Here is a 60948-nt window from a genome sequence, read left to right as displayed (position 1 = left end):
ACTTTGATTGTTTGTTTATTTTGTGAGTAGGAGATAAGAGCATGACTAACTTAAAGATTAAATTTCAATATCAAGCCCAGTCAAGTTTAGTTTAGTTCAGTTTGCATGCCAGGGATGTCATGTCAAAGGCACTTTTGTCATTTATTTTCTTACTTTTATCTTTTTTTTAAAGAATACCCCCCCCCCCCCCAACCCTTAAACCGAATCTAAGATTTTTTTCCTTTCGTTTTGCTCTCCAGCAAGATAAATAAAACTAAAAGCTTCAATTAGCCCTTAAAAGGCCTATGAGCAAGCACAAAGTATACCGTGCAAAGGAAATGATTCATAACGGCCTGCATTAACTTTGTCAGTTATAATCCATCACAAGGTAATAGGCTTAAATAAATCTCTTAGTAATTGAGATGAATCCCTCATTTCAACGACAAGTCCGGTTTTTAAGACCCAATTACCACTTTGAGTTCTCTTGGCCCGCTGGACGCGACGGGCTGGAGCTCGAAAACGAGAGAGGGGGCACTGGCTGGCCATTTGAGAGGGGAGGAATGGATGGAGGGATGGAACCGGTCCAACGACGGATGAATATCTCCAGCGCCAGTACTGCATCAGAGGGCAGGCAGATTTATGACAAACGCACACAATCTTAATTTGCGCCCGGCTCGATAATGCATCTCAAGGCCAGAATAGTTCTGCTCAGTGTTTCATAACTGGATGTTTCTTTAATTATATGTCAGAGGCCATAAAACTCAGGAGGAGATTTTCCCACAAAGCACTGTTTTATGTCTAGGTCATTATTGTAAATTACAAGCAACCCAAAAAAAAAAAAAAAAACTTCAAGAGGGGAAAATGCAAAAGAAAGGGAGTTTATTCATATCCATACAGTCTTTTCACCCCGTTGGTAGATGTTTCAACAAGCTTCACGCTGTTCTTGCTCATTAGAGCAAACTGCAGAGAACTGTCTAGAGGGATAGATTGTTCACTTTAGCGAGCATGTGTGAAAAATATGAGGCCTTCATCACACAAAGGATAGAAGTACAAATATTGAATAAATGAATCATACAAGGGTACCTGTAAACATATACATATTCACAAACTGAATTATTATCATAATAGTCAACAGCACCTTCCCGCTCTAGTCCAACAATAATTGCCGTTTGCCTTTTGAGTATTCACGCACGTAGCCACCCACTATAATTTACACACTTACGGTATGTGATGTCAGACGCAACGATTTATTACTGGTAATAATACTTTGAGAAATCACAAAAACCCATGAGTTTTGATGACCTCTACCTGAAAGTACATGTTGGCTTATCTACAGTACATAAAAGCATCTCTGCCTCCGCAGCCCCCGAAGAACCACGAGGTGGCTTTAGAGTCTTGCAGTCTCAGCTTACATTTCTGTTCATAATATATTTAAATATTGCCCGTTTCTTATACGACACCCTTCACTCTTTGGTGAGAAGACTGTTGTGGCTATGATTATTGGATGACACACAAGGGAGTGACTTGGTGTACATTTGTGTTGATTATTTATTTACTTGCTCAGCCTTTAAAACAGTAACAAATCTCAGTTTGTCGTGGGGTTTTGTCAGTGGAAATACACAATTCAATTCTTTAAGAGTCATAACAATTAAAAAAAAAAAAAAAAAGTATTTTTATACTTCTGGCGGGTTCTTCAGTCGGTGGGGTGATTCCCTTCATCACCGCTCGTTTTCGCACGTGCGCACACAGTGAAATCAGGCCAGGTCAGTGCATCGTTCCTTTCCTTGCCTCTCTTACTCCTTCAACTCTCAAGTCTCAACTCCGAGCCACTCTGTGGCATTGAGTCCACGGATGCGGAGGCAGAGAGCCCTCCCTGTCCTACTCAGCTGAGCTCAAAGCCGGCGGAGGACTCGATGGCATAGAGCAGCTTGTTCCTCATCAGGTGCTGGTCACAGAACTCGGGGAGCTTGAGCAGGTTCATGCAGGTGCTGGCGGTGGGCAATCGCTCCAGGTCGCTCCCGCCGTTGTGGATGCAGAAGGCGGGGTACAGCTCCTGCGTGCGTACACACACCACACCACACCACACCACACCACACACACACACACACACACACACACACACACACACACACACACACACACACACACACACACACACACACACACACACACACACACACACACACACACACACACACACACACACACACACACACACACACACACACACACACACACACACACACACACACACACACACACACACACACACACACACACACACGCGTACGTTAAAGACAGGCACTCCACAAGGCTTCAAACACACAGCTAGAGAAAGAGACTTAACATAATTATGGAGTCAAATTACTCGGGGCCGACTGCGGGCAAAAAAAAGAAAAGAAAAAAAGAAAAGACAATTCCGATTAAGCAATAAATGTTGAATTGCATAAGAGGGATAAATGTAAAAAGAGAGACATTAAGTGTTGCACTAATACGGTGTGAAGTATACATTTAGGAAATCAGTTCACCACTTTGAAAGGCACAGAGGGGGGGTGGCACCCCACAGTTTGACCTCTGGATGAGATACTGACGGAATGGTCATTTTATGTTGTCCATATGGCATTTTATTCCTAAATGGAGCCTCTCTATGACAAGACCTCATGTGTCCAATGCGACACGGACCGTTTCCATCACAACCAGGCCAAATAATCTACCCCTCTACCCTGATTTCATCCTATTTAAGTTTGCGTGCATGACTGCATGTGTATGTACAGTACGTACGTGCGTGCATGCTTTCATTGGTGAGTGAGAGCATGGGGGGGTCAGCAGGCATGCCAGCCCGATTAAATGGCTCTTGTGATGCTTTGATATAATGACCCAATTTTTTTTGACAATTACCGTATTAACCCATTTCGACCTGAGATCAGATTCTAAAAATGTCTTCTACATCCTGACAGTTTTCTGAAAAAGCTATGTTTTCTGTCAGTCGTTCTTCGATTTATTTTTCTCATAGCTCATGAAAAATAGCAGATCTACAAGCTCATAGCGCGCCACCGAGTGGCGCGCTACGAGCTTGTATGTCTGCTATTTTTCAATAGCTAAAGCATAACATAATGCTAACACCAAAAGGGGTACCCGCCCAAAATGGGTTAAACTATCATTGCTTATTGAGAAAGTGTCATTACCAGAGCGATCATTCTGGGGGGAAAAAAATAAGGTTTCCATCATCTTTTTTAAATGGCTTCGTCTGACAGAACTATTTCTGCTCTAATGAATCCTGGGCCGTTTTCACGACAGCTAATTAAGGCTTTGCTGGCGCAAGCGGATGGCCAGGTCAGGGGGGCGCTCCCGACACAAATTACTGCCCTCTCCCTCTCAGGGAGGAGGCAGCGAGTGTGTGCTTCTGGGGGTGGGGGGGGGGGGGAAGACAGCACCCACACCACCTCCCAAAGTCAAATTCATTAACTCAACCCCCACCAGCCGCAAGGGGCGATAGTTCAGCGACCACCACCGTTCACCACCATTCTATTTGGTTGTAGAAGAAGAGCGCCTCCTCGTCTCCCCCAAAACAGCAATGGCGAAGGTGGTCGCGCTGTTCAGACAAATCACTGGCTGGGGGTCTTTAGAAGCATTCATTCTACTATAAATGCGCCACATCTCTGTGTGTCTGCGTGCGTGCGTGTGTGTGTACGGTTGTAATGCACGTAACTCGAGAACCGTTTGCCCCACCGACTTCAGACACACGCGTTCCACACCCCGGAGTGCAGTGTCCGGTATCGAGTCGGTCGGACCCACGGTTCTGCAGAACAACCACAAAAGGCTCTGGTCAGGCTCTTCGACGAGTGCTTTGATATGCGGAAAGCCAACTTTATAGGTTTATCATTAAATAAAGCGCTAAATACGCTTTAATGGCGTCGTTGGCGGTGCAGGATTTCATTAATTAACAAGGCTTTAAAGAAGTCGTTAGCCTGGAATGAGTTAAATGGAGGGGAGAGGCAACTCTCAAACCTCCAGAGTAGCCACTATGGAGGATTTTAAGGTGAGTTTTGGCCCTTTCCTCAATTGCAGATCAGCAATTAGGTTTTCTTAACTAATGACAGCAATAAAGAGCAGTAATACCAATCATATGACAATTACAGCTTCTGGTTATACTAAGTAAGGCACATAAAACCCCTAATGGTCCTCGGCAACACTTTCTCCCTTTTTCCTCCAACCTCCAAATTACTTAAGTGTCCCACAAATCAAGTCAGTGAAATTGCTTCCTATTAGGATTCTAATTTTCAGAAATAACAGCCGAGTAATGATGATGATGAGTCGTCGCTGCTGATGAAGTGATGTTATGAATACTTTCCTTCTGTACGAACAAATCCAATAGCAAAAAAATGACTCCTACCTTCCGCTATGTCAAACAGGAGGCAAAAGTTCAAGAGTTCAACAAGCGTCTGAGTTCTGAAACGGCAATATTTGTCCAGCCGGGGATTAGGACCAAGCCCACACATACTGTACATACATAGCTACAGAATGCACTTTCTTCCCCAGGAGAAGGTTATGAACTACACAACATCAAGGGGGAGGAGGAGGCGGCGATAAGGGTTTCGCCCCGGCCAGACTCATGCCTCGTGTCTTATCAGCAGCTAATTTGAAAATGATCATTTGACGGCTGCTATCAGAGCCAGGCATTTTCATTACATGCCCATTAAGGGAGAACACGCCCCTCTCCAGCTTTGTCTAGTTGCCTCGGTAAACTCACCGATAAGTGTTGGCTAGCGCTAATATGGAGTCTGCAAAAAGTAGACGGAGGGGAGTGGGGAGGGGTGGGGACGCTTTGTGGACCTGAACTTCTGCTCAACCCTCACCTTGAAGCCTAGCAGCGGAGGTCTGGAGCAGCTGGTGACAAACTTGAGCAGCTTGCGCTTCTCGTCGTCCGTGAAGGAATCCACCACCTCCCAGAAGATCTGGATGACGGGGTGAGTGGCCGAGTAGCCCCCTGGAATGACATAGGAATGGTTCAGGCTTGAATGACTGCAAAGATTGTGTCAATCTATGCTCACACAAAAGCCACTGCTGAATTATTAAAGTGGCCAGGCCGGAAGGGACTTTGGTCCCTTATTGTATTTGTCTGTTTTTTTCTTCTTCTCCTTCCGCCAAAAATAGCAGTTCTGGCTCAACCATGCAGTCGGTTTCCACGAAACTTGGCAATATGGTAGAGGGCTATGCTAAACAGTGAGGACGCGAAGCCCACGACCATTGTCCAAAGGGTGGCGCTATAGCACTCAATTGAAAATGCAAACTTTGAACAGGCATACTGTAGCTCATGAACCGTTTGACCGTCAGCAATAAAACTTCAATACACATATGCGTCTCCTCATGCTGAACAACTTTCGTGACTTTTGACCTCTGACCTTTTGATCACCCACCACCCACGACATTTTCTACACGTGAACTTTGTACCGATAGACAAAAAATCGGGAGTACATTTAAAAAAAATGATATCTGTATCGGAAATGATAACATGATAAAAACACAAAATAATAATACATGAATGAAAATCGTGTCTCTGTGGAGTCAACTTCACAGAAAAAAATCTACCAACAATGAAGATTTAGACAATATCACAACAGCTGCTGCAACAACACCAACGTTCTCAATATCGACCCCTACCTGAGTAGTTTGTGAATTTCTTCAGGTCCTCGAGGGAAATAGGCACGAGAGCTCCAGATATTAGCACCTGTGATGAATGAGTGCACAGCAAAAATCATCATTTGTGACTCTGGCAGTGTACACTCTCTCCGAGTTAAATACACTCTGCTTTTAGCTTTCATACTGTATGTTAGGGATATAGTCCACATTGACACACAATTGTGTGTACAGACACAATAGTGGAGGCACTGACAATATAATTACCTGTATCTCCTGCTGGTCAAACATGCGTAGCCACTCCAGGTTGACCACGTTAGCCAGACCCTGTCTGAAGGCTAGACAATGAGGCCTGATCTGCTTGTTCAGCCTGTAGTCGGCCACCAGATGGATATAGGCTATGCGGTTAGCTGTGGACACCGGAATGTCTTTCCCTCCTGGTTTTAACTCAACCACCTGGTGAAAAACAGTTCATGTATTACTATCATGGTGCCACTAGTAGTCACGTAGCCAGACAACTATTCCGAAATCCCCGAACACTATAGTCTAAAACATACAATACAAAACATAATATATACTAGTAATATGTAACATGATCAATAAATCAGCTCCAGACTGTATGATGGAAGCATTTGAAAATTGTGGGAGGCAACAGTCTGGCTTGCGAGACTATGGTGTCACAAACTTTGGAGAGGAAAATGCTAACAGAAATATTGGGACAGGCGGAAAAAAAAGAAGATCCTGCACAGTGCACACTGTCTTCACTTAGGCCCCATTTACACTGGCAGCCAAATCCAGCCTGAATCAGATCTGAGCCACATCCAGATTGGAATCTGATTTGTCTAAATGAGTCATGTGACCATTTAAACCAATCGGATTTCAATCTTGATGTGGCACAGATCTGATTCAGGCTAGATTTGTCTGCCAGTGTAAATCAGGCCTTAGAGCAAACTCACTTGTGAGTATCACTTGAGACGTTTGGGTCCAACGATCTTCAGGTATCTCTTAAATACTTTTTTGTGAAGAAAGTGTGCGGGATCTCCCGTTTTTCCTGTCTCAGGCATTGGCTGCCTGCTCTTATGCACCTGTCCCAGACCAGTAGGTGTGCAAAAATACCTTTTTTCCCCACAAACAGAAATATTGCAAAATACAGTGTAAACCACAGTGTAGATCACAATTACAGTATACTGTATCAATAACTTCAAGTATCAACAACTGAGAGCCATATCTCTAAATTGAGAATGGTGGCCTATAGAGAATTGTCCAATGATATTTCAAAAACGCAGCCCACCTTCATTGTCGGACTGAGTACATTTGTGATTAATATACTTTGTTATGTTTGCTTAGGTCTGCCCGGAATACCAGAGGGCCAAGACAAAAGATCAAGTATTTAAAATATGCTCAAACAGTACACTGTTTGAGTGGCAGGCAACCGCCTGGGTCTGAATACAACACAGACTATGAACATCTGGTCCATTTTCATTTGGCCCGGGACAACAAAGTCCACTGACCAGCATATTTCATCAACCTTAAGAGCGTTTTAGCACTAATGGTCAAATGTGCCAAAAGGCCAAATACTTTTTTATCTATTGACTGAACTGAACTCCATAAAGCATGAACCGTACTACCTACCAATAACAATAAAACAAGCAGTCAAAAGATTTAACTTCATGAGAGATTACAAGGATTGAATTATTTTCACTGCATAATAATAATACCACTTGCTGTTTGGAGCTCGACTGACATGCAATCATTTGCCATTATTTTTCACCTGAATTTTGATTATTATGTGCTAATGTAAGAGAATTACTCTTGTTATCTTGCTTGCTTTGGCTATCTCCTGAGGGCAAATGCAGGGCAGACTGCTCCCGGGTGTGTGCCTAATCTTTCACAAATTGTTTTCCCTATCGTGTTTGCGATGCCCTATTGGCAACCAGAGGGGCCCACATTGTGACCGAGCCATTCCAGGCCTTGTTTGAAGAAGAGCTAATAAGAGGAGCAAGGCCCTGAGCAAACAGGGGCTGCGGGTAGAGTGCTGGTCCAGGCCCCCAGTGACTCAGTGTGGGGGTGGCATCCTGTCTATGCAGCCTTGAGCTTTGGCGCAGACGTGCTTAAGAGCAGCTAGCCGCGGCTTTCAGGCGTGTTTTCCGAGATCACTGCCGCAAGGCCGGGCAGATGGAATGGTCAACAGTGTGTTTCTTGCAGCGCGGCAGACCCGAGGGCAGCAGCCGCAACGTGCTTTATCTCTCTCTCAGTGCTGAGAAACTGGTACATCGCAAAGGAAATGAATTATTAACGGCAAACACATAAGAACCAAAGAGGGGGACTGGCTGAATCAGAAGACTGGCCAGGATATAAACTCAGCCAGAGATGGAAGAGGGCAGGCAGCACAGCACACGGGTGAATGATTGAACCGGCTCCCTGCTACCGTTCACCCCCGCCCACCACCCCCCCTCCCAGGTACCTTGGCCTAGGGAGGTTATGTCACGATTATGACATTTTAAGTGACGAGTAATTGTCACACAAATAATTGCACGATTGAATTGTGTTTTTGACGTTGAACACTGGAACATAATGAATAAAAATCACATTTCCTATTAGCTTTTAAGCCTCGAAGTTGCACAGGGCAGATACAGTATGACAAATAATCTAATTATTCAAAGAAATCACTGACAGATGTAATAACTTTATACTTTATGAAAACATGATTATCTTGTAGATCTTTGTTGAACGCTTTTCAACAATTATGCAAAAAATAACTGATTATCTCAAAATAATGGCGATTAGCCATTCTTTTTGAGACAGACAGGCCTACCTGGGCCTCTCCCAGCTCGTTGTTGACCACGGTGAAGTTAAGGCCCAGCTCCTCCACGTCGTCCTCGTAGCTCTTGAGGAAGAGCAGGTTGCGGTACATCTCGGGGTCCAGCGAGGCCAGGTGGTGGATGTCCACGTCGGCGCTGGTGCCCAGCAGCTTGGACAGGAAGAAACTGGCGAACGGCAGCTCCACCAGCATGTTCTCATACAGCGCCTGCACAGCACGGGGACACATGGGGACGGTTGTACGATGATGCTTACGGTTAGAAGAAGGTACTAAAGCTGTCGATCTCCTCACTGAAGTCTATCGAAGTCTATCCTGAAGCTGTCTTTCTCTTTATTCTTAATCTCCTTTGGCTGGTGTGTATATTTATATATGTACTCGTTATTTTTTGTTGTTGCAGTAATTATTGTTGCTATTATCCAATACCTTTCATGTGAGGAAACAGTATGAAGTGTACAGAGACGTGACAGAGAAAGAGGACAATGATGTATTTGTATTTATGCTGGGGGGGGAAGGTGTGGGGAAATTAAATGTTTTGTTCTTTAAAATGTTAAAAACCAAATAAAAATATATATTAAAAAAAAATCAGGTACTAAAGCTCATGGCGCGGCATGAAGTGACGCTATGAGCAAGTAGATCTGCTTTTTTTTTAAAGATTAAAAAGATCATTTTTTAACTCAAATCATTTTGAACTCAAATCTTTGCTTCTGGGGGTCCTGGAAGAACATATTTTGAGATGGGGCGGTTAAATGCATATGATTTTTTGTCCTCACCTCAACTAGTGAGGACCTAGTCACAGAATATTTATGGCCACTACGATCGATCCCCCGATCGTTGATCATTATAGTGCCGTTCACTGGGCATTGGGCGTGTCAAACCGCAGTGCCGTTCATTTGCTATAATCCACTGAAAATCCCATGACGGCGGACCAAGAAGAGGAACGATACAGAGCGGAGATAAACCAACACCCCAGTAAGGCTATCCAACGTTGAAGCTGCCACTGCCTACTGGCGAAAAGTGGAATTGCAGCACATTCATGGAGGTGGACGGACGTTCAGTGACGTCATACAGTGCGTAACGTGCGTCATCCCGGACCTCAAATTTGAGGTCCGGGCTGCTCTTCCGCTCGCTCGAGCCATTGAGTTATAATGGTACTTCCGGCAGTCTTCCGGGTGCTTCAAAACACCACTGAGCAACTTCTATTGAAACGAATAGCAGCCGTCCCCCCGGTCCTCCCTCTATCCTTCATAAGTCTATGAGGTAAAGTTATGTGAAAGAAATGCTCTAACATGGGAGTGGATGGGAGCTGTATTTTAGCGATCACGTGATTTCCTGGTTACAAGCAAGGACTGTTTAAAGAGGACGGGAAGTGAAGACCGTATGGTGGACTCCATGTTGCTCCCTGGAAGGAAAGAAACATGCGCAGTTGAGACCAGGAAGTTGTACATAACAAATCATAGATATGGCACAAATATCTATGATCGCTTCCCGTCCTCTTTAAATAGTCCTTGGTTACAAGGACAGTCAAACGTGACTCACATGTTGCACAAGCGCGCCATCTATCGTATAGCACAAAATATCGTCTCTCGTATTTGGCACTCTGAGCCTTGGATGAAAAAGACAGAAAATCTAGTGCTTGGCAGTTGGCACCCAAATACTAAAGTAGCTATAAGTAATAATATATAAACAATCTAATGTCATTTTATTTTTTTTTGTATTCAGACAGCCAGCAATGGGTTAAATGCTCCCCAAAAAAATGTAGTCTCTGTGACAGCTCTAGGGGCCGCAGTCTGCCTCCAAAAGAAGCTTTGTCATTGGAGGTGTCACAGAGACTAAATTATTTTTGGGAGTGTTTAACCCATTGCTGGCATTAAAATTTGGATATAATATTACTTATAAACCAATTATTTGTTTACAAACATTGGGACTGGGCGCACGGGTGACTGTTTCATGTAATCAATTCCCAACAGATCTCCAAACCTGTTGTTTTGGAGAGCACTGGTTTCAGTCCATTCAACCTCTTCTTGTGTGTTGGCTAGTGAGATGCACCCTAGGAGACATTTATACTTCAAAGCGCAACAGTATTGCGCACAGAGAACAGCTGATATACAAACTCACATCGCATCGCAAATGCGACTGTTGTGAGCTTAGAGGTCTGCGTACGTGACACCATCGCGGGACGAATCATACATTATACTTGATGGGTTGCAGGTGCGCGTGCAGCCATGGACAAACAGGCTCTAGTGCCGTGATCATGAGCGCACCTCGTTCTTATGACAGTGACTGGAGGTGTGGTTTTGAGGACAACTGTTTTGAATTGCTATTATTGTTCAAACACAACAGAAACCAAGGATTATATATTTCAAGGGCGAGAGATCACAATAAAAATCCTAATCATTCTTCCTCCACACTGGGAGAAAAACAGCATCTGAAAGTTTGATGGGGCATTTTTTACACGTGAGTGCAGTATAGAACTTTTCCATTGCATTTTATGAGAGGCTGCCGGTATGCACGCGCATGCTGTTGCTTATCAGTGTGATGTCGTCTGTTAAGGCGTCTATAGCTACTTTAATGGGTTAAATCAGACTAAAAATATATATTGATGATTTCCTCAAATTTGAAGTCGAACTGAAAAGAATACTGTGCGCACGGATTTGTTTATTCCAAGGCTCCAGCAGCGTAAAATGAAATGCAGTCATTATGATTAGATTACGTAGATTACTAAATGCTGCTTTATAATATTGCCGAGCACATGTTCAAAGTCTTGATTACAACATGCATTACACCAGATTAAAGATAGCGCTAATCTTATGTCAAAGAATCAAAGTGATAAGACAGTAAATCTGGTCACATCAACATAAGTAAGAGGAAAACACAGGGGCCAATCTATCTAAAACACACAGGCCTCAAATTCACCCGCCTCTAAACTTTATAAATGCCAATTCTCACCTTGACCTTAAATGCCATTAAGAACCATAGCCGGCAGGTGACTCATAAAACCTAAAGCTAATGTACTGGAATAGACCGAAAAGGAGCCTGTAGAAGGCATTAAAATATACAGGTCCTTATAAATGATAGCGCTAAAAACCCTGACCGCATCAGCTAAATGGATTATAAATCTAGTGGATTTCCATAATGCATGCATCTTAAACACACACAAAGGCGTAAATCACGGCTATTTTCTAAACACAGGTTAACCCATTTTGAGCGGGAACCCCTTTTGGTGGTTACATACATTATGTTATAATTTAGCTATTGAAAAATAGCAGATCTACAAGCTCATAGCACGCCACTCGGTGGCGCGCTATGAGCTTGTAGGTCTGCTATTAGGTCTGCTATTTTTGAAAAATCGTTAAAATGTGCCTCAAATCTTTCAGAATATTTCGACGTCAGGCCTGAATGGGTTAATTGCGGCAACGTCAAACACTGTCTGTTTTTTATGCAAAATAATCCACTTAGCATTTCTCCCGTGGCCAGTCCTTCTCCAGGACCATATGTTGCAGCATGGCCCCCTTGAAACCTATCAATAACACCAGTGCCGGGAAGAGGCAGCAATAAGTATATGGAAAAAAACCTGTAGCCTTATTCTTTTTATTTTTTCAATGCCACTAACTTTATTTATGAGTGTTTACTGCCAGAAATTGTGCCAAAATGACTCGGGCTGGAAATAATTAATTATCGTGGCCCAGGCCCTTTTTAACCCATTTTGGGCGGGAACCCCTTTTTGGTGTTTGAAGCATTCTGTTCTACTTTAGCTATTGAAAAATAGCAGATCTACAAGCTCATAGCGTGCCACCGAGTGGCGCGCTATGAACTTGTAGGTCTGCTATTTTTGAAAAGTCATGAAAATGTGGCGCAAATCTTTGAATATATATTTCAGAGCAAACATTTTTAACTAAAATATTGGCTTCTGGGGGGTCCCTGGAACTACATATTTTGAGATGGGGGTCCGTGGCCCAATAGAGATAATTCTGGGGATCCTTGATATGAAAAAGGTTGAGCACCACTGACATAGAAACATGGGTTTTTCAGAAAAATGTCAGGATTTAGAAGCCTTTTTTTAAATCGACCTCAGTCGAAGGAACCCCTTTTGGTGTTAGCATTATGTTATGCTTATGTTATGCTTTAGCTATTGAAAAATAGCAGATCTACAAGCTCATAGCGCGCCACCGAGTGGCGCGCTACGAGCTTGTAGGTCTGATATTTTTGAAAAATCAAAGAACGATTCAAAGACATTTTTAGAATCTGATCTCAGGTCAAAATGGGTTAATATAAGTGAGTGCAGTGGCAACGCAATTAAAGCAGATCGCGACGCCATCAGGTGGAATCAACGCCAGCAACATTGCAGGTGCATTCTGTTAGCTGCCAAATAAATTCCTTAATTTACAACATTAAGAATCAATAAAATTATAATGAATTTCAAACGCATCACTATCAATCAAGGGGCTCTAACCCCAAACATGTCTGAAGGGAACTCTCGGTCACGCAAGATCAACGAGTAACAGAGACACAATGGTTAGGAGGGGAGGGGACCCTAAACTGTGTTCACCTGGATGGAAAGGTTGAGGCTGATGGGGTTGGAGGCTTTGTACAAATGGCACAGGCACGAGGCATAAACAGAACGAAACTGTCCGCTAAATGTCATATATATTACATGAAGGGTTGAGGGGACATTCTGGAGCTGTTGGTTAACCCATTTTGACCTGAGATCAGATTCTAAAAATGAGAAAATGAGATTTTCTAAAAAAATCTTCTACATCCTGACAGTTTTCTGAAAAAGCTATGTTTCTATGTCAGTCGATTTTTCAAAAATAGCAGATCTACAAGCTCGTAGCGCGCCACCGAGTGGCGCGCTATGAGCTTGTAGATCTGCCATTTTTCAATAGCTAAAGCATAGCATAATGCTAACACCAAAAGGGGTTCCCGCCCAGAATGGGTTAAAATATGTTAAGAAAATGTCCACACATAACTCACGAGCAAGTGCATCACAAACAGAAGACGTTATGTTTTCACGTGGGATGGTCCCACTGTTTTGTGGACTAAATCTAGCTGTATGTCAGCTGGGCGGACAAGCGGGGAAGAGGGATGATGTCCAGCCTCTATTCTGATTTCAATCCCATTTCAGTGAGTACCCCTCAGACAAGCCACTCCCTGCCTGTAATACATCACCCCCGTAACAATGGCACGCCTCGGACATTAATTAACGATATTAATCTCCCCCCGGCGTCCCCCGAGTCGCCAAGCGCTCGCCGCGCACGCCGCTTCGCCTGGTGATGCAATCCCAATCTATATAAACGGTTGCCTTTTATCCAGGCCATAACGGCACTAAACAAATATCAATACACCTCTCAAATGGCCACTCAAACGGCCATATTTATGGAGAAAAGGGAACTTAACCCATTCTGGGCGGGAACCCTTTTTGTGTTTTAACTAAGCATTATGTTATACTTTAGCTATTGAAAAATAGCAGATCTACAAGCTCACCGAGTGGCGCGCTACGAGCTTGTAGGTCTGCTATTTTTTTTAAATCGTAAAAATGCGGCACAAATCTTTGAATATATATTCTTTCAGAGCGAACGTTTTTTTTATTTCGACGTCAGGCCTAAATGGGTTAAGGTAGGGTTAATTGAAAGTCAAATTCAAATTAATTTCCCCCCCTAATTGCCTGAACCATTAGCCGCAGAGAGCATAGTTGAGGCAGTGGGAGGGTGGGGTGGGCTCTTGTTGGCCACTGACTGGTCATTTCTCACCGTTGGTGGAACATACAGAAAGAGGGAGGAGTTATGGCGCTCTGATAAGTAGACCCTGACCATCTCAGGGCCGAGTGAGAGACTTAGATGCACCGGACTGTAAAACAGATCAAAACGCTATTACCACATGCTTTGACCGCTTATTTATCGTCCTGTCTGCACGGCCTAGCTGATTTAATGCCGGCCAAATGCAATCACTACACAAACAAGAGGCAAGAATCATCGGCTAATGGAAGGCCTAATTGAGAGGCGACCACTTGTCATGAGGTAATTCTTCCTCTGGCTGAGATGACCCCCCCCCCCCCCCGCTGGGGAAAGGCATCCCGATAAACAATCACCAGCACATGCATTAAGGAAGATTTAAAAACATTAGGCTCTAATAAATAGTGCCATCAAGGGAAGGGAGGTGACAGAAAAACAATGCCATCAACAGATTACGCAATGGGCTAATTAACAAGTGCTGGTCCTTGTACGAGGCACAGGTTCAAGCTTGTTTGCCTTTGCACTGCAGTACTTACCTGTTTGGGGAAACCACAAAAGGGCTGCAATCTTCATAAACATTGTCAGTTTCTTGAACAATCACCAAAGGCTTCTTGCTATTTCTAAAGGACAGCCAACTGCTCAATTTCCATGGACACTGCCAGAGGGCAGCCTCAACATTGACTGTAATGCACAGTGTAGCCATGCATATTCACTGCAGCGACAGACTGATCCAAATTCATCTATTGACCAATAAATCAATGCAGCCTCTGGCCAAGCCTATCGTTTTTTTTATACACTCTCTTTGCTACCCCGTGAGTCGTGACACACAGAAAGCCTGAGTTGGATGGCCACAGTGACTTGCTTAACCACTTAAGACCCAATATACTTCATTGACTGAGGACCCCAGGGGTCTGTTTGTCCCCTCCTTCATTCCCTCTACACCAGGGGTAGGCAACCGAAGGCGCAGGGGCCGACAATGGCACAGGGGAGGAGGGTAAGCGCTGTCCGGCACTGTGGCGTGGTTTGAGAGAGAGGAGTTTTGGTTTAAATTTTTGGGTTTTTTTTATGTAGTCAATTAAATTATTAATCTGTCTGCAAATTACATCCTGCACATAATTCTACATTCAATTATCATTCCGAGTCTGGGAGATTGGGTGGGTTATTGCTCTAATGTCTAATGATCATTACAATGTCCTGATGTGAAAGACAATATATCAAAAGGGGGGAAAAGGTTATATTTATGGACAATCAAAATCTGATGATGTGGAGTCATAATTCAACTTAATGTTGAGTCGATATGGTACAGTTGACTATAAAATAAAAACAACAAAAAGTTTGCAGACCCCTGCTCTACACCAAATCTCTTTATATAACCAGCCTATGCTTTGTGAGCTTCTAAATGTGCTATTTATTGCTGAATGCTCAACTATTTTCACAAAATGTTTGCCTATTATGCATACCCAGCATAGGGAACGTTAGGGTCCAAATGGTAAATATAATCAAATTTCAGCCCCAAAAATTGTGAAAGTATCTGGTAGACATACAGTATATATGTATTATTACTAGTGATGCACCGAATATTCGGCCGCAGAAAATATTCGGCAGAAAATGGCTAAAAATGCATTTTCGGCCTATTCGGTTTCGGCCCGAATAGGCAGAAAATATATCACCGAATAGTGTATGCAATTAATGCATTCAAAAGAGCTGAATAAATGTTTTATGGACCCATAATAGTGATTATTATTTAAGTTAAGTTTTGCCATAACCATTTCTTTTGCCATAAATCAGGTAGCTTTAAGGTACGGCCATGACAGCAATGGTAGGAAACAAGATATATAATATTAATCATATTCAGATATTCGGTATTCGGCCAACTGTTTCCTATATTCGGTTTCGGCCAAGAATTTCCCTCTCGGTGCATCCCTAATTATTACAGCTGGTGGACCAAAAAGAAAGACCTGTAGGTCTTACCTTTCCTAGGATCCTGCCCAGGAAGTAGTAGTGCCGTGTATAGGAGTCGCCAATCAAGGTCTCTGCGGCGGGGTTGGGGTAGAGCAGGCTGTCGTTGGTGGTCTTGAAGAAGCCCTGGTTGGGGTTGAAGCCCGACTTGAGCAGCTCATTGAGGAACTCCCGGAAGATTCCACCGCCGTCTATCCCCGCCTCGTCCAGACCGTGAGCGTTCAGCAGGTGCACTCGAATCCTCTTCTTCAGGTCTGTCTCTGGAGTCGAGGATGTAAAAGCACAGTGAATACATGTCAAATATTGGTCCCTGTTCACACGTATTTGGATCTCAGGATCCACATGAGAATGGTTTGGCTCCAACTGTGACATCAGTCATCTAAGACATAGCTGTGATCTGTGGGGCGAGGTTTCAGTCCGACCAGAGCCCAATTGACCATTATCTATCTGTATTACATTTTACGGAATCTGTGTGTGTCTGTATGTCCGGGCATGAGTCAGGGGTGGCATCTCACTAATTGACCTCAAATACATGGCTCAAGGTAGGCCTAGAAAAGTCAGGTCGGGCTACCTACCGAGGGGCCGGCATAGGCCTCTGGGTAGGGCAGACCTTTGAAGTCAGTCATAACCGGGGAACAAATCTGACTCATGCAGGGCCTGGGCCATGGCTCAGTGGTCCAGGCATCTTGGCTGGTAATCCAGTCTGGCAGTGTGCCGCGGGTTCGACTCCCGATCCCGACGGCCTTTACTGCATGTCTTACCCCCATCTCTCTCCCCGCCTACTGTCTGCCCCTCCATAAAATATATAAAATAAAGGCGAAAGCCACAAAAAAATAACATTAAAAAAGAAAAGAAAATCTGACTCATGCATGACTCCAGAGATGGTGTGTACAGATTTGTGCTCTGTGTATCATCCTCAAATGTCCCACTCAGTGCCGCGCAGCCACGCCCTCGTCTCTGGTCCCACTTGTTAAGCCCTAATTGCTCCCGATGAGCAGGTGGGTGCCTTGGGATGCACAATCATTTTAAAGTTCCTTGGATAAAGGCACCATGTATTTACCATTAACAGAGTCTGACTGGTTTATTGTTCTGATTATGTTGTCTGATTCATGCATTTTAATCCCTGTATTTGTTTTTAGAGCTAGAACATTTAAGCAATGCATCTGGTCTGTCCAATGTGATTGTTATGTCCATGTCAAATAAATACACATAATAATGTCCCCTTATCATTCACTAAACTCACCCCACACAGCTACTCCTGTTGTCCTGCAACGTCCCCTTATCATTCACTAAACTCACCCCACACAGCTACTGCTGTTGTCCTGCAACGTCCCCTTATCATTCACTAAACTCACCCCACACAGGCACACAGCTACTGCTGTTGTCCTGCAACGTCCCCTTATCATTCACTAAACTCACCCCACACAGCAACTGCTGTTGTCCTGCAACGTCCCCTTATCATTCACTAAACTCACCCCACACAGCTACTGCTGTTGTCCTGCAACGTCCCCTTATCATTCACTAAACTCACCCCACACAGCAACTGCTGTTGTCCTGCAACGTCCCCTTATCATTCACTAAACTCACCCCACACAGCTACTGCTGTTGTCCTGCAACGTCCCCTTATCATTCACTAAACTCACCCCACACAGCAACTGCTGTTGTCCTGCAACGTCCCCTTATCATTCACTAAACTCACCCCACACAGCTACTGCTGTTGTCCTGCAACGTCCCCTTATCATTCACTAAACTCACCCCACACAGGCACACAGCTACTGCTGTTGTCCTGCAACGTCCCCTTATCATTCACTAACCCCACACAGCCGTACTACTGAATCTGACGGTGTACTATTTATGAATCGTTTACTTTTTATTGTAGGTTTTTACTCTCAAGTCTCGAACAGCGCTATTTTTTTTAAAATGTTAGGAAAGGAACAAGTGGACAAGAGATCCAGTATAAGTCATTTTACACTTGGTTGCATGCTGAAAATAGCAGATCTACAAGCTCGCAGCGCAACGCGTTGTGAGCTTGTAGATCGGCTATTTTCAGCAAATGTAAAAACAGCCATTACGATGGCATCAAGGCCCAACAAAATACATTTTAGTCGACTAAATAACCTGTAGATTTAGTCGACTAAAATCTTATGACATTTAGTCAATTAAAACTAGACTAACACTAAGACATTCCAGGTGACTAAAACGTGACTGAAACTAAATGAAAACTATTCAAGAGACTACGACTAAAACTAAAATCAAAATTTGCCGACAAAAACAACACTGGCTGGCTGATGACGTATCAGCAACAACGTGGCTACGTAGCAGTTGACGTTATGAAATGCAAGTCAAGCAGCCTCTGTCCAGACAGTGACATTTTCAGATCCGTGGAACGCTAGCGAATCAGGCTGGAACCCAGGCTAGCAGAATGTCCTACACATGGGCAAAAAGTAGGACATTTTTCACTGATAGTGTAGCTTTGTGTGAACAAGACAGGTCTTACGGTCATCCTCCATTCTGTCAAAGAAATACTGTTAAAATTATAAAGTTGAGTCTGACTGCCTGAGAATCACTGTGCCAATCCTGAGCAGCGTGATCTCAGGTTCTAAAAACACGCCGCCGGATTCTCCACTGCAATTTACAGTATTTTTTGATGAGCTGACAAAACATCCTGGCAAAGTTTGTGCTGAGGAGAAATTATGCCCGGCATTAACCTTCTTAATTCCGTAGTTTTCCATCGAGTCCTCAATCATTTAAATGTGTCTAGTTCCTGGCTATTACCGAGGACCTCCTGAATAACAGCTATACACAGAGCCCAATGATGGTGTAGTATCGGTAATTATCAGCTCCACCAGGCCAGAAGGCCTGTGAAGTGACAATGTTAAGACTTGTAAGACCTTTTTAATACCTCGAAAAAAAGACCATTACTGCATCAAAAGTAATCAACAAATCAAACTAAACATTGGCCTAATTGTCAAATAACATAAGAAAAGAGGCAAACATTCTGAAAATAGCAGATCTACAAGCTCACAATGCGAGGTGTTGTGATCTTATAGATCGGCTAATTTCACAATATTTATATACGGAACAGAGTCATACAAAATTGAATGCCTCAACTACTACATTCCAAGTGCTTGCCAGGGTGGGGGGTCCCCAATCCGAGTCCAAATATGATTATTTTGGGGGGATCGCGGCCTGAAAAGTGCGTGTTTGTGGGTGAGTCTGAAGCTAATCAAAACAAATTTAAAACCACTGGACCAATCAGTGTCAAACATTTAGTGCACTACCAATAGGCCACCAAAAACACCCTGGCGCTATAGAGGGTATGCGCGTGACATCATCATCATACCCGGAAGTTATGCGGGAATGCCTACAGAGTGCCAAAAAAACACCTTTCTGGCCTTGACAGCCCATACATCCAAACGGAAAGGTCCTATCTGATTGCATTAAACAACGTTAAACGACATTAAACTCACTTTGCCACTCGATTTGACACTCGATTTCCCATTGACTTTATGCATGCGCATACCCTCTATACAAGGTTGCGTTACGTTTTGGCCTATGCCTCTTGACCCATAGGTTGTACAATCAAAGCGTTCTTTCCTTTGATTCCGTGGATCATGATGCAACTCCCCACAACCTACGCAGCCCTCCCTGGCTTGGCAACCCTGCCTGCCTGGCTTGGCAACCCTGCCTGGCGGAGATATATGGCATACGCCCCTTTCTATTTATGTGTATTCTCCTATCTGGCCATCAACTATACGACAATGTTTTCATAGGTTGTAAGCCATTTTAACACCATTTTATACCTGTTGTTACTAGAATTCTGCCTCAATGCTTTACCTACACAGGTACTTACCTATACAGAAACAGATACATACATCATACTTCCTCAGGAGTGTCTTCCGTGTGAGATTCAATGTAGCAAATCGTTTAAGATGATTTTGCTTACAGAAAGTGAAAGATCTTAAGATAAATAAAAAGGACAGCGACCTGTCATTTCCATTTTGAGCAGATACATCTTGTAAGAAAGCATTCCCCTCAATCCACAGAATATTCAAATCAAACCATATAAAAAGGTCACGTTTCAGCGTAATTAATGTGTGGCGGTAAATCACGGCAGCTATAACTTATAGACACATAAATGATATAGATCACGTCTTCAAGCCCTCTTGCTACTCTTTTTAATCATGCTGCCCCCACAAAAGTGCCCTTTCAAATTCAAACACAAAAAGAGGTGACTTAAAATAATTGATTCCCTGCTTTTATGTGATCCATTAGAATAATCAGAATCACAATTATGCTTTACCGAAATTCAATAGTCTGAATGACGAGTGCGCTCACCTTCAACTTTAATGTTATCCGGAGCCTTGAACCCCGGCATTGTGATTTTATAGGACGCAAAGAGACTTTCAACAGCTGTGTTAAAATACACTGTGGCGACGCTTACTCTGCTCTCGGAGGATATAACCATGGCTCCCATGGCTTCCATGGTAAAACAACAACAACAATTCTAGCTCACGTCCATATTGAAAAATGATTGAGAAGCGAGCACAGAAATTAAATGACAGTACTAAAGCTTTATGTTTTACATCTACAGTAAGAGGTGCTGGTCAGTGGTTACTTCGATTCGATAGGTAGTCGTTCTTCGATTTCTTCGATTTAAAAAAAATAGCAGACCTACAAGCTTGTAGCGCGCCACTCGGTGGCATGCTATGAGCTTGTAGATCTGCTATTTTTCAATAGCTAAAGCATAACATAATGCTAACACCAAAAGGGGTTCCCGCCCAAAATGGGTTAAGTAAAAGCATTAATACCACAATGTAGAAATACTCCTAAAAGAAAAGGTCCTCTATGCAAAATTTACTTGAGTAAAAGTATTGGCATAAAACTGTACTTAAAGTACCAAAAGCAAAAATACTCATCTATGCATACAAATGAGAAGAGCATAGTTTGTGCGAGCACAGCTTTGTCCGCGGTTCGGTTGGCCAAGTCATAGACCGTTACGTATGCGGAAGCACTGTATGCCTGTGCTTTGTGGCTGTGATGCGTCACTGATTTACTTCTGCGTTTAAAACCCAGCTTTTGCAGTTTCCCTTTCCGTGATGCCATGGAGCGATTGAGATGAGCACGGATCTCGGAAGTGTGGTGCCACAGGTTCAAATGTATAAAAATCTTTTGAAAATTGCCAGAGTATATAGGGATGGATTGGCATGTACAAAGTAACTAAAGTTTTTAAATAATTGTAAAAAGTTAAAAGTATAATATTTGCCAAATGTAGAGGAAAAAGTACTGACATTTTAAATTACTCCAGTAGAGTAAAAATCCCTCAAATTTGTACTTGAGTAGTACAGTACTTGAGTAAATGTACTTAATTACTTTCCACCACTGGTGCTGGTACCGTTTTCTGGAGAGAGCTTGTCATAGGCGTCTTCATAGATGTAGTTCCGTCGGATGGTCACGTTGATGCAGTCTAGGAACGGGCCGTCGCCCTGCACGTCCTGTTTGTCTGCGTAGATCAATCTCTGGAAGATCTACGGGAGAAGTGTGAAGCCCCGAGGCTGGGTCAATAGTAAAACTACCACGGAAAATTATTCAAATCAAATCAAATTTGAGCTAAAACAAACAGACCAATAAGGAAAAAAAAAAAAACATCATGAATTAGTTTGAAGTACCTGGGCAGATCTTCTGATACAAATTGTCTAAATTAATTCAATATTTAAGAGGAGGCTCGGCATAGGATATTTTTCTGATGGAATTGTGTATTCAATGTTATCACACATTCAGTCTTTACTTGCCCTGGGTGAGGGGACTGATAAAAGGACTGACAGGGTGATACACCATTATCAGCCCTAGCAATGAGCACAAGCTGATGTGCCACATGTTGAACTGTCACCATGACAGACAGACCTGTCATTAAAGAAATTCAATTGTGTCTTAGTGAGCTAGCTTGGACATCTGGTATTTTCACATTTTGTGCACAACGCTGCTCTGCTGCGCAGCATAAGATGATCGATTGATTATAATTCTATTCATTGAGAAAGTATTTGACAGAATGATTGGTAAGAAAATAATGGATAGTTTCAGCAGCTCTATTGTTGTTTATCCCATTTTGGGCGGGAATGCTTTAGCTATTGAAAAATAGCAGATCTACAAGCTCATAGCGCGCCACCGAGTGGCGCGCTATGAGCTTGTAAGTCTGCTATTTTTGAAAAATCGAAGAACGACTGACATAGAAACATAGCTTTTTCAGAAAACTGTCAGGATGTAGAAGACAATCTGATCTCAGGTCAGAATGGGTTAAGTGAGCATGGGTGTGGTACCTTGACTCGCTCCTCGAATGGAACCACGAAGGGGAGCTCTGTCAGGATGGCCAGGTGTCTCTCCTCAGACACAGAGAGCTGCGGGGGCTCCATCCCAACTACAAAACAAACAAAACACAACATATTTTAGATGCTTTTGAACATGTAATTTCTCTCCAGTCATAATTGTTAGGCAGGACACTTCTTGTGTGTCATTGTAGAATGAAGTCTTTGATCAAACTGTTCTCTGTCTTGAAGACAAAAAGTGGTCTAGAAAAGCTATCCAATGTTTTTCGCAGCTGATCCAACAGCCATGTTTAAAGTTCAACCAGGCTAAAGCCCTGTGCTCATATCGGTCTCCGTGACAAAACACAACACGGCAAATTCATATTGATCATGACACTTTGCTCCAGGCCCAGCATTTCACACTTGAACTGTGAATGTAATATTCTACACAGAACCGGTCTTACAATTTAAATTTGATACAAAGGTTTGCAACTCTGTGCTTCAAAAAACTGTTTCTTAACACTTTGATTGCTGGAAGATCTCAACAGGCCTATTTGGATGTTGCTGCCATTTAACATTGCACAAAGGCCTTGTTCGGGGGCCCACAGTAAAATGTTCTCTTATAGCGAGAATCACACGCCTACATCAAAAGAAAGCTGAACTTGTCCACTTCAATTAAAAAAATACATTTTGATTTTACCATGTTCCATTCTGGAGATATTGACCTTTTTGCAACACCTGCATTTGCCTGGAAGTGGTTATCTTGAACAGCGAGCAGAGTTATGGATGGTTTAAAGTCAGAGACATTGACAGGCAGATATAAAATTGAACCCAATAAATATCCTATACATCCTATACACCGAATGAAAGCCCTGAATGTGTACTTTTACGAGGAAAAGAGTAAACATTGATCCCATGTACAGTTAGACAGTAATTGGTTATTGAATGCAGCTTGTGCCCACCAGATAACTTCAGAGAAGACATGGACGTGAACTCCTCAATATTCACAAAATAAGGCCTATAGCGACATATAAATACTATATACCGTATGAAACAGAAGACTCTCTGCTTTCATAAGAAAAAAACTTCTACTGTAGTAATAATAAAAATCACACCCATGTGAAGTGAGTGGTGCAACTCTGTCAGAGTTGCACCACTCACTTCACATGGGTGTGATTTTTATTATTACTACAGTAGAAGTTTTTTTCTTATGAAAGCAGAGAGTCTTCTGTTTCATACGGTATATAGTATTTATATGTCGCTATAGGCCTTATTTTGTGAATATTGAGTTCGGGTCCATGTCTTCTCTGCAGTTATATCTGGTGGGCGCAATGTGCATCCACCCAGTATCCAATTTATGACAAACTGTACATGGGATCAATGTTTACTCTTTTCCTCGTAAAAGTACACATTCAGGGCTTTCATTCGATGTATAGGATGTATAGCATATTTATTGTGTTTATTGTTATATCTGCCTGTCAATGTCTGACTATAAACCTTCATAACTATGCTTTCTTTTTGATGATGATTGCCGCCTCGCCTAATCTATCTCACTGCTTTCATTGTTTTGATCGCAGTAACATTGGGGGGGGGGGGTCATGGGCACATTGGGCAGCAAAAGTCTTGATCCGTACGGCTATAAAAAGTCCCATTCCACCGTTCGGTTCAGAACTATAGTATAACGGCGAGACGCGTTGTCATCAGCTGATTTTGTTTTTCAAGCTAGTGTAGGGGAACATGCCTGGGCATGCTAGCCTGGCACGGCCAGACTCATAGCGAGGGTTCACTGATGTTTCCTCCGGGGAAGAATCTTCAGTGAATCCCCGCTATGAGGCTGGCCAAGCCAGGCTATGGGCATGCAGCTTGGGGGCGATGGAGGGGGAAAAAAGCGTCACCCGGCTGTGATGTCGACGAGAAGGAAAAAATGACTTCCACAGATGACAACACCACGGTTTAGGTCGCGGAAAAGTTCGTTATACATTACACCCGGGTCGATTACGTCCCCGACGCGTTCATTGCGGTCTTATCACTACAATTATAATGAATAAAAAAGCGTTACAATCACACGTCTGAGCGATCTCCGATTATGACGGCTCTGCATGGCGATACGTGATCCACCAACGGAACACTGTCTTGTCGTAGCGGGCCCCTCGATACTGTGGTTAGTTCGTAGTATTGTAGGCTCGGGGATCGTTTGGTCGCTACAGTATGAAGAAGGAAACATGCATCTGTCCATGTGTGTTGCAAATGTCCGAGCCGAGGTGGAAAGCCTGGTGAGGCGAGGTTTTCACACATCGGCATGGGCGCTTACACTGGCTTCTACACGTAAAGCGGCCCGCCCTCCTGTTTTCAGGAGGGGAGGGGAGGGGGGGGGGGGTTTTTTGTTTTTTTTTCTGATCACGTGAGCGGGAATAAGCAGCAATGATAGGGCGATGGTTCTTCATTGTCCGGGTGGGTAAAAAGATGAATGAAAGTATGCTATAAAAAAGTGATTGAAACGTATTGATACGTGATCCGCACCCGACGTTTGATTAATTGATAACGTATTGATACGCGATCCGCGTTGGGAGTGTTAACCACTTCAACGACACCAGCATCTCTATTCTGAGGACAATGCGTCGCAACGTGTTGTGAACTTGTAGATCTGTTATTTTTGTCAAAGAGATTTGGTGTGAATCAAAAACAAGAACGCACCAAGTACAGACAATGCAACGCAGGTTTGTTTTACTCCTTTTTGCTATAGCGTTAAACACAAAATAAAATGTCTTCACTGATGCCTAAAGGATGCAAAATCTTGCTCATCCGTCATTACAGAATTGTTACCCACTCTTCTTGACCACGATTGTATAGGCCACGCACAGGACTACTTAGTCAAGACCCTGTTCACCTTTCTGCCGCCCGCTTACAGGCAGGCCATTAAAGAAGGCTCAATCCTCCCTTCACCATCCTACACTAATACACACTTTTAATTAACTCAACTGTGAGCTGCCCGTCCACCTGCCTGGCTGGATCCATTAAGCAGACGTTTGTTTTGCATTAAACTTGGGGTTTGGACCGTTTAGCCTATGGAAAACTGCCACGGCAGCTAAAAGAGCCATTCACCAGCTCACTTTCCTTTCACCGCGGCTCAATTATTCTGCTCAATTAGTCAACCTGATCTGCATTTCCCCATCAGGTTTCCATCTTTGGAGGAGAAATATGGGCCCACGGAGTGGTCAATACGTTGCTCATTCATCAGCCACGGGGCCTGTCCATTTAAGGAAATGAGAAAAGGCCAGACAAACACAAGGACCAGATGTGGCTGAGTTCATCAGGTACTTTCACACTAATTGAATTTATCCCATAGAGCCTGTGAGTGGCATTAGACAGATCATACACACATTGTTATCTGCTTGTTTTCACACCGCACTTCACAGCAGCCCCGCAAGCTCACAGTGTGAGCCAGGAAAACGGCTGCCTGCTGCAATGTGTCTGTGTCCTCCTGACACAAACCGCCTCTAACTGGCCAAGCGGAAGAATGGCGTGGCACTGGTTTTTGTAACAAAAATGTATACATTTCAATGCATTTAACCCATTTAGGCCTGACGTCGAAATTAAAAAAAATGTTCGCTCTGAAAGAATATATACCTATTCAAAGATTTGTGCCGCATTTTTACGATTTTTCAAAAATAGCAGACCTACAGGTTCATAGCGCGCCACTCGGTGGCGCGCTATGAGCTTGTAGATCTGCTATTTTTCAATAGCTAAATTATAACATAATGTTTAAAACACCAAAAGGGGTTCCCGCCCAGAATGGGAATGAGACATGATGAGTATTCAATGCCCATTAATCGTCTTTTATTACGGCTTTGATGAAGGGTGAATGAATGCTACTCGGTTTCCACCCCAAAATATTGCAGTCCCCACTTCAACAAGGTCATTTCAGTTGGTGTTACCTAACATTTATAACTCTCAGAGTTAGTCATAAGAGAGGAATGTTTTGCCCGTCTCCTAATCTGTAATGTTTATTAACGCTTGACTCAACGATTGACTCAACATTGAACAATATATGAGTTTTTAAATTGAGTGAAGTATGAAGAACAGCTGAAACTACTATTTACTGGACCAGGTTTGTATAGTTTCTGCATCAAGTTCAACTAATATCATAAACCAGTGCACAGCACTGCCTTTAAGTTGTAGTAATAAATGAAAAATCACGCCCCCCCTCATGCATTACAATATCCTTCTAAAGGCCTCCAGTTTTAGGTAACATGGTCGCGGTGAAAAGCGACTCATCGCTCACCCGAACACACTGTTTTTACTAAGCACAGTTTCTGTGGTCACCTTATCATCTAAAACTGGAGTATGAATAGGCCGGGAGAATTTTTCTATTACTTTTTCATTTAATTTTTATAAAAAATAATATGTATATTATATTTGAAAGTGAAATATCGGTTTACTTAAAATGTTATGGTTATGAAGTAACAACGAAATAATGGTTCTACAAGTAGACCTTCAATTTCAGCAATTAGTCAAGATAAAAAAATAAATGGCGAAACTACTTTAATTCCAATCTTGTTATACCTTTACAGATAAAACACTATGGTTGATGGTTATGGTAAAAAATCACACCTGTGTGAACTGAGTGGTGTAAGGTTTTATATAGCATGATCAGCTGTGGTCTGACGTAATGTCTGACGTAATGAAATCACACCCGGGTGAACTGAGTGACCACTTTCCTAGATCTAGGCTATTGAGTTTTTGTCCGATGTGAGGTATTATATAAGGTAAGGTATTATATAGCCTGATCAGCTCTGATCTGACGTAATGAAATCACACCCGGATGTGATTTCACAACTGGCTTTTTTTGTGCAGAAAAAATGAGCATGGTTGCTACGGTCATCCAGTTCACCCGGGTGTGATTTCATTACGTCAGAAATTATTTTGAACATAGCAACCATGCTCATTTTTTCTGCACACAAAAGCCAGTTGTAGGAGTGGTTTACACCACTCAAAAAACGGAGTTTCTATCACGTTATCAGTTTCATAATTCATATGAAAAATCAACAAGCCTAGTAAAGTAATGCAATCATGTCATCAGATTGCCAAGTACTAACATTTCAATGTACACATTTTGTATGATTTATAACACAAGTGGCTACTGTATATGCATTTGTCTTTACAGCATTTTCTTAATATACGGATTATTTAGACTCTACCGTCGAGTGTAGACTGAAGTGGCCCGATGCGACCCATCCTCCTTGTCCTCCACACATGTCTAGCAGAGGGGACATACAGCTGGGTGACCTGGAGAGACAAGAGACCTTCAGCCAAATTCTACACACTAGTGAATGGAGCGTGCGTGCGTGCGTGTGTGGGGTAGGGCATTAAGCAACTAGTCGACTAGTTTACTAGTCGACTAGTAAATCCACTAGTCGACCTTGTTGGTACTAGTTGACTAGTTGTTAAAAAATAAAAATAAAAAAAGTTTATTTTTTTTATTTATTCTTTTTCCCCGATTTTGTAGGCCTCAAGATCAGGTAGATTATAGTTATAGTCACCATGTACACAGTTTTTCAATGTACAAATATTTATTTCCAAAAAAGAAAAAGTTTATTTTTTTAATTTATTTTATTTTTTACATAATAGGTAGTTAAACAACTAGTCGACTAGGCAACTAGTCAACTAGTAAAAATTACTAGAAGTGAATGCCCTAGTGTGGGGGGTTGTCTATTTTCACAAGATGATACCTTATCTGCACGGATGTTGACTTCAGCAGAGAGCCAGTGACCTCTAGGACAGAAGGGCCGTCTTATGTCACGGCCCTTTACCATCTTCACCAGGTTGGTGATAACCTGAGGAGTAGATCATAGATTCATAGATAATTGTTATACAACACTACTCTTATTAGGAGCAACACATGCAGAAGTACAATACAACATGGCCGGCCAGACAGACAGCACCCTGGCATGCCCATCATCAGAATGGAGAATAGGAACTACACAGCTAAACGGAGGCTTTTCATGTGTAAATCGTTCAACGACTATGTGCTTTCTCTTAAAAAAAAAGAAAGAGAAACAAGGGGGGAAAAAAAGCAATTTGAGAGTTCAGCCATTAGTGCGCCATTTATGGGCAGTATAAAAGAAAAACGACCTGCGCCGTCCCTCAACGTCTACGCCTGTTAATTACTGGTCGAGCTCTGCTGACATCAGCCCTGAGACACAGAGGCAAGGATTCAGCAGCACCATCGCTTCCCCTTCACAGCACCACAGGGACCGCCGTGGCTCTGTTGGCGAGTGGCGCGAGCATTTCATTTTGATACATTTTAGGCATTTAGCAGACGCTCGTAATCCAGAGCGATTTACAGTAAGCAAGAACAAAAAAACATGGTAATACATCATATACATACATAGAAATAGTCATCATGAATCATACATAAGCTAATCTGAGCGGCTGGAGGGTTTGTAGGGTCAGACTTGAAAGATGTGGAGGTGCCATACCTTTGGTTGCTTTGAATGCCAGCATCAGAGTTTTGTACTCTGTGCAGGCAGGGAGGATACACGTGAGAATTTTGGCTGGTTGAAGACCAAGCGAGCTGCGACATTTTGGATTAATTGGAGATAGAACCTTGATAGAACCTTTTCACTTTTGTTTTTTTGGCCTGCGTACATTTTGTTGCCTAATGTAAATCACTCTGGATTAAGAGCGTCTGCTAAATGCCTAAATTGTAAATTGTACAGCGAATCAACTCTCAACCTTGTTTCACTTGTATATCATTTGAAAGCCTAGCCAAAAATGTAAAAAGATGAATAATATGAAATTGTGTTCCACATACTTCCTAGACAACATCATCCAGCCTGTGCTGTGTGTATTCTTTTTTTTCTTTCTTTTTTAAGAATGGAATTTCAGAGGCCTGACCACTTTGTAGACTACAAATCTCTAGGCCAGTTAGGAAGTCAAACACTCCACTGACGTGAATGTTGTAAAGAAAAAAATCATTAGTGGGTCTGCTTCTGCCATCTGAAACAGAGCAGTTTTGATGATTCAGAGTAATAAAATGTGCTGTTGTGGCTCTGACGAGTTGCTCCCAGTCAGCCAGCCGCGCGTCATTCAATAAGGAGGAGCCATTTTCCCTACAATAACAGTTACTGCGATTCCATTTCCATATAATAACCAAGCAAGATTGTTTCAAATCGAAACGTTCCTTCTCTAAAGCGCGTCATTTTCATAAGATGACAATCAATCTCGGGAAAGCGTGGGGAGTCGACTGGAGTCGGCAATAATGGCGAGTGCAAAATGCTGTAAAAGACGCATGGCGATGGGTTTGGAGCGAGCCTACCCCCTGACTCGGGGAATGAATAAGCATTCCTTAATTAGCCCATCGGGTTAAGTGCAAGCCTTAATGGGTATTTCCCAAACTCCTGTGTGACATCGCTCTCCAAACATGGCCAAGAAGAAAGTTCCATTAGCAATATTAATACAAGCTTAGTTGATCATTTTCATTCAATTAACTTCTTTCAATTAAATAGATAGCTCGACAATGGAGGTGATAAAAGATGGGGAGGGACGCCTGATGACACGAACCAAACATTAGCGTGTTAGGGGTCAGTGGCGTTAGACCGACTGTAAATCCCACCGTTCAATTTGGAAAATGCATTTCTCCTGCTCCCCACTTCTTTAATGGGTCGTTTTAGCTGACAAGAGGCCTCTGAACGGATCTTTTATGAAAATTCCTGACGTGCTCTGCACGAGATTCGCCACCTTTCCTGCCAGCTGCTCCCGGTGAGCTTTCAAATCCACGGCCGAAGAGCAAGGAACAAAGTTGCGTAATTGCCGCTTCCGTGGAGGACGGAGGGGGAAGGCGGCGAGAGGATAAAAAAAGCAAGAGGGAGGCGCGGAACGAGAGAGGGGGCTAACGAGGAACGACGCTAATGTTGCCAACTTGCCACCAGCCTCATTTCCTCTTGGTAAATAAGCAATGGATGTCCTCAGCGGCTGCTCTGTCCTTCATCCATTGCCTGCTCATGTACACACATGCTTGAGTTCCCTCTGGTAAACGCAAACACACAGGGGTGGTAAGCTCCAGTGCACAGGCAGGCTTTATCACAATTAAGCCAACTATTAGTCACATATTATCTGCTAATGCTCTAAAGCAGTGGTTTTCAACCAGTGGTCTGGGGACCACCAGTGGTCCTTGAGGTGGTTCCAGGTGGTCCCCAGCTAAATGATGGAGAGTTGCTAACCTAATGCATGGACCTTTGGATCTTTAACTCTTGAGAGCGTAAAATGAAACCAAATGGACCCGTACGCTCAAGAGTTAAATTATTGTTAAACATCTGCATTACTTAATAGAAGTCGACACAATTAGAGAAGATAATTAGTAGAAGAGAAGAATTGTTATTTTGATCACATCAATAGGGCATGTAATTGTGGACACAATCTTATCCAACGACAACAAAATATTCTTTAGTTTTGGGTCTGAGAGGCTAAATGTCATCAAATGGTGGTCCGTGGCTCAAATGGCGAATAAATAATGGTCCTTCATATGAAAAGGGTTGAAAACCACTGCTCTAAAGCAGGGGTCTTGTGTTTTTACAGGCCGATGACCCCCCCCCCCCAGCTGAGAGAGAAACAAAGTAGGGATTTGTTTGACAGCACTATGATCATCAGTGTTGTGTAAATGTAATGTTTTGTTTGTTTACACTTTAACTTTGCTAATAATAGGTTAGATTCATGTTCACATGTGTTTTCAGACCTTACATTTTTATTTGAGACCCTGTTGCAGAATTTTGATATTTTATATTATAATAATGTATGACATACTATACTTTATAGTATAAAGTATATCAATAGGAAAATAACAGAGCGTGCCCAGTTACAGTAGAATAAACCTTCATAACCTTAAACGGATTCCTAGCCTTATCCTCAGTTAAACAAATACAAAAATTCAAGAACAATGGGGGTGAGCGTGCTTCGGGGAGAGCCTTCCAGTTGCTGTTCTCACCTTGAAGAGCTGGACCCAGCGTTTTTGCTCAGCTTGAATGCGCTTCTGGACCTCGGCGTTGGTCTTGACGCCCACGCTGCGGAAGGCGGCCATGTACTCCTCGCGGTGCTCCGTCTTGGTCTCCGGGTAGGCCAGCTTGATGATGCCCAGACAGGCGTCTCTCAGGCAGCGGGAAAGGGTCACCAGCTCCGCCAGAGTAAAGGGCATCATGGTCGACGACTGGCTCTGGCCTGCAAAGTGAGACGAGGGCGGGGTCGTCATTAGCCCGGTTCTCTATTTTACTGACAATTCTTCAGTAACTTTAACATACAAGTAAGACGTGTGAACGCGGGAAGCGAACGCAGCTGTTGTGGCAGTCTGACACACATACACTTTTCTTTCCTCTTAATTTTTTCTATTTTTTTAATTTTTTAATTTATTCTTTTAAAATGTATTTATTTATTTATTTAAGGTTTTTTTTTGCGTGCGATGCACGTGCGATGCACGTGCGTGCGATGCACGTGCGTGCGTGTGCGTTTTTGTGTGTGATACATCTGCGCCCTCTGGTGGCGGGCGGGTGGTGTTACAGTGTGACACACAGACACACACACACAGACAGACATGATCTGCTGGGTCTCATAGTAAATGCTCACTGCGTTAGCAAACACATTAACACTTTGGATTTTAGTATAGAGTATAACCAGTAGACAAACTGGCGTGTTCGCATCCCACCCAGACATACAGAATAATGATAATGAGATGTATTTATATAGCACATTTCAGACATCGAAATGTAGCTCAAACACATTCATCTGTCACTGAATATTATCTTTTGTGAGTCGAGTGTTACCCGTTCTCAGACCTCAATGTCTGTGTCTGTGCAGAATATAGAGCAATGTTAAAAATGTTCACTGCCGGAAAGTTTGTGATATGAAAACAAACAAGATTCTAATTACTTAGCTTTCTAAGACTGAAGTATATCCTCGCATCCAATGTTTAAAACTCAACAATGAAGGATATTTACAAAACATGTACATTTCAGGAAGATCCTAGTGAGAGTGGTATAACTACTGTTTGGGGCATAATTATTATTAAAGGCCAACATTAAAAATACCTTCTGAAATACCATCCAGTTCATGTCCAAAGAACTCGCTGTCGTGCACGGAGATGAGCGAGTGGCTGAAGAGAGAGCTGAAGAGATAGAAGATGGGGATGATGCGGTTGGAGTCGTCCAGGGTCATGGGAGAACCTCTGGAGATCACCTGCAGCAGATTGACCATGGAGCTGCAGAACGAGTTGTAGGAAGGAAGGAGTTGTAGTTCAGAGTTGAAGCACGAAAACACCACCCATGATTAGGGCATTAACCAGCTAGTCGACTATTCAACTAGTCGACTAGTAAATCCACTAGTCGACTTTGTTGGTACTCGTTGACTAGTTGATAATGGGAAAAAAAGGAAAAAAACGTTTTTGTTTTCTTCCCCGATTTTGTAGGCCTCAAAATCAGGTAGATTATAGTTATAGTCACCAATGTACACAGTTTTGAAATGTTTTTTTACATAATAGGTAGTTAAACAACTAGTCGACTAGTAAACTAGGCAACTAGTAAAAATGACTAGAAGTGAATGCCCTACCCATACCCTACCTATATATATATATATTTTATTTTATTTATTTATTTATTTGACAGGGACAATACTCATTAATCAACATTTCAGTTTTCACTTCCATGTAAATGTGCCAGAGTTAGCCATAAGCTAATTTTCATCTGTAGTCCCTGAGCAGGCTCTTAAAATGGTAGTAAAACTAAACATACAATGACACATACAGTACAATACAATGCAATACAATACAGATAAAAGAAAGAGTGTATAGTGTGCCAGCACACAACACCATGCGTTGATGCCATGTGTGCATATGTGCCAGCACCCAACACTATATATATATATCCTTTACAGACCATGCAGGTCTGTAAAGATGCAAGTCGGAAATGAAGCACATTGGGAATGCCCAACCCGGCTACTCAATATCAGTTGTATCCGTTGTCACTCAGTGCACCCGGCATTTTCTGTCTGCCACATGCCCATATATGGAGATTTCTGTTGCTCTCTGTCTGTGTCGCTTTTATGCCCATATTATGGAGGGTATTGATGCAAGGAGGTACACCATATGGGGATTTGCGGATTATCTATATTTTTGAATGTCTCCTGTTCAGTAGGTTCTTGCCATTTTCAATCATTCCTGATACAATTTGACAAAAACACCTTGATTGCAGTGCACATTTTGCTAAAGAACAGTCAATAGTCAATTTGGGTCGCAATAACCACGCAAAAATGTCCCGTGAAATATGGGACTGATAATATACCCATTTACACTTGCATGCATTGCACACAACCACAGGTACACACATGCACGCCCGTTAGCCAACATTTTGACAACGTTGAATGGACTCACCCAGTGATCATTTTGGTCGTCATTGATGTTATCAAGTGCCACAGATGCCTCAGGAAACGTGCATTGAAGGCTAAACTGTACAGAAGTCTGTAGGGAGTGAAGGAGAAGACAGACAGATTGATTCGTCTCACATCTGATGTTTTTATTGTTTACTTATTTTTTCCTCATATCGACCTCTTCAACAAAAAGGAGAAAAGAAGAAATATGGAGATATTAACCCATTGAAACTGGGAAAGCATCCACGTCCGTTTAGATTTTTGCGTTGGCTATTTAAGCAATATTACACGAGAGGGTGCGGTGAGGAACGAGACGAAGTCGAGTTCCGCAAGCATCACTGAAGTGGCAATAATGACGTTAACCCACACCCTCGAGTGTAATATTGCAATTATACAACAGTTACCCTTAAAACTAAGAAAATCGCTGAAAGAATATTTTTTTTTAATGACAAATGTAGTCACTACGACCACAAATGTCCCAAGAAACTAGCTAGCCTAGCCACCGAGTTTGCTAGCGCTCTGGGAGAACAGAGCAGCTGAATTCTTTGTTTTGATTAGGTGGTGAATGGTGCTGGTTTAACCCACGGCTAGAAGGCTGTTTCAACCAATCAGATTGCTTCCTCGAAACGACCTGTGGTATAATCAAAAATAGCAGATGTACAAGCTCAGCCAGCTTGTATATCTGCTATTTTTTAACACTTTTGAAAACTCTTGTGAGAAGTGTGAGAACTACTGATTAAGAAGGTATTCAGAACGGCCTCAGATCGATGGGTAGACGACACAGTCAGTGTGTAAAGTGTAGAGTGGCTTTCCGTCTTTCCGCCTCGAAGCTTTGATTGTTAACTTTGCCCAATTAACCAGAAGACACATAAAAAAACAGGGGAAAGGTAAATACCACTGTTAACCAGTATTTCCCCCCAAGGAATTTTCTTGGACCTATTCTCTCCCCCTCATATACCTAGCGAGCTCTGAAAATGGATTAAATGAGCCATTAAGCTTTATTTAGGCAAGGCACCTTCCATTAGTAAACTAGTTGTTAGCAAGGGTATCGGGCCCGGGTCATAAACAGCCATTCTGGCTTCCTGCTGGAGCCCCATTTAACTTAATGGCCACGGAGGGAGACAATGGAGTACGGGGGGAGGACAAGTGGGAGGGAGGGGGTGGCCCTCGACGTGACCCCGGAGCATCAGCATGCTTCCACACTCACACTGAATTACATGATAACAGAAGGGGGGGACGGGGGGACTCCACATACCTCCCAGTACTGGCCTGGTACTCAACAGGCCACAGCACCCAGGTGTGAAGCTGATCTTTGTTCAAGTGTGTTGTGTGTGTCTAACTGTCTATTATGCTCCGACTGGGGATTGTAGTGCCTTTTCACACCGAGGGTTAACAACAGGTGACAATAATGTGGTAAGTAAGCTGAAAAGCTAAATAGAGTGCCCCTCTTGCATATAATGGGGTCTCTGTCTGGGAGTCGAGCGCAAGTGCTCTGGCACCTATAAGCATGCCTGTCTTTAATGGGCACATCTCCCATTCACGACACAGGGTAGATAGGAGGAAAGGTCAAAACGGGGAGGGGGGTGGTGGGGGGGAGATGGGAGCGAAGGAGACAAAATTGAGGGGAGGGACAGGAATATAGTGGAGAAAAAAATACCTCATGCCGAACTACACTCATGTCAATGTCAGGGCCAGGGTCCAATCCCTTACTGTCGAGCAGCACGCAAAATCATTTCGGAATGGAGTATGGAAATGAGCCCGCGGAGGGAGAGTGACAGCCGCCCTTTAATAAGGCTTGAGAAATGGTTGGAGGCGAGCCCCCGTCGTCTGTCAACTTACTACAAGGCTCAGGAGAGCAGCGAGGAGTCAGGCGTAGTGCTCCGGGTTCTTAACAGTGATGCGGGTGTTTGATTGAAATGGGAAACAAAGCACTAAATGCCGGCTGACACGCTGATTTACAGCCTGCTAGAAAACCCAAACCTCCATTTCAATCACGGAATGAACCGCTAATAAACAAAGTAGGGGGCATCAAATGGGGGTTGTGTTTTGTGCGTGCGTGCGTGCGTGCGTGCGTGTGTGCGTGCGTGTGCGCATGTGTGCACACATGTTGTTGGGCAGCTTGATGAATCTCACCCGGATCATTGCATTTTGAAAGTAATGAAAAGAATTTGCATTTCAGCAGAAAATAAGCCACTGATGTTTGGGTGACATTTTCCATCATTAAAAAATATATATTTAAGAATGCTGAGCGAGGGTAACATTTCCCCCTTCAATCTATAAAAAGACTCCTGTGTGTGTTCACATAATTTAGCGCCATTATCTCATGTCAACTCCAAAAGTAACTTGTCAACCGTTCAAAGCTCATCTGGGGTTCACTTTCATCACACAGATGCCCGTTAGCGGCAGAGTGCTACGTTAGCCGAGGCTAAACAATCAAAGTGAGATTACACCAAACACCCAACACAGAACAATCAAATGTAGATTACACTGTACCCGACTAAAAAGACAAACACGCAGGCTAGGTGCAACATGGCACTTCCATTAAATCCGAATATTCAAACACCACCACCAGGCTTGAATCACTGGGCATCTTTTTGCCTTTAAGTATCCGAGAGGTCTTCTGAGAAGCAGGGATCAGCTTTCAGCTTCTGTACATATTCATAAAAAAGGGTACTACGGCTGGGCCGGACTGAGGACCAGCTGACCAAATGGTCTGCTTTCCTCTCTCTCTTTTTTAAAAGCAGTAAATCAAGCCGGGGATGCAATTTGCTCCCCTTAGCCTCTTGTAAAGCTATCCCGTCCACTCCTGCAGTGATTAATCTTTCTCAGTGAGCTAATTATTTTGTACAGATATCCGATAATGATGGAGGACGAAGGGCAGGATTTATGGTAAAAGCGGCGGGACGGAGGAAGCCGTAAAAAAAAATGAAGGGGATGAAAATGCAGAGGAAGAGGAGGATCCTCTAAACTCTGTGGAAGGTATTTGTAAGGAACACTGTACACTAGCAACATCTGAATCGTTTTCTCTAAAGGTCAGCCGATATCTCGGCCATTATTGGACTTTTTTGATGACAATCTGTATCTGCCAATTGTGTCCTGATTTCTAACCACTTTCTACCTGTTGTCCCTCCCTATTTTTGGCATGACGGGATGCAAAGCACTGTGAGCTTGTAAATCGGCAAATCTTCTTCTTAATTTTTTCTTTTCTTTACAAAATATTGGTCAAAACATCGGCAGTCAGTGGTCTAGGACTCTCCAAAATCAAGATTGGTGTCAGACCCAAACATCTGGCATCAGTCAGGCAGTCTCTAAGTTTCTCCTATGGTACATGGAGACTTTTGATTACCGACGAGGACGATTTACGCAGATCCATCATCCTCAGATCATTAGCATGGTTGTTGTTAGATGGGTTCATGAACAAGACAGATAGACCTTTATTGGTCGCCAAGACGCAGCATAGCAGTTAGTTAAAAAGTTACAGATACAGAGTAAGAATTAAGAATCAAGAACAGAGTAATCAAAATTCCATACTTTTTCCAGACTCTGGTCCCTGGTCCCCCCCTCCCACTACTAGTAGGAAGTAATAGGGCACCCAGGGGGCAGGGCATTCTCACATTCTATATTCTATTTCTAATACAGCCAGAAAACCCCTTTCTGGCAGCCAGCTTGGTAGCATGCATTGTTAGTCATTAAACTCCCAATCCACACCTACCGGGTTTGAATTCCGCTGCCATCACTATTTTTCCAACAACCGTAAACTTGTTTTTTGGCCGATAACGTATAGTTTTAGACCGGGACGGAGGGGCGCCGTCTCAAGCGAACTTGAGCAACGAGACACCACAGAGCGTGCTAAAGCATGCAACTTGTCGTGTCAAGCTAATAGAAACTGCAGGCTTTCTAGTCCTGAAAAGTTGTAATGCGAAAATGGAAGCCATCGTTCTCACGATAATACAAATTGTGAAAAAGTATTGTTTTAAAAATACAAACGATGATGTCACTGGTGGACGGGTTTCTGAACTACCCACAGCCCTCCTATGAGACACAGACTGAGTAGAAACAATTGTGCCATTTTATCATGATTATTAGTGAGGACCTATTATATGAAGATAGGTTGAAAAGTGGTGAAGTGGTCCTTTAATATTTTTTTTGTGTATTTCAGTTATTTCCCTGTGCAATTTTGATTATGTTAAAAAGTATTTTTTGCCCCTCCTATGTCCAGCTTTTGGTGTGTGCGCACAAACTTTGTCCTACACAAACATGAAAATGCCATGGACAATGAATGGACACGTTTGAGTGTTTGTGTAAACAAACATTGCATAACACAAACATTGATGACGAAGGTGAGGACGCAAATTGTGATTGGCCGGAATGAGATGATATATGGTGATAAGAGCGCCCCTCACTTCACACAGGTGTGATCTTTTATTCATATGTTCCAATGTTCAATGCCACAATTAAATTGTTAATCTCAATTATGAGTGTGACATTTAATCTTCAACTTCAATTTGTAATTGTCCTACATGTGTAGAGAGAAAGTTTGGTCGTATGGACAGGGATTCTTCTATTTTTAACAGAGGACGGAAATATCTGCCGATTTAATCAATGAGTTCCCATAGGGTCAACAAGTTTGAAAAATGGTTACGTCAAAGTACTATATTTTACATTGTGTGTTGCATTAATTTGTGCATCAATAGGCCTAATAAATCAGGTAAAAGCCCTCTGTTTTTTAGAAGTCTGCATCTGCACCGACAATAACTTACTGTTATGTTACTGTGTAAGGTAAACCCTATTGGAATTGGAAGCTTGTACTGCAATATCGACCAAAATTCCAATATTGTGCATCCTCAAAAAGTGTCCAGCAAAGGCACACATGTTTACTGATACTCGCACATCAACTGTTAGCTTCCTGGTTTGGCTCCAGTAATCATTAACCAGAGGAGGTGATCTTCCATGAAGCTCTCAGCTTAGATCACCCTCTGTCAGTCAGAACAGCCCCACCACCCCCAATTCTGACATCCTGGTCCTAATGTAATCAGCCAGAGAGAGAGAGAGAGAAGGGGGGTAAATTGCCCTCATCCCAAGACTGACAGATTCCCTGACATCCCTGCTTCCTCTCCCGGTTGTAAAATGAGGACCACAGATAACCGCCTGCCTCCCTTCACTGTTATTTACACTGCTGCTTACAGCACAGAAACACATAAAGCCACAGTTTCCCTCTCAATCACGATGGGCCTGTAATTAACATCCTCACTCTCTAACGCTGGAGCTGATCCCTCCAGCATCCGTGTGACATATAAGAGTAATGTCCAGTTGACCGCTGTTTGTTTTTGTGCTGCGGATGTTTCCGCAATGCAATGCAAAAAAACATAATTGTTATTTTTTGTTTGGCTCCAAAAGACAAAAGGCATAATTATGAGGATGTAGCCCTACGCTTTGACAAAGGACATTTAGTACATGGTAGCATTTCGTAAAAAAAACTAAACAAATGATGCCACCTTTACAAGAGAGTTGTGCCACCAACAACGGTGAACTGAGCAGCTGACCCACGCGTGTGGCACAGACCTTGTCGAGTGTCAAACATCCATCCTGGTGACGTATTTATAATCACCATCATTTATAACACAAAAGACTTCATTCGCAGACATGCATTCACTGGTCAGAACAGTAACACACACACGCACGCACGCACACACACACGCTTTCTAACAAACCCATTCCATAGAAAAGCATTTCAGAGCTGAATCGAAGCTGATGCATTTATTAAACCAGAGCTTCTCAAAATGGGAGTCCACAGCTACATTAGTGAGTACCACAGACGAATAACAGTCTAAGTCCACACTATTGATCCATAATATATAAATGATAGATAAGGGTTCAGGACAACAAGGCCTTTTCGTGGAGGGGTCAGTCTGAAATTTGGACTTAGACTGTTTTTCGTCTGTGGTACTCATTGTCTACAAGCTATTTTCAAAACATTATAGAAAAATTGGTAACATTGTTTTAAACATTTTAACACAAATCTTTGTATGAGTGTCCCTGGCACAAAGTCTTTTCAGATGAGGGTCTGCGGGGCAAATACATATTAATTTAGTGTTGGACTGACCTGACTTTGGGCACCATGAGACGATGCTGCACCATGAGCGTGTGACAGATGGAGGCCATCTTGGTGAAGACCTCCTCACTGGCCGAGTCCCTCCACACCAGGTTGAGCAGGGCGTTGGTCTGCTCCTTGGTGTCCAGCTTGTGGACACACTCCTCAGTGATGAGCTGGACAGAGATCCTGTCGTCCTGGCAGGGAGCGGAGGCGAGAGAGAGCACAAAAATTTGTGCTACAGCAGAGGATCTCAAAGTGGGGTCCGAGGATCCCCGGGAATCCTTGAGGGGGTTCCAGGAGGTCCCCAGCTAAATTAGTTAAACCATTAAGACCTGAGATCGAGTCTAAAAATGTCTTCAAAAATCTTTTCTGAAAAACCTATGTTGCTAGATCAGTGGTTCTCAAACGTTTTCATAACAAGGACTCCCAATCTAAAATGACACAGATGCTTCCCCGCTTTTAATGGCTAAGTTAATATGCGTCGTAAATCTGCTATTTTCGAAGGATCTTGAAAAACCTTGAACAATTTCAAAACAGGCGGCTGTGGCGGTGGTGTGTGTGTGTGTGTGTGTGTGTGTGTGTGTGTGTGTGTGTGTGTGTGTGTGTGTGTGTGTGTGTGAGTGTGTGTGTGTTTCTACCTGCATGGGCAGAGGATGGGTGCCGCCATCATCTTCATCCTCTGAGTCACTCATGACCTCAGGTCTGTTGCTGCTGTCTGACACTGGCAGCAGGGGCAGCAGGGTCTGCAGGGCCCGCAGGTACAACAGGAGACCCTCCTCTGATAGTGAACCTGACAAAAAGCACAGCTTTGACTCACATTATGTAGTTTACGTTAGTTCCGGGGTAGATATGACTTCAAATCAATAGCACGATTATTTCAAACCACCCCCCCCCCCCCCCCCCCCCCCCCCACCATCCTCCACTCTGAACTCGATTCTAACCCCCAAACCTGAAAGTTGAACACTCAGTGGTTTATTTGTGTTCAGGGCATTTCTGAATAATGAGAACTGTGAATCTGAATCCTCTGAATAGCTTGCCAAAAAATAAATTCGGTTGGTTACTTGGTTCTAAATCTAGGCTTTGAGATTTTGTTACGTCAAATGAATAATAGGGACTAAGAGGTTTAAATAGGGACTTAATTATGTTAGAAGGAGAGAAGGAAGATGTCATTCAATGCGAGTAGATGGAACATCACTCAGACTCAGGGCAGGAAACCACCTCTTTTGGCTCCAGGCCATAGTGGCTGGTAAAATAGGGCATCTTTCACCACAACAAACATGGCTATCTTTCATGTGAAAAGACATTTTATTCACACATTTTCTACAGCATAATGTGTTTTCAACGAAGCCACTGCATTCCATTCACGGTACGGTATGAAAATCAACTTGCAGAGATTTAAACTTGCTCGAGATAGTTTAAGTAATCCAACACAGTCAGTGAACTTTATTTTATGTACTGTAAATAATCCCCGTCACTGTCAAGCCTTGCTGTTTGGTCTGGGTCGCCACTTCTTTTCACCTGACAGTGAGGAGTTTCACTAGGAGGATGTAAAACGTGCAGAGGAACACACTATACCTCATAGCTCCACTCCCTGCTGAACTATAAGAGTGGCTACTGCAGTGACAGAACTCACCCTGGGAAGCAGAAGGTCCCAGGTTCAATTCTCAGCCCCACAATGTGTCACGGTGTCCCTGAGCCAGAACTTTTATGACCCCGGTCCTGCACCCGTCCCGTCCCCCACTTGAGGAGCACTCAGCTGGATGAAGCCGAAAACTGAATTTCCCCCGTGGCATAAAATAATTTAGGTCTAATTACCTTCCCCGGAATCACGGCCAACCTGACTTTGTTATAGTGCCTGGCCAAGCCGGAGGAGGCCCCCGTGGAGGAATCAAACCCCAGTCTCCAGTCTCCACGGTGGTGCGCAGGTACTTTACTCCTGTGCCACCTGGCCGGAGGCCAGCATTTTAATGCATTTTATTATAGCACGGATTCAGTCTAGCCGCACTATGACGTTTAGCCAACCAACACTGACTGAATTATGTTTCATGACGTTAGTCACTTGGTGTTTTTACTTCAGTGTTTACGCTACGATAGAGGGTGCTCTTCCACAACTTGTCAGTGATCCTAGGACTTCCGAAGTAGAGTACACCCGAAAAACAACGACCTAAACAAGAATGACTCTGTCATAATTGCCAGCGGCAGCAAGGTCTCGTTTATGAACATCTAAAATCAGTTTGTTCCGCAGCATCTGCCTCAGCTCACAGCTTCACGTTGTGGCGTTCAGAGTAGACTTCATGTTGCGGCATTGGGTTTTATGCCATTCAGACTATGAGTTTTATGGGTAAGTCTCCCATTGGCTTAGAGAGGCAGCCAATGATGAAAACATTTCCACTAGGTCGCTAGGTAGGTGAACATGCACTGCAATAGAGCGTCGCAGTCCCGCCTCCTACCATGGACCAGGAAATGAATCCCAATGCATTATTCTCATAGACATTTCAGAAAGTATTTATTTAAAGACGGTTACGCCGCGGACAAAGCCAACTCGAGTCGTGACAACTCATGACAACACAAACAATATTTTGGACCAAACAAATAATTACAAAGAAGAAAAACAACAAAAAAAGTGTTGTAACCTGCCGTTTTTTTCTTCTTTCTAATTATTTGTTCGGCCCAAAAAATTGTGTTTGTTGTCATGATTTGTCACGACTCGAGTTGGCTTTGTCTGCGGCGTAAACGTCTTTAAATAAATACTTTCTGAAATGTCTATGAGGAAAATGAACGGAGAATCATTTCCTGGTCCATGGTAGGGGGCGGGACTGCGACGCTCTATAGGCTATGTAGAAACTCTGGCAGTTAATGAGTCAAGCAGTGTTTCAATGACAATGGATACAATGTAAACAAACAAATTTATTTTGAACATACCAGGACTTAATAAAATATAGACCATTTAATGTACAATACGTCCCGGTACGTTCAAAATAAATAGTTACCAGCCGCAGTGGCTGTTGGGAGAAGATAATAACAAAAATACCAGCATTTGACTGGCAGACATAGTTATATCCTTTAGATACTGAATCATCTGGTGCCTCTCTATAAATCAGTCTCTGCTGGAGTTTATACTGCAACGGAGTCATATTTGCACCTCATAAAGCCCCACACAGTGTATATAAACATATAGAATACCAGAACGAGCGGTTCAAAACACAGTCGCCCGAGGTGAAATTCTGGGAAACTCTGAACGGTCTCTACTTGGTATTCCTAAACGTAAGCTCAGTAAACTATGCCTAAACCTAACCTCATTCCAAAACGTATCCTCAGTAAAACGGTGCCTAGTAATAACCCTAAACTAATTTCTAATATTATCCTCAAATACAAGAATACAAGAACCGCCCCACCGAGCGGCCGGTCGACAGAAAAACATTAGGGTGAGGGTGTTTTGAGACGAGCATTCCGGTTACCAACAGATACTTAACTGTACATATACACCACACATGGGCAGGCGTTTATAGAGGGTATGCGCATGCATAAAGTGAATGGCAAATCGAGTGGCAAAGTGAGAGGCAAAGTGAGTTTAACATTGTTTTAACGTTGTTTAATGCAATCAGATTTCTGTTTGGATGTATGGGCTGTCAAAGCCAGAAAGTATTATTTTTCCACTCATTAGGCTTTCCTGCATAACTTCCGGGTTTGATGATGATGTCACGCGCATACCCTCTATAACTCAATTCCAATTTCATAATATGTATAATTTGAGCACATAGCTGCATTCCAAGATATTCACTGAAATAGTACATTTTTTAATTGTTAAATAGTCTGCTTTGAATCCATATTTATAACAAAAAGCTATGTATTTTTCCATAGACCTATGAGGTGGAGCATATCAAACAACTGGCAAATGTTGATACGGAATTAAAGTGGATTATTTTATGTACGTAACGTAATCTTTTCATTGTAACCTCACCAGAATGACATACTACTGTAAAAGAAAAGGTCAACATTTTGTAACAGAAAATTCTTGTGTTATGAATCAAGGACCCAGGCCTTCTGGCCTGACAAATAGATTATTGTAAAGCAATCTGTTCAGATTCATGCCATTTTAATATACGGTAATTCAGCACTGCAATGTGTTTCAAGTTCAATTCAATAGGCCAATGTGTGCAGTCGCTCACTTTATCAAAGTTAGTGTAGCCCTCTGGTAAACAATGCTGCCTAACCCTGGCGTGCTCGCGCACACGCACGCACAAACACGCACACAGGGCGAGGCACGCGCGCACACACACACACACACACCCCTTTCATTAATTTCACCACGCACGCACACACAAATTTATTTTATTTATTTCTCCCCAATGTAGTCGTTATGCCAATTCATTCCTCCCACACACACATTTCTGTGTTGTCACTGCTGTTGTATCCTACAGACTCACCTGAGGAGCCCAGACCAGGAGGACGTAGAGACACACACACACACACAGTCACACACACACACACAGTCACACACACACACACACACACACACACACACACACACACACACACACACACACACACACACACACACACACACACACACACACAGGTTGTCTGTACATAAGAGTGTCATTTAGGCCAGTGAGCCACATACCTAGGCAGTTCTCTCCCGCTGAGAGGACAAAGTAAAACAGCCAGGGGGCCTGGCTCTGTGCTGCCGAGGAGGAAACCACGGTGGTCTGCAGGGAATCCAGGAAGGCCTCGAAAGGGAACGAGAGACGCACATCGGACAGTGCGGGTATAAAGAAGTGAAAGATCTGCTCTGTGAAAGGGGCTGAGATGAACTCCTCAGTGAAGGCCGCAAACACAAACTGCCTGAAAGAAAGGAAGCAAGGATCATGTGTGTCATTTTAGAGTTGAGATAAAAAAAAGTATTATTTTATACTTTGACTATTTTTTATTTTTTTATTTGTTTTGAAAACCAAACATTTTTAACTCAAATCCTTGCTCCTGGGGGTCTCTGGAAATAAATATTTTGAGATGGGGGGGAGGGGTCCACAGGCAAATACATATACATTTGGGGGACTTCACATGAAAACGTTTGAGAACCACCAACATAGAAATACATGTTTTTCAGAAAACTCTTAGGATTTAGAAGACATGATTAGAATCAGCCTCAGGTACGTCTTTTGAATGGGTTAAATGGGGAGAAGAAATACTTGACGTATCCCCCTACTTTCATAAACACCATCCATTCTGTTGCATTCATAACACCATAGGTATCAACTATCAAATATACAATCTTGCTGGCTGCCACAAAAGCTTTAATGTTAACATTGAAACAAGCTGGACAATCAGGATATACCCTGAAGAAGGCAGTTGTACTGCCGAAACGTTGGTTTTACTCTGCATCCTAATAAATAATCGGCTCTTTGGCTATCAGTGTGTGCAGCCACTCTTTTTGTCTTTTTAAGACTTAAACTCTTTAAACATTGAAACAAGCAACATATATCATATGAAATCCAGGTACTTTTCATTTTCGTTAGCTGATAAAGAGACATCTCTGTCAAACCACACGGCAGTGGAACTCATTTCCAGAAAGACTGTTTAACTAAATGTGGATACTATGCACCGTTAAGCGTTCTTGCTCAAAGAAGCTTTGTATAAGGAGATATGCAATGTCACAATGTCTGGCCTGACTGGCCACCTTAACTATAATCACAGGTCAGGGAAAACACACAGGAGACAGGGCCAAAGTAATGCCGAGGCATTGTCTAAAACACGCCGTTATGGAATGTGAAAAACTCAAATCAGTTCATAACAAAGAACAAAATGTTTTAACAGAGTGGGCTTGTTCCTCCAGTGTTGTCCTATGTCCTTTCAGCTTTGCGAGTGTTCCAATATTTTCTCGTCAAACAAGAGCTGCTTTGTATGGCTCAGTCACACATCTGGTGGGCCCGGTCAGATAATTAGCTGTTACAGTCTGTGTGTACACAAGTTTCTCTCACTGCCACCCTGCTTTTCTTCAAAGAAGAAAAGGACTCTTGTCATTAAGACTGTCTCAAATTGAGGGCAAACAGTTGATATTCTGCACTCTGCCGAGTAAGCGAGTCTAAGGGCATTTTATTGCATGTTGTAAATTGGTCGCTGAAGTAATTACTGCCTTGGTTGGCGTGATGGGTTTAGTGGATGATTTTAACAGTATACACCACAGACAAAGACATTCTTCTCTCGTCTTCTTAATGTTCTCCTCCTGTCACAATCCCAGCCAGGCAATAACTTGGTAAGTGTTGATAAGTTTGAGTATTATGGAAAGAAATGTGCCATCAGGCTGATGCCCTACTAATCATCAGAGCTTCTGATTAATAAGAATCCTCATCCTTGACCACTGACCAGTTCATATGACCAGGCCACCAAACAAATGGCACGCAAATATTGGTTAATAACCGATTATCACATAGTGGGCACGTATTAAATTCTAAAGCACAGAAAATCAATGATAAAATAGTCAAAACAATAATGTAATACTTATGTAATACATATGTGTCCTACCAAAAACTGTGTCAAAAAGTGAACAAAGTGAACACATTTTTAGTTTTTGTGCCAACTTTATTCCGCCACATAAGGTAGAGATTTTAGAGCTTATCATCTAAAAATCTGGCTCTGTTCTGGAGTCACTGCTTAAGATCCTTGCAGACTGCAGAGTTTTTTTTAAACTTTCCAGCGTTGTTTCTCCCCTATTTCCGAAAAAAACGCAGCAGTCTACTCTGCAAGGACCTTAACTCTACTTTTAACAAAATGAGATCACATGCCACATGTTCAGAGGTGGGGTGTGATGCTACTGCTGGTGCGGTGGGGACTTCCTGGCTGCACCACACAGTGATTTCTGGCTGATGAACATTCCTGACGGCTCAACATTGGGTGGTCTTGTTGCGACAGAAGATCGGAGTTAACTATGGAATCGTGCATTTCTCGTTAGTCAGTCAGTCAGTCAGTGTATCACTCAAAATCCCCATACATGGGGAAAGCCCCCATATATGGTGCCCAGGTCTCGTGACATCATCCCTGAAGTCAACAATATTAGTATATGGTTCTGACATTCCATATGTTGATTACTCCGCCATCCATCCTTCCTCTTCGATGTCTCCCTTTTGACTGATACCTGTCCATTTAAACTCTAGACGGGCCTGCACCAAAGTTATTAGTGCAGCCACACCCGGTAGCCGGCGAAAACTAGAGTTCTCAACAGGCCCGAAAATTAAGGCCCGGCCCTACCTGGGCCCTCATCAAACCCTGTACACTCAAGACACTGCCCCTGCTGCCACCTTTAGATCTCCTTATATGGAGCTGACCTGTTCTCACATACTGTATGTTGATCTGAACCTCTTGAACCTCAAGGCCATGCTATCGGTGCTGCCTTGTTGTTCAGACGTGTGCTAAACCGCACCCATCTGGATTAAACACCTATATTTTTGTGTGAGTTCCATACCTTGCGCCGGTTGTGCAGGAGGAGTACGTAAAGTGCAGGGGTTTGAGGATGTGATCCAACAGTGTGCTTGCCATAGGGACAGAGGGAGCATCAGTGTACTCCAGACTGGCAGGCAGCCTGTGGTTCACTAGAATGTACAGCGATCTGTAGTATCCTGAGGGAGAGAGAGTGAGACAGAGAGAGAGAGAAACCAAGAGAGTCCAAGAGAATGTAAGAGAGGGGGAATTCATAGTTTCGATCTTGCGATCTTCCTCAGAGTCAAGAGTCTTGACTCTGAAACATCTAGCACCTGAATAAAAGTATAACATATAAAAATAAAATAACATACCTTTCTGGACCATAGAGTGCAAAATCTGCTCGATTAATGATACTAAAGAGTTAGCGTCTAGAAGAATCGGAAGATAAGTCCTCTCTGAAGAAAAGATCTCTAGCATCCTCATGGGAACGGCAACATTCAAACTGTCGTCATCAGATTTCTGCAGAAGTCTGGGGAGATGGAGAGGAACCCGTGCATGATGTAACTCTGGCTACTACAAATATTTTAAAAAAATCAGTTTGTTTATTCAACTGTTCTGACTCCCAACGGGAGCCAGTATCGATGCCCTAGTACTGTACCTGCAGCAGAAGCCAAGGATCCTCTTGATCTGAAACACACAAGTCTGGCTCTCTGGACCCGCCAACAGCTGCACAAACTTACTGTTGTGTTTTACCAGGTTCTGACACATCCATATCTACAACGGAAAAGCCAACGGGACAAAACACAAGCATCAGGCAACGTCTGTTCTTAACCCCTTTCAACTACTGTCCCTATTTTGGGTATGTCATTTTAGGTGAAAATGTTCCAGATATTTTTATATGTACACCCTTTTATGATCAAAATGTAATGGGGTGAATGCCATTTATTTTGTGTAATTTATGATGTATACAATGGTTGTATGTCTATGTACCTTGAATGCTTCTGTAAAAACCCAATAACAAAGTGAAGGGATTTCTTTTTAAATGGCTGAAGTGGTTAAATCTGTTGAGATAGATTTCATTGAAGAGCACATCATTTACTCACCAATCGATGTGCATCCACACACTGTCTGTAGAAAAAAATTAGTTGTCTTGATAGGATAGTTAGACTTCCACTGTCCACCCCCCTTGACTGTGACTGGCTGACACACTCATCAAACTTGGTCCTCTGAATGGCATACTGGAAAATAAAATGCCAGAGGTCAAACAGAGAGAGAGAGAGAGAGAGAGAGAGAATGCTTTTAGATTGTGCAGATTGTTTTGTTTTCAGTGAGGTGTGTTAGGAGAATATGTAAGATGGGTGGTGATGGATCAATAATAAAGTGAATGGAAAGTGATGAGGACATGATGTGATCGTGAAACTGAAACAAGGTCTTTGAGAAGTTGCAAATGGCTGCAGACTTACTTGTCGCATGCGATCCTGATAGCCACGTATATAGGACTGAATGATAATGGCATTCTTCAGTCTTCTCCTTTCATCCTGACCGTAACAGAATGATACTTGTTAAAGAACACTTGCGGAACTAAATAATGTAACATTCTGTACTGGACCTGATTTTGGACATCATGACTTCTGTATGCATATAGAGTAGAGAAGTCCTGGCGTTACTCGCTTACTCCCTGGGAAACGTAAGTATTTCTCCATGGAAAATAACATTAGTCACCTTAGAATTGTCTCAAATAAGAATAAATAAATGTCCTGGCGATATTGTCAGGCAGGTGGCTCTGTATCGTTTACGATAGTCACTCATATTTGATACAGTATGTGTCTGGCGAAAATTGCATTAGTTCGGCAGCGTTTTGTTTTCTCGCCGTCAGTTGATTCTTCATATCCATACAAACCGCCTGGCTCTTTTTCCCCCTCTTTGTTCTTATATGATGCGATATTAAACACGTCTATGGGAATTCAGAATGAGGGGGGGGGGGGACATGACCCACCCCCAGTTAGTTCTTTGGTGCTCTATACGATAGACTAGAGCATATTTTACACACATATTACACATTGCATGAACCGTATTCTTCATCCCTAAAACCCATTAAATGAGTATGGACAACATTACTTGATGGTTCAATAATCAACAATTGAGCCACTAATGAATGAACTAGTTTTGCACATGTGCTAACACACTGACTACACAGTTGACTTAATACCTCTCTTTTTCTTCGTTCTTCTTGAGTGCGGTGCAACAAAGATGCTTTTTCCTCCTGGAAAACATGAAATCTTGGCAATGACAAGCTAGTCCAACGCTCAACAGACAGACACACTCAGACACTATGAATTAACACATAATAAGTCAACACTAACCAGACTATATGTCTACATATTATGTATAATTGATTATTGCCATCTTGAAAGTTCACCTTTCTCATCAAATCAAACAAGCATGTTACCTTTCTACTTGCTCCTCCAAGTGATACATTGGGTCTCGTTTTGAAATCTCCTTCAAAGCTGAACATTGTTACAATATTTCCATTGACTGACAACTTTAGTCAGAAGTTGTCGCTGCTATCTGAATTTAAAAACAACAAAGAAAACACATTTGAGAATGAGTCTCCAGGTTGTTTCTGTGCATATTCTCTAGTCATAGTCACATTACAAACGAACAAGTAAACAAGAGCGTTAATAGCATGTCACTGTCCATCATCGCTTCTCCGTGTGGCTGTTTTAACCACTATAAGTGCGAAGCTTGGACATGGAAAAGCCAAGAAGGCAAACTATAAACTGGACGTTATGAAACCAAGTTAGCTTGGCTAACAACAGCTAGCTCGCTATGTGTAGTTTGCTAATAATGACTCAGCAGCTGTCAGCTTGTAAACGCCGCCACCCATGTACATCTCATCGGTGTGAGCACCGGGCTCAAGCCTCCAGCCTCCGGAGGACTGACCGGTGCTCTGTTGTCCTGTATGTCAGTCGTGTATACGGAATATGATTTTGTTGACATTAGCATATTAGCTGGCTAGCAGCAGCTAGCGTTGAGTGAGCCATGCTAACTTATCATCACGGGGGGATTCATTTTCCTCCTGCCCGCAATGAATGCCCTCTTTGACATTTCTCCTGCTTCGAGACACACAATTGAGATGAACGTGTAAATGTTCTATTAAATTGTTTTGTTTGTTTACCTTTGAATACTGAATAAGGAGGGAAGAACGAAAACTCTACTAGCGACAATTGCACACAATTGTCTGTCTTCTTTTTCCTCTTCTCTCTCTACAAAATCTATCATCAACAACACACAACAGAGAACAGCTATTACCTATATCCGCTTCCGGTAAGGCAAGGACGCTGATTGGACCAACGTAATGTCAATAAAGTGTGGTTCCCTCCCATAGAGTATATATATAATAGAGACTGAACTAGCGCGAAGCTCCGCCCCCCCAGCTATTCATGTCAGTGGAAGTTGCTCAGTGGCGTTTTGAAGCACCCGGAAGACTGCCGGAAGTCCCTCCCAGGACCTCAACTTTGAGGTCCTGAGTGACGTAGGGCAACCGAGCGCTCAACGTTAAAGCCCAGCTGCACGGGGTTTCCCGGTCATGAATCCACGGGTCCGCCTGTAGTCCCTCGTCCTACCACTAGGACCTAGAGCTTCAACGTTGGAAAGCCTGCCTGCCCCCTTGTTCCCTCCCCGTCCTCCAAGCCTGTCTGTGTCCGTGGTTGTACCCAGAGTAGTATAAAAGAGAGTAATGACACTCCCGTTGACTCTCATTGTAACAATGGAATGCGGAAGTGCTCATTCTATCTCAGTGGAATAGTTCCAGCCATAGGAGCAATGTTTGGAACTATAGCGTGTCACCACTCTCTTATTAGATTACTCTGGTTGTACCATAGACTAGAGTATATAAAAGGAGGGGTTGTACTCAGTGGTTCAGTGGTTGTGTGTGTGTACTGCAGCATGTATACTGGACAGCTTGAGTATGAATGAATCAATGAAGGAAGGAAGTAAAGCACAGCGTTGTGCTCAGCGAGACCTACCCTGCTGGGTTGCTAGGAAACAATAGCCTACATGTAAGATGATACAACAATTGCGTGTGTGTGTGTGTGTGTGTGTGTGTGTGTGTGTGTGTGTGTGTGTGTGTGTGTGTGTGTGTGTGCGCGCGCGTGCGTGCGTGTGTGTGTGTGTGTGTGTGTGTGTGTGTGTGTGTGTGTGTGTGTGTGTGTGTGTGTGTGTGTGTGTGTGTGTGTGTGTGTGTGTGTGTGTGTGTGTGTGTGTGTGTGCGTGCGCGCGCGTGCGTGCGTGCGTGTGTGTGTCATCATCATATTATGTTGTACCAATACCTTTATGAAACAATAACCACCAATGTGCACCACCACCAGTCCACCACAACAACAATAATAATGATAATAATGAATACATTACTGGTTACATAAATATGGGTGCACTTTACAATAGTGTATGATTATTTAGATTTTGTATTATTTTATTTTTTATTTTTTTCATCATGTAGTGTAGCCTATAGCAGTAGCCCATACAATATAGTAAATTACATTATACGATACGATACGATACAACTTTATTGTCAGCTTTCACTGAAATTTGCTTTGTGTCCATGACGTCACCGTTCAAGATACAGACAGGACATACACAATAGCCTACATTACACAAGGTACATTACAGGACACACATCACAGAATGCAGACAGGAATTATCGCCTCACTGGAAGCTCTCTGCAGCCTGTGTTGACCCAAGCAGTGCAAATGATCAGAGATGTTTGTGATAATTAAAACAAATGCATAGTCTCTCCCCAAAACTGGACACAATTGCAATTAGATTAAATGGCCTCCTCGCTATAAGGCCTACCATATGCTTGTACAAATGTAAACCAAATGCACGAGGCATTTACATATGTGACCACTATTGTATTTTAAGATTTATTACAGATGAAAGTAACCAGTATATTTTGTGCAATTAGCTAAGAGGAGCCCAGCTTTAGCCATAATGCTGCTTGTATCAAATTAGCTGCAACAACTCGCTATAGTATAGGCTTTTTTCTTCCTCTTATATACCTCACATTAATTCTAAATATATATTGGGATTGCTATATTGGCCAATTTGTACCAGTGCAGGGACACATGTCTGGCGTATATATTTCCTAATACCTGCAGTATAGGCTACTTTACATGCTCAAATGCCGTGACATTTCTGTGTAAGCCTACCTTATGCAACTTAATTGAATGCACCTGCATTCATGCTATTCAATTAACTTGCTGTGTTGACGCAATTAAGGAGTTTAACTATACCAGTTTAAAAATGCTGTCAAAGTGGAAATTAGTATATAGCCTATGTCTTGTTATTTTTAAATTTGACAAGTAAGGTCAGCATAACTGCAGGCAACTATTTGTTTGACATATATATAATTAGACTTGAGTGGCATTGCAAACCGAACCGAGCACTTCTGGCTCTGGTAAAAACCTATACGACTCGGGGAGTTAATTTCAGATAATGAAAGTCAAAGTCAACAACGTAGCTTATACAGGCCAAGATATGATTGATTGATAAATTACACATAGCATGAAGTGGAAGTGGTGTGAAATGTTTGAAATAAACATGGAAAAAGCTCTGAATATAAAAAAATAAAATAAAAACTACATAGCCGACCCAAATTGGGTATAAATTAACAAATAATATAATCCAAGAGTCCAAATTTCAACATAAATGATGACAAAGGAGATTGCTGTTTAAAGAAATGTAAAACCGTATGTTTATGTTGAAAAACGCAAAGCATTGCTTATATCAAATCAATAACCAATAATATTAGTCGCTGCAGTCGTCTCCTCTGATTCCACCAGGCGACTCTTTGATTTGCATGAACAAATAAAGGCTTTACAGTAGAGTATATAGGCCTACTGCAAAATAGTTTCATCAATAAGTGACTGATTGGACCAATAATAGGCTATTAGCCTATACTAAATTGAAGAGCCCACCAGACACCATGGTAGGTCTACGACTATACGACAAATTAACCATGTAGCAATATTGATGCACACATTGAAGTGCAATGCTCAACTTATTTTTCTTCCAGAAATTAGGCGGCCTCGGCGATCTTTAAACAGATTAAACGCATGAAATGATTATGAGCCACAAATGTTTTTAAAAGCAGCATATGCCTATACATTTCACGGCAGCGGGCGTTTGTGCCAGTATAATTGAATGTATTTATTGCAATAAAAGAGACAGTGCGGGTCCCTTTAAATTGCCTTTTCATAATGAACACATTTACCGGGGGTAATTAATATATAAACTATCCCGATTTGTCACTTTTTGATTTGTATTTTAGTTAATTGTGAAAGTAATTACGGAGCAAATTAACAGCTTTCAGGAAAGACCGAGGTTTTAGGGTCCGTTTCCATCTACGGGGCCGTATTAATTTTCTCTCCCCTAGCTAGATGTGATGAAAAGGAGCAATAAATCTGGGTGATTGGTGCAGGCCAATACTAAATGGCTCCATATTTCATGGGGCTCTAATAGAAATATTCATGCGGCCCTTAATGAAATTAAACCAGTAGAAAGGGGCAAAGCTCTGTTCAGGCGTGTGGGATGCACCATGCACGATTCAAAACCTAGCACACTTTAAGCCCAGCGGGAGGTTTTTGATCATGCAAAAAGCATGTATACATTTTATTTGATGAGGCAATATGCGGTTATGCGCGCCTTTCGGGAATCGTTTCAGTTATAGCGTATGGCTATGTTCAAAGGTGAACTATTTATGTTCCCCCATGCATGTGCATAATAATTTTATCAGCTTCTGTGTTTTTGTAAATCCTGCATGTGTGTGTGTGTGTGTGTGTGTGTGTGTGATATATATATAGTCACGTGTTTGTGTGTGTGTGTGTGTGTGTGTGTGTGTGTGTGTGTGTGTGTGTGTGTGTGTGTGTGTGTGTGTGTGTGTGTGTGTGTGTGTGTGCGTGTGTGTGCGTGAGGGCCATGGGGATATAGTTCTGCGAGGGAGAGCCTCCCATGTTTTGCTCACATCAATCTCTTCATGGTTATCATTCCGTAATCGGTCATGATCATCAAGGTTTCCAATTAAACGGTGATCCTTTACTTCAAACTATACGTGGTGACTTGTTGATTTCCCCCGAGCAAATAAACTGTCCGTCCGCTCCCATGTGAGCGCGGTTTGCTGATGAATTGACAAAAAACTAATCAGCTTTATTGGTAGACAGGTTAAGGGCAACAGGGTGTCAATAATTCTCATTTTGACCCCCCTCTTCCATTAACTTTAAGTGGCTTATTAGACCAAAGCCACCCCCCCGAGTCACCGCTCTATTAGGCTACATCTTTTTCTTCATCACACTCAGCGCTTTCAATTACAGAAAATTTGTCGTGGTTATAGTTGTTCTCTTTTGCTTGGCAATGAATTCTAAAGTGGCTTGTAAGTGCAGAAATGTTATATTGAGCGTAGGCCTACTCGCCTCACGGGCTGTTGCATACTTGCATTTCATTGAATTAAAGATATTTTAATAAGTTAAGTTCGCAATACAATTTCAAATGTGAACGTTTCATTTCAATTCAATTCAAAGGAGCTTTATTGGCATGAGAAAACATACGTTTACATTGCCAACGCATTTCAATAAGAGACATTTGTTAGGCTATAGCCTATATAGCCAAGAATATAGCTATAACTCAATATAATTTATCCGCGATATTTTTCAAATAGGAGGCTATGCATCAACACCAACATGTCTCGAAGCTGAAAAGACCTCGTTTGGAGTTGATTTGTTGATAACAGAGTTGCAGTTACTACTCGCCACTTGATTTGGAGATGACTGACAGAAGGTGCTTTTAGTGAAATTTCCCTGTTGGCCTCATGGATTCTGAGAACTGAGGTCATATTGTTCATTCATGTGTGGCCTTTAGCGACTTTTTCTCTCAACAACATACGCAGATATATAGTTATTTTTAAATAGATTATTTGTCAAGTTATTTTACTCGAGTAAATTCCATTAGCAGATAATAACCCCATTTCTTTATGGTTACGCTTACGCACGTGCCTTCCTGTGAATTGTGGTCCCATGTGAATACACAGGACCACACACAGGACCACAATGGAAACAAGCCCTTTGGGATTTTTGTGTTATCCTTTTAACAATCATTGTACAATTGTACCTCTGTACTATTTGAAAACTGTTAACACAGTATTCATTCAATCAATACTCAAACCCTTTAACAAAAGGCGCATTTTGGGTTAACTTCAGATCTCTTTTTATTTATGCATTTATTATTAGTAGTAGTATTATTTAATGTAGGCCTATCGTTAATGTATAGGCCTATATAATGTATATATATATATATATATAGGGGGATGTGTGTGTGTGTGTGTGTGTGTGTGTGTGTGTGTGTGTGTGTGTGTGTGTGTGTGTGTGTGTGTGTGTGTGTGTGTGTGTGTGTGTGTGTGTGTGTGTGTGTGCGTGTGTGTGTAGGCCGGCCTATACATTAACGATTTGCATTTGTTAGCTGCTGCCCATTTTCACTCATTCGGTTCCTTATTCACTTTCCAATATTCACTCGAGCAAAGTAGGCAATAATTGTTTTCAGATTTTTATTCTCTAAAGTTGAACAACATTATTGCTTAAACCTGCCCTCACAATCCTGGCCAGATGGGTCGGAGCGCAGCGGCAGTAAAGTCCCAAACACGTCCGAATGGGACAGCCCCCTGTCACACGGAGCACCAATCGCCTTCATCGAATAAGGATTAAGTGTCACGTTGAGTTCTCCGCTCACACTTCTGCCGAGACCATAACTTTTGAGAGGTGGAAAGGCAACATTCTCCTCTTCGTTTAGAGACACGATAACGACGCTGCAAAGAAGGGACACACTCGGCCAAATGGAGAAATCAAAAAACTTTCGCATCGACGCGCTGCTAGCAGTCGATACGCCCAAGGTGCAGACGTCCCCGCTGGCCCTGGTGACTTCTCTGTCCTCCTCCTCGATCTCGTCGTCCGGAAGTCTCACAGCCTCGGAGCTGAACACCAGCGCCGACTCTTTACGCACCGAGACGCCGTCTCCGCCGAGGATTTCCTCCTGCGGTCTGATTCCCAAACCGGGTTACTTGACTAGCCATCCGCACAGCATGCTTGGATTACATCCGCAGAGCACGGCGGGGATCCCCCCGCAGGCTCTCTACGGCCACCCGATGTACACGTACTCCGCGGCGGCCCTGGGACAACACCCGGCCCTGTCCTATGGCTACCCACATGGCTCCCATCATCACCACCATCCCAGCGACTCCCTCAAGCTCACGGCGAGCACCTTCCAACTGGACCACTGGCTGCGGGTCTCAACAGCTGGAATGATGCTACCCAAAATGTCCGATTTTAGCTGTGAGTACAGTGAGTTATCTTTGCTTTGCTTGATCTACAGATAATAGGCTATACTGATATTATTATGAGACGGTTTATGTTAGGCATTATATGCCTACTATATTTTTTATTTAGAGGTGCTGACAATATATAGGCTAACTCCAGTCCATAACTGTGATGTGCTCTATTAGCCTATATAAAAAGGCTTTGGGCGATTATTTATTCCTCTTTCTGAAAGGAACTCAAATGGACAGATAATGGACAGTGGGAAAATGACAGAGGAGTGTGAAACCCACAGTCGACACACTATTTGCTCACCCAGATACTGCCTGTCTTGTTTCTGTTCGTTTTAACAGATTTGTTCCAAACGAAGTGGCAAATAGCACCCTGGACATGTGTGTCAGTGTGTGCACAGCTAGGCAGGCTAATTCTCTAAAGCATTTCACATAAACGTTAGCAGAGGGCATGCTTTGTCATAACTAAAATAGCTTTCTGATTCGAAAAATGTAAACACAAGTCGAATACTATTATGTTATTGTCACTCACATCGCAAACAATTTGCGAATTAGGAATTTATGTTTATTTATTTATTTTTTCAGCTCAGGCCCAGTCCAACCTACTGGGGAAGTGCAGAAGACCCCGAACAGCCTTCACAAGCCAACAGCTGCTGGAACTGGAGCATCAGTTCAAACTGAACAAGTATCTGTCTCGACCAAAGCGCTTTGAGGTGGCTACGTCTCTAATGCTGACAGAAACCCAGGTAATAGCTTGGAACAGGCTTCATCCATTTTTTCATTATTATTATTATTTGTTTTACTATTATCATTATTATTATTGTTAAAAACAACAGCCTATATTGGTGCTACGGCTGGAGCCGACACTGCATTCATTATTCGCCAGGCAATCTTACAAAATGACCTTTACGCACGGCAGGTTACGCATAACCTTTTGGCCACCTGGTGTGCGTGTGACCTGTGTCACCCGTTCGAGCGTTCATTCGTCCTTGTAGCTAGCTATACTTTTAATAATAAATCCCTATCATCAACTTGTTCTTCTCAGGTTAAAATCTGGTTCCAGAACAGACGCATGAAGTGGAAGCGAAGCAAGAAGGCTAAAGAGCAGGCCGCCCAGGAGGCCGAGAATAAGAAGAGCAACAAGGGCGCCGGTCAAGACAAATCATCTGACGGACTCGACTCATCGGCGGATTACAGCAGCAAGACGGACTCAAAAAACGGCAGAATAAGAGACTTCAGGGACAGTGACGACGACGAGGGCGAAAGCTTCCTGTACAACTCGTCAGACTGCTCGTCGGACGACGAGAGAAATCACCACACGAGCAGCAATATAAGCCCACAACCTTGAGACCTTCATGTGCCTGCACCGAGGGGGAAGGCAAAGGAAAAGGGACATTCTCCATTAAAAGGTGACTGTGTGGGGATTGTCCCCCAAGTTGCAGCTGCATGTAACCCAACCTCTAATCACCTACCTGGATTTTTTTTGTTTTGTTTTGTAATAATAATAATAATAATAAAATAAAATAAGGATTTAAAAAAGATATAGGTCAGCTGGATGGATGCTGTCTGATCCCGCCCCGGTACAGGAAGAGTGGGCACTTTTAGGAAGAGTGCATGGGCACCCCGATGTAAAATTGCCTATTTGGTCCAAAATAGCCTAAAATATTTGGAAAATTGTCTCAAAGTAATGTTATACAGCATACAGCCTAACATATAGAACATGATTGAGCATTTGACATTTAATATGTATACAATTGCCACAAAACGAGTATACTGCCTAAAACCAATCATTTTGAACATATAGTTGACGCGTAAATGTAGGTAGGCTACGTCTGTAGGCTATACCGAGTAGTCTACCGTGCAATGTTCAAATACTTTGCATTATAGGCTACTGAAGACCATTTTTTCATTTTTGTGTTTTTTTTGCACAAAATAGCCAATTTTACATCGAGGTGCCCACTTTCCCCTTGGTGCCCACTCTTCTAGTTGTATCATCATCCTCAGAAACGAGCAATAGGCCTAATGCCGGGAGGTTGAAGTTTTACATAAACGGACATTTATCGAGCATTATTTTGGCAGTATCTGTGACCTTGCATGGTTTATGTGCAATTTATGCTGCTGTAACCTGGCTAGGACACTGCAACCCTACTACTCTACTCCACTGTGATATTTGTCATCGTCAACAATATTTTAAGTATAGCCTAATAGCCTATATGACCATAATATCCACTATAAATAGACCTCTGCTGCATTTTGTCGTATTATGATGTTGGACTCTTTCGTGGTGTTATATATTTAGTATTTGTGTCATATGCAGGAAAAAAATGTTATGTTTATTTTTCTATATTGTATTTATAAATGGTTATACCGATTTGCATGCTAAATTATTGTTTAGCGTCTCTATTGGTGCAGACAATATGAAATAAATTTGTTTTATATTACAACGCTATCACATTTTTTTATTGACATTTCTCGCTCCATTGCGAGGTCCACCGTGGGTCCACCTCGAACTTGTAACAGGAAATAGAAAATAGCTTTTCCAGTTCACCGCGACGTGCTGTTTTTCTCCTCGCTTTGACAGCTCGGGTCATGGGAATTACTGTTAATAGCGCTGTCGTTGGGATCTGTGCAAACGTGCAGCGAGAGCAAACACAAGTCGGCAGTCACTCAGACGAGAGAAACATTTCACACCAGTGTAGCAATGGGCTGCTAATAATACGCCATTGAAATGGGCCGTTAATCAACCACTTGTCTGCTAGTACAAGCACATTTTCGGGATTAAAATGCTATAGGCTAAATACTGAGTTATTTAAACGTTTACGGTTTACTGTAAATTGTTTTAATTCTATGGAAAAACCTGTGTCAATCGTGCATAAGGCAGAGCCAGAGCACCACCACCCCAGTTTAGTTTATTTTCGTCTTGCATTTTTCTACAATTCATTCATTATGTGCGCGCGCACGCACACACACACACACACACACACACACACACACACACACACACACACACGCACACACACACACACACACACACACACACACACACACACACACACACACACACACGCACGCACACACACACACACACACACACACACACACACTTCATATTTAAGTAATCCACTGTGTCTAATCATGGTTATACCCAAGTAGTCCACACGAGTATAGGCTATAGCATATACGGGTAGGCTATTTTAATTCAGCAGTCCACCCCCAAAAAGTGAAAAACTAAACAAAACAAAAACTTAAATGCTAAGACATATGTGCCTCAATCACTTAGGCTATCTAACTTCCCACAGTAATCAACACAGACTGATTAACCTATAGGCTATATGTCATTAGAAACAATAATTAGGCTGCTCACTCAGTGACCCTAGTCCTTATCTTGCTGTTTGTTTTAGCTTACACTCAAAGTTCACCCGAGGGTCAAGCCCAACCAGACATGCAGGTAACATTGATGTCACCTGCATGTCTCACATACTATATAAACAAAAGCCAGTGTATGGACTTCTTAGTGACGTCATGTGATATCTCAAAGTTCTACATTCTCTTTTTGTTAGTGAATCCCTCCTGTTTTTATGCGAGAACGTCTGGGAACTTTCAGATTAGTGTATTATAACCGCAGTGAAAACATCAAATGCTTACTACAGCTAACCTCGCTTTTCACTTATAGGACATTATAGGAGACATTTGAAAACATTTACATTTTAAACAAATATTAAGCCTTATTTTATGTCTTTGGAAATTGTGGAGTTCCTTGTATTTGGTGGATAAACTTGAATTATGAATCCTCAGGATTCAGGTTCTGAAATAAGTTACTTCATAACACCCCACTCCCTTCAAGAGGCTACTGTAGCGTTTTAATGATTAGGCAGGGACATTTCCCCTCACTGGCCGATTCTTACCCTCTGACCGCACTCCCCCTTAGATTGATGCAGGACATGCAAAATTGCAAATGGAGCTAATTAATAGTAGCCTCATCAAATGTAACAGAATGACTCTGCTATGCTAACCATGCAGGCGGCAACGGTGTCAACTAGTCAACAAGGACAGCCTGGAATCAAAGCCCTGGCCTGGGTCATGGGGGATGTGTAAACAGTGTTTCATGAATGAGCAAGTACACCAGTTTCAGTTGCCTTGTTTACATCAAACTCACAGAAGATATAACCTCACCGTGTTATATAAACTCTGTTGATGATCAAATGATGGAAATCAACCAATTTACAGTACAA

The 60948-nt window shown here is 42.6% G+C and overlaps 2 protein-coding genes across 3 annotated transcripts; one reads left to right on the top strand and one right to left on the bottom strand.

Moving 5' to 3' along the window:
• Nucleotides 1-836: 836 nt before the first annotated feature.
• ube3c (ubiquitin protein ligase E3C) lies at nt 837-50679 on the bottom strand. 2 transcript variants are annotated; one of them, XM_079489007.1, is made up of 24 exons: nt 50659-50679; nt 49796-49914; nt 49556-49609; nt 48810-48884; nt 48450-48584; nt 48005-48120; nt 47718-47875; nt 47390-47543; nt 44555-44775; nt 40569-40720; nt 39940-40124; nt 33841-33927; nt 32504-32673; nt 31411-31640; nt 28157-28261; nt 27626-27713; nt 22443-22540; nt 21521-21653; nt 16138-16385; nt 8432-8644; nt 5884-6072; nt 5641-5707; nt 4836-4966; nt 837-2032 (listed from the first exon to the last, which is right to left on the bottom strand). In XM_079489007.1, exons 2-24 carry the CDS (start codon nt 49859-49861, stop codon nt 1862-1864), a joined length of 3246 nt encoding a protein of 1081 aa, XP_079345133.1. In that variant the 5' UTR covers nt 49862-49914; nt 50659-50679; the 3' UTR covers nt 837-1861. The 2 variants fall into 2 exon arrangements, with proteins under 2 accessions (XP_079345133.1, XP_079345132.1); XM_079489006.1 differs by having other exon boundaries at nt 50525-50663.
• Nucleotides 50680-56227: 5548 nt separating this feature from the next.
• mnx1 (motor neuron and pancreas homeobox 1) lies at nt 56228-58064 on the top strand (the record flags this gene model as incomplete). Its single annotated transcript, XM_079489484.1, has 3 exons — nt 56228-56723; nt 57302-57462; nt 57762-58064. The coding sequence occupies 3 exons, from the start codon at nt 56228-56230 to the stop codon at nt 58062-58064; spliced, it is 960 nt and encodes a 319-aa protein (XP_079345610.1).
• Nucleotides 58065-60948: the final 2884 nt, after the last annotated feature.

Source organism: Electrona antarctica (genome assembly GCF_951216825.1).
Source record: "Electrona antarctica genome assembly, chromosome: 20".
Lineage (NCBI taxonomy): Eukaryota > Metazoa > Chordata > Actinopteri > Myctophiformes > Myctophidae > Electrona > Electrona antarctica.
Note: the sequence above shows the minus strand (reverse complement) of the source record. Positions and strands in the feature narration are given on the sequence as shown.

Excerpts from the sequence above, each read along its gene's own strand:
- ube3c (XM_079489007.1), bottom strand. The coding sequence starts at position 49,861 with ATGTTCAGCTTTGAAGGAGATTTCAAAACGAGACCCAATGTATCACTT. Across the intron at positions 40,125-40,568 it reads CCCATCCTCTGCCCATGCAG|GACGACAGGATCTCTGTCCA; the intron begins GTAGAAACACAC and ends GCTCCCTGCCAG. Across the intron at positions 21,654-22,442 it reads CATTCGAGGAGCGAGTCAAG|ATCTTCCAGAGATTGATCTA; the intron begins GTACCACACCCA and ends CTTCTCCCGTAG.